General features: G+C 43.1%; 1 protein-coding gene and 1 long non-coding RNA gene across 5 annotated transcripts; one reads left to right on the top strand and one right to left on the bottom strand.

Moving 5' to 3' along the window:
- Positions 1-17,470: 17,470 nt before the first annotated feature.
- Positions 17,471-38,177, bottom strand: PLEKHF2 (pleckstrin homology and FYVE domain containing 2). Of its 4 annotated transcripts, none has more exons than XM_066565185.1 (3): positions 38,065-38,095; positions 37,205-37,256; positions 17,471-20,848 (listed from the first exon to the last, which is right to left on the bottom strand). In XM_066565185.1, exon 3 carries the CDS (start codon positions 20,832-20,834, stop codon positions 20,085-20,087), a length of 750 nt encoding a protein of 249 aa, XP_066421282.1. In that variant the 5' UTR covers positions 20,835-20,848; positions 37,205-37,256; positions 38,065-38,095; the 3' UTR covers positions 17,471-20,084. The 4 variants fall into 4 exon arrangements, with proteins under 4 accessions (XP_066421282.1, XP_066421257.1, XP_066421266.1 ...); XM_066565160.1 differs by lacking the exon at positions 38,065-38,095 and adding an exon at positions 37,653-37,785; XM_066565169.1 differs by lacking the exon at positions 37,205-37,256 and having other exon boundaries at positions 38,065-38,177.
- LOC136566168 (uncharacterized) lies at positions 38,022-44,899 on the top strand. The gene is made up of 3 exons (XR_010784996.1): positions 38,022-38,067; positions 42,546-42,634; positions 42,976-44,899. It is a non-coding gene; the product is annotated as an uncharacterized lncRNA (long non-coding RNA).
- Positions 44,900-53,278: the final 8,379 nt, after the last annotated feature.

Genomic DNA, 53,278 nt, shown 5'->3' on the forward strand with positions numbered 1-53,278 from the left:
CTCCTTGGCACTCCCTTTCCTCATTCCAGCAGGTGGAAACACACTGCAAGCAAAGAACATTACCACAGCATATGCAGGGTAATGCTGTACAAGAGCACAAGTCCAGAGGTGCCTTCCTTCCATATCCCAGACATCAAGAAGCTTCAGCTACCTCCATTTGCTTGTGGAGCTGCAGAAGGGCAAAGCACAAGCTCTGCCTGTCTCACCAAACAGGGTAAAAAAGATATTTTAAACACTGAAATTTTAAATTTGTGGAAGTTTCCTTTCCTTGTGAGGAAAGTAAGGAGGATGCATTTTTGCTGCCTATGATGAGTGCCAGCTAAGTGCCACCCTTGTTCTTTTCTCCCCTCTGTGACCCCAGAAGTGATGTTGTTGCCCTCAGCACCTGTATGTACCTCTCCTAGTCTTGGTCTTTGGCTCAAAGGCTCTTTCCAAGCAGTGAATCTTCCATGAACCCTGTAGCCACATGGCCTGCACAGAGGGGCCCTTACTAATTTTACAGTAAGCAAACAGGCACTCAAAGCTGAAAGCCTCTTTAGGGCAGAGCAGGTTGCCTGGCCCATGGAATGTTCTGTCCACCACTGCTTGCTTGGATGTGGACACTGCAGCAACTTTGGAAACAGCAACTTTATGCTAGATGAATTATGGACAGGTTTGAACTATTTCTGATTCCCACTAGGAATCTTCTCAGCTTGCAGAAGAAAAGCTCAGGTACTGCAGAAATGAGAAAAGCCAAAAACCCTGAGAAGCTATGGATCATAGACTCATAGAATCATAGAATATCCTGAGCTGGAAGGAACCCACAAGGATCACTGAGTCCAACTCCTGGCTGTGCACAGGACACCCCAAGAGTCACACCATGTGGCTGAGAGCATTGTCCAAACACTTCTTGAACTCTATCAGGCTGGTGCTGCGACCGCTTCTCTGGGGAGCCTATTCCAGTGACCAACCATTCTGTGGGTGAAAAACCTTTTTTTTGCCTTTTTTTTTTAATTTATTCAAAATTGAAGCTCTGTTCTGTGATATCAGCCTGCTGAAAAAACACCCTGAAGTCCCACAGAGTGCTCACAACCAGGCAGGTGGGTGTAAAGTGACACTGTGGGGCCTGAAGTGCCCTTCTCTGGTAGATGCTGCCTGCCTTGCCAGACCAAAATCCACCGTGGATGAGGTGTCATGGAACTGGGGAAAACCACCTGCTGGGCTGGATCAGACCCCCCTTGTGGCTGGGGCTGATCATCAATGCCTCTTTCAGAGTAGCGAGCTTAGCAGGAGACACCTGAGCAAACATCCCCACATTCCCAGCCTATTTTCATATCCCAGGGCTCCAGATGTCATTCCTGTGCCTCTGTGGATGCCTCCAGCTTGGCAGCTTCCCCCTGTGCAGCCCACAGAAGGAGGACCCACATCTGTAACCCAAATCTACATGCTTCAGAGTGGTTTTGAAGCAGGTTTAGCCCCCCAGGTACTGACTGTGCCAGTCCTTGACATTTTGGCTGCTCTGCTCAGAGACACAAGAACTGCTTTTATTCATCAGGGAAATGGCTGTAGAAAAAGAAAAAAATAGTATTTATTTGGCTTTCTTCTCTCAGGAAGACTTTCAAAAAGCACCATTTCTGTGGCTTCAGCCTCAAACCTGTCTGAGGCCCTCTCTTATGGCCTCAGCTTCTGCAGTGTTTTGCTTGAGCCACAGGCACGTGGCTGGGTGGAGCTGGGTACAAGAGGAATGCAAGCTACTGGATTTAGATTCCCATTTGCTGGGTAAGTAAAGACCTGGTGAACAAGGGACATTCCTCTGAGCTTGCAGGACCTGCCCTTCATCCCCACCAGTGGCCACTCACCACTGAGCCACTGCCCCAGCACTTTTATAAGGCTTGTGCCTTTGCTGGTGTAGGGCATTGTCAGTGTAAATATTAAAAGAGCCACTTTGGCATGCTCAGAAATTCTGCAAAGCATCTGTAGAGTGGTGCTGCCATGGGTGAGCTGCCCTCTGACAGATACAGAACTGATTTTTGTTGTGTTAATGTGACTTGGAGGGGCTAACACTCGGGAGGAAAGTCTGCATGGTTGGAAACGAAGATAAAATTAAAATTTGTCCAAAATTAATTCAGCCCAGAGAGGCCTGAGCATGCATACAGACCAAGATAGGGGACCTTATTTCCCTCATTTTAAAGGGGATCTCTCACCCCAAAGTGCTTAGAGAAGGGTGGTGTGAGCTGGCCCTCTGGCACCATGCAGCTGCCCAGGCAGCTCCAGCTCTCAGCCCCCGTGTCACACGTGCCTGGCCTGGTGGTTGTGATATTTAAAATTACCACTTCCTTCATGCTGAGAGTACAGGACATGCCCTGGCATCCAGGGGCACCCCCTGCATGAAGCCATGGAGCCTTGCCAATTAGAGCTAATCACTGTTTACTCCCTGCATTCCTTCCCACCTGCCCACTTTCGGCAAGTTAAAATAAATGAATAATATCTAAATGAAGAGTGTCTTTGTAATTCCTAGTAATTTCCCTTGAAGTAGTTATGATGAGCACATTAACTGGTACTAATTCATCATGTTGCTTGTAATCTGGCCAGGATTCAGATGGGAGAACCTGTTTTCACAGCAGCTAATAAAAGGTGGTTTATTGCTGCCATACCAGCTGTCCTGGAGCTCCAGTCACCTTCCCAGCACAGCAGCCATGAGCATCTGCTTCCCTTGGCACAGGCTTCTGGTTAGAGACATGACAATTTACAAATAGGCCAGGCTGGTTATGACTCAGCCCTAATCACCACAAACAGTCCTTTTGTTTCATCAAAGGAAAACCAGATGGAGCAAACATCTACTAAACACTGTGCAGCTCAGGTGCATTATACAGCACCTGAAGCCCAGGGATGTGTTCATAGGCCTTGCCCTTAAACACAGTGCAGGCTCAGGAAACCAGATTACACCATGACCTTGCTTATGCATCGTTCTTACAGCTGATCCAGCTCATTCTGGGGTTCCCATGAGGCCAGACCTGCAGCAGGGACTGGCACAGCAGCACCAAGGACTCTGACCCAGATCCAGGAGCTGATTTCAAAGTGGGAAGCTGAGGAAAAGTCCTGCAAGAGATTGGCAGGATCCCCAGGTAAGAGAACACTGTCAGTTGAGCTCTGTGCTTATTCCCCCTCAGCAAGGCAGGAATTAAGTTAAAACCTGGCTTATGAAGGCTGTGTGGGCTCTGCTGACTCACTCCAGGATGTCAGAGCAGGGGGCTTACCTTGTTAGCCAGAGAAATGGCAAGGCTGGGAGAGCAAGCTAGGGCTGAGATTTCCATCCCACTTTTACCAGCACACCCAAATGCTGTAAGGCAACCCACTAATCCAGTGACCACGTGGAAACTCCTGACAGGAACAGGGAGGGAATTTGTCAGAGTCCCTCTAATTTGAAATTGTTTATCCAGTGAGGTCGAGGACAGAGGGCACTTCCCCGTAGGGGATGCAAAAGAGCTCGCCAAGTACTTCCTTATGCTAAAGATGCTAAGCTTCTGCTAAACCCATCAGTTAATAATAGCTAATAGCTAAGAAGGAAAGAAAAAGATTTGGGTTTTGGGGTCCCAGTCAAGGCCATGTGAAGGCCTGACCCACGGTGGCCCCCAAGCCAGCAATATAGCGGAGTTGCTAGTAGCGTCACATGCCTGTGTCACTCAGGGCAGCACTGTCCCTACTCTGCTAGGTGCTGGAGCATCCCTGTCCCACCCCTCCTCTCTCAGCAGCCAACTGCACTTCATCCCTCAACATCGAGTCACCAGGCTGGGGACAAACGAGCTCAGCCAGGAGCAGGAGGCATTGCAGGGTCCTTGGGTTGGGTCTGGCTCTCCTTCCCCACTGGGACAGTCTCATCATGGTCAAGTGCTTCTGGCTGTCCTAAGAGAGAAGCAAGTTCTGCTCCATCTGCTTTTGCTCACTGCTGAGATGTATTTGTATAGCAATGGTACAACTTGGGGTCCAGCCACGGATGCAAAATTTAAAAAGCCTCACAGCTGCATGGCCACAGCAGAGACCCTGACCCTCCCCATGTCACCACTACTCAGAGGCAGCATGTGGGGACTGTCCCCAAGGAGCTGCTGTTTGCAGCAATCCTCTGCTTTCCAGCATTTTGGAAGATGTGCCATGAAAGATGACAATTTTTGGAGCCATTTCCCTGGGTTTACACACTCAATACTCCTTGTAACTTCAAGAAGATTGCAAACAGGTAGAGACTGCTAGGGCATGATAACACACATCTAGCTTTGCCTTGTTAAAGGTCAGTTGCTCCATGGCCTCAAGCAGTTATTTTGCTTCTTACCTCCCTACTCAACACTTTTTGCACAAGCTGTGCAAAACAGGCTGTAGACACTCAGGGGTGCTGAAAGGTTATTGGGTGTTTAGCCATGCACCAGCTTGCCCTTCATTAGTGATCAGACACCTAAGAATGAGGCTAAGTCAGGTAAAGATGTTAAAAATTACATTTTGGTTCCCTACACTCTGCCACACCACCAGCAACCATGTCTTCATGTTTAAAAAAAACCTCAAAAGCAAACTACAAACACAACTGGTAATGGGGAGGGGGATGGTCCATCACACACTAATGCAGACTCAGATTCTTTGTCCAAGATGCAGCTAATTTCACATTCATTATTCTTGGGCATCTCCCCCCTTTCCCAGGTGCAAATGTCATCTAAAGCCCAATTTTCTCTGCTGGCAGTGCAAGACTAGGGCTAGCCCTATGCTGAGGGGTGAAATAGATGATTTTGTAGTGTGAAAGACTACAAAACCCAAAACCTTTAAGTAATTTCTACTACATTATCCTGCTATTCTGTTGTAAACTCTGGAGACAGCTAACCCCTGCAACCTCTTCTGCGAGCCAAAGTTTTTGCAGCAGAGGTGGCAAAGGACTTGTTTGGCCAGAGGACTCATTGGCACTGTATCCCACATATGGTGGCATGAAGACAATCTTGGCCTCTCCAAGGGGTGGGCAGTGCTTTCTCCCCTCTCCTGCACCTTTCATCCCCAGGGACTCGGCTGTGCCCATCAGTAATTCCATGTCCATTCCAGACCCATCCCAAACTACCCCCCACTCTGTCATCACTTCATCAGCAAAGGGCTTGGTCTGAGCAGCAGCTCCTGGTCGAGGCAGGCCAGACACTGGCACGTACCCCATCAACAGAAATGTCCAGAAGGACTAGAATCGTCTTAGACCAGCCTTATCCCATATCAAATCCTGGTTCTTCTTTTTCTAATCCATTTTACTTGTTTTCTGATCTTTCTCTCTTCTATCTTATCTCACTTCCAGGCCTTTCTCTCCCTGCTTTTTCTTTGCAGCCCCTTCCCCAGCTGTCTTCCCCTCCCTTCTTGCAGTATTGCAGGGTAAACCATCACCCCTCGACGTGGCTGCCAGTAGTCAGCAGTGCAGATGACAGCCTTGTGAGCCCTCCTGTAACTCTTGTCTTGCAAGTTTACGTGCTGTATTGCAGGCTCCTGGCTCTTCCCTGTTTCCATCCAAGCAGACAGTAGTTGACACTTTTCTGGACCTTGGCAGGAGCCCAGGCAGTGCCTCCAGCAGCAATCACACCTGGAATGGAGAGGCTGGGTTTGCCCAGGCTAGCCCTAGGTCTTCACTGACAGAGCTTCGGCCAGGAAAGGTCTTCCTAAATTAGTAAGAAGAGGGGGCTACCTTGCTTGAAGGGTTTGTACTTTTAGACCATTGTACTATTTGCTGTAGGAGGCCAAGGGTGAGGAATTGATGCAGGGAGAACCAAGGGGTAGAGAGTGGAGCTGCACCCAAGGCAGCAGCATCAGGCTTTGGAAAGCACATCAAAGCCCCTAAGCCATTCAGCTACACCATGGCTTAACCAGGAAACACACCAAAGCTGCCAAACAATGATAAAAAGCAGGAGCAGCATACCACTTTGCACAGAGCTGCCAGCTCTCAAGAATGTAGAGGTCAGAATTCAATGCTTAAAAAGCAAGAATTTACATACAATGCACTTGGCTTCTCCTTCAGATTGGGAGCCTTTAGGGTTGTGTTTCAGTTTTCCTCCCAAACCACTAACTGCTTAATGAAACCTGACATTTTGATGTACTTCATATTACTCTGGGAAGGTAGAGCTTTAATAAAACACCAAGTACATCAAGAGCCAGCAGCACCTTTTTCATGGCACTCTGCAGCCAGCTGCCATTCTAATAGCCAGCAAAAGGGTTCCTCTTCTGTGGGTTCCTCTTCTGGTGGTTAATTTCCAGAGGAAATTAACCATTCTGACTTCTCTGCTGAAGAGGAATGCTGTGTAGTCTTACCAACCCCCCAAAAAATGACAGTAAAACATGAGAAGGGCAGAATCTAGTTGAGAAGAAAGTTATTAACCAACCATGTCATTCACTCCCCACTGCTTTTTGGGGGGCATTGCTGAAGCAGCACACTGCCCTCACCCTGGGTGAATACAGCATTTTCCTGCCCACCTGCAGACAGGCATCCAGCCTTGCTCTGTGTCAGGTAAGCAGCACTGTATTGTACCCAAAAATTAATTCACACTGCTGTTGGGGGTCTCCCCATGTATAGCTTCCAACCAAATTCTTGCCTTCTCCAAGAGCTCTGCTCATTCTTGGTTTCTTACCCAGTTTGTGCTGCAAGACTCAGAACTATGATTTTAGCCAGGTCATCTGAGGAAAGCAGTCTTTCCCTCCTGTTTAACATACTTAAACAGGTTTTGAATCTGCCCACCATATTTTAACATAATGAGGGGGGAAAAGGAAAATTAGAAGCCTTGAAGCCTGCAAAGTCTTGTGAAGATAGAAACAGTAAATAAAAATCTTGCCATCACCCCCATGGCAGAATAGGCTGAGAAAGGAAGCCAGCTTGCAGCAGGCATCAGGGGATCCCACAGCAGAACCCTATCTCTGCTGGCTCACACAGCTGCCCATCTACAGGGCTTCTGTAAAACTCCTGCTTTGGGCAGTTACAGCATTTCAGAAACACATGCAGCATTTCTCTTGTGGCAGCAGCTTCTCACAGCACACAGGGGCTCTGGCACCACAGGGCTGCTCTCGGTGCCCACAGGCTGGAGGGCTCCGTGCAGAAAGGGCCCAGGGCACACGGTGGCTCTGCACCATGAGCTGCCCTTTGCTCCACAGAAAGCCTGATGTAGGTGAGCTTATGGCAACCAGCAGGTTTCTCTGCTCGTTGTGTCGCACGGTCTCCTTGTGGCGCTCTCCATGTCTGGGTGCCTCCTGGGTTTCAGCCATGAGCCTCCTGTCTGATTTGCTTTCACGATAAGACTTTCAATAACTAACTGCATGTACAACAAAATAAATATTCAACCAACCCAGAGCTAGAGTGCAGATCAAATATCTTTAAATCTTTCTTCTCTCCCACACATGCAGCCTGCAGGGGAAAAGATTGCTCTCTTAGCACTTCCCTCAGCTCATGAGATAAATAAGCAGCTACCAGTTCTGTACTTTACAAAAAACAGGCGAGGCAGCTGCACCACTGCATACCATGGTAATGTGCTGGGAAAGAGCCAGATGCCTGCTGAGGTCTGGCTCCTCTTCTGCTCTTGCTCTTTAGTTCTGCCCTGCAACCCAGTTCAATGGCATGGCAGCATTAGCTGCCTGAGCTGTCTCTGGCCAGGAGAGGAGGCAGATGCCATCTCCTGTCCCTCCTCACCAAGTGGAAGGGCCACATTCATAAAGACTCAGACTAAAGAAAATCTCTAGAGAGACCATGGCTGAAAACCCCAGGCTTAAAACAGAGAGAGGAAAGAAGGAATATGGGATACATCCTCTTTCCTGGTTGGGGATCCTGCAAAGGTTGTGGATTCTGCAAAAGTGAGTGCCAGCCCCAGGGTAGGATGTCACCTGAGGACCAAGCAAAAGCCAATGTCCAATTGTTTCTGCATACCACCATGGGTTTGGGAGCCCCTTCTGCAGGGCAAGGCAGTGGCTCTTGGTAAGAGGAGGCAAACTCTTCTTCCCTCACTGCTGGCATCATTTCACTGAAGGAGGGACACAGTCCCTCATGTAAAACATTTGCATGCAAAACAGCAGAAAAGGTTTGTGTCCAGCCCTCAGTCTGACATTCAACAAGTCATAACTTCATTGATGTCCCCATCCCGAGGGAAACAATACCCAGCACACTCTGCAAAGTGCTTTGGGACTGCTGGAAAGTTACTTGACTTTTCTCCAGGTATGCAAACTTTTACTTATAAGAGTGAGAAACCCAGACCTGTGAATGGCACATGTTTGGGGCTGAGCAGTGCTGCTCTGTTTGGAGCAGTCCCTTGTTGCAAGCAGCAAACCCAAAACACTAATGACATCTTAAAGCTTCTTGTCTGTGAAGAGCTGAAACTTGAGACACAAAACCCAAAAAGTAACCACATGCTGCTTAAGCACAGGCCTGGCTCCCCACTGAGTATTAGTGACCACAGTGACTGGTGGAGAAACACAGCCCAGAGCCAGGTGTCACTGACAGCTTGGCATCCCCTGGTAACACCAGCTCACCAAACAGCTTCCCCATGGGACAGATAACAACTGACAGTCACTTACCCCAAGCATTTTATCAGGGGGGAGCTCATATTCCAGAGTTTCATAGAATTATTAAGGTTGTAAAAGACCTCTAAGATTCCCAGTGAATTGTGCATTCATATTCACATTAGTTTGCTGTTGGACCCACAAGGATAATGGTTCCTTAAAAGGGCCTTGATTGTTACTTGATCTAAGAATTTTGTTGCAAAAATAATTGGCAGCACCTAAAAACTGAGGTTTTCCTCTTTGTTTATAGGCAAACAGCAGAAACTGGCTGCCTTTCCTTTCCCCTCCATACCTTTCCTGGTTTCCACCACAGCATGCTAGGGAGAGAGAAAAGAGCAGCCAATTTTCTTTCACAGGTGCTCCACTGTGAACCCCTTGGGAAGAAGCGTCCATCTTTGTATCAGATTCAAGTGTTCCCTTATCTGTGGTTGTTCCCCAGGCTGGAAGAATTGCCCTCCGTCACAGTTACGAGAAGGTTCATACCTTCTCCTCAGTGGAGCGCATCGAAGCAGCTCTGCACAGCCCCCGCCTTGGCACAGGAAAGGACAGAAAGTGGCTGTGGTGCCATTGCCAGGGAGCTCCCCCCTTCACAGGGGCTGGCCAGAGCAGCTCCTGCAGCACCTGTTACCCCATCTTGCTCTTAAATCAAGCTGCACTGGAAATCGACCAAGCACAGCTCAAGTTATTGACAGTGCCGAGCAAAGGCACAGGGAACTGCAGCGAGGGGAAAGGGAGATCAATGGCGTCTTTGACAGAGGAATGAATCTGAGCAGAGCAGGGGACTCACATATTTGGGGAAGCTCTCTGAAGACCCTGCACATGTTCCTGGAAGGCTGCATCACATACTGCACTATGAACTAGGCTCCACTGAACGCCAGTGACATCCCTGGCAGTGGCCATGCCCGACCCGGTGACACGGCCACTGCCGCGCAGGCGGCGGAGCCGGGCAGATGCTGTCTGCAGCCAGGCAGGCTCTGACGCGGGAGGGATTTAGCCCAGTTAGAGCTTTGCAGAGCATAAGCTGCACCCTTACATCCACCTGCTACAACAGCCCTGGCAGCCACTAGCTGCAAGGCAGGCACAGCATGGGAAACTCTCTCCTTCCCACCACGGCCTTTGCAACTCCCAGCACAAGCAGTTACACAAACTGTAAAAGGAAAATCCAACCTGCAGCATTTCTTTATTATTTAACCTTGGTCCAGGTCCCCTCCTGTCCTTACATGAAAAATTTGCCTGTAGTTCTATTTTGACTTTCCCATGCATAAAGACACCCCTGGTTGCTTGGTCACTAGCAGGTACCCACTGCCTGCTCCCCACATCCCAATATCTACAAAATACAGCTCTTAACATCCAGATAGCACCATTGTATCGGTCATACACTATGTACAGTGAAGGACTGGGGCAAAGAGGAGACTGGTGCAACCTTCCTGGAGCCACATCAGTGTTGAGGGTGCTCCCAGTGCACAAGCATGCTATGGGTGAGATGGATTTCCACCAAGACCCCCAGCACTGTCCTCCCTCCCCTTGAGAGAGCTGAGAGTGCTGTTTCTGTGGGAAATGTGGGGTCAGGCTTGATTACCAAACCTCTGATCGAAGAGGAGAAAAAACTGCACACAGCAGAGAAAGTGAGTCAAGAGGAAAACAGCACAGCAGTCTCCAAACCCCGCCCTGAGCTTCTCTCAAATTGCCCTTAACCACTTGTTTCTCTGTGACTCATATTCCTCTTCTCCTTTATCTGCCCTTTTTTCTTCCAAACTTATTAGAGAGGCAGGTTTCGGCATTCTTATGAAGTGAAGCAACAAAGAAGCCCTTATCTCAGCAGGGATGCAGGGCTGTTTCTGTAATAGCCGGGGTGGGGTGCTGTCTCACGGAGGCGGAGAAGCACCACTCCCTACTCCTCGCCTCCCTGTCCCTGCTCCTCGCCTCCCTGTCCCTGCTCCTCACCTCCCTGTCCCTGCTCCTCACCTCCCTGTCCCTGCTCCTCCCCTCCCTGTTCCTGCTCCTCATCCCCCTGGCCCTGCTCCTCATCCCCCTGGCCCTGCTCCTCACCTCCCTGTTCCTGCTCCTCACCTCCCTGTTCCTGCTCCTCACCTCCCTGTTCCTGCTCCTCACCTCCCTGTTCCTGCTCCTCACCTCCCTGGCCCTGCTCCTCACCTCCCTGGCCCTGCTCCTCACCTCCCTGTTCCTGCTCCTCACCTCCCTGGCCCTGCTCCTCACCTCCCTGTTCCTGCTCCTCACCTCCCTGTTCCTGCTCCTCACCTCCCTGTTCCTGCTCCTCCCCTCCCTGGCCCTGCTCCTCACCTCCCTATCCCTGCTCCTCACCTCCCTGTTCCTGCTCCTCACCTCCCTGGCCCTGCTCCTCACCTCCCTGTTCCTGCTCCTCACCTCCCTGGCCCTGCTCCTCACCTCCCTGTTCCTGCTCCTCACCTCCCTGTTCCTGCTCCTCACCTCCCTGTTCCTGCTCCTCCCCTCCCTGGCCCTGCTCCTCACCTCCCTATCCCTGCTCCTCACCTCCCTGTTCCTGCTCCTCACCTCCCTGGCCCTGCTCCTCACCTCCCTGTTCCTGCTCCTCACCTCCCTGTCCCTGCTCCTCACCTCCCTGTTCCTGCTCCTCGCCTCCCTGGCCCTGCTCCTCACCTCCCTCTCCCTGCTCCTCATCCCCCTGGCCCTGCTCCTCACCTCCCTGTCCCTGCTCCTCACCTCCCTGTTCCTGCTCCTCACCTCCCTGGCCCTGCTCCTCATACCCCTGGCCCTGCTCCTCATCCCCCTGGCCCTGCTCCTCACCTCCCTGTCCCTGCTCCTCCCCTCCCTATCCCTGCTCCTCACCTCCCTGTTCCTGCTCCTCACCTCCCTGGCCCTGCTCCTCACCTCCCTATCCCTGCTCCTCACCTCCCTGTTCCTGCTCCTCCCCTCCCTGGCCCTGCTCCTCACCTCCCTATCCCTGCTCCTCACCTCCCTGTTCCTGCTCCTCATCCCCCTGGCCCTGCTCCTCCCCTCCCTGGCCCTGCTCCTCATCCCCCTATCCCTGCTCCTCACCTCCCTGGCCCTGCTCTTCGCCTCCCTGCTCCAAGCCGGGTGACGCCTGCACCAGCAGATGCTCTTTCCCCAGGGCACACGAGTGTTTAATGCCAAGGCCGGTGCCCGATGCCGGTGCCCATCCCACTTCTCTCAGTGCTTTCACGCTCTGAGCCACATCCTCTCCCCAGCCTCTGCATGGCTGGAAGTGCAGCAGCTACCACACCTCTGCCTGTACGAAGCTGCTTTGGGCATTGAGGACGAACACACTGAGGTGAGGGAAGTCCTGCCCTGCTGCCCCAGGCTGCCATGGAACCCACACCCACAGATGTGCTATTTTAGTCACAGGCAGGCCCACAGGTGCAGCAGCGGCCACGCGTCATCTGGGATGGAACCGTCCTAAACACAGCTAAGATTTTTGGCATGGGAATTCCCGGCTGGAGCAAACCAAATTCTCACACTATGTTGGGAAGGCCAAATCAAAGAAGTGTCAGCTCTTCTGCTAGAAAACAGAGAAATATTTAAGAGGTTGGGTAGACTTCTCCCACCTAGAAACATGGGTGAGAATGTATGGCAGAACAAAGAGGTGGCAACAGGGTAAACATCCTTGTGTGAAAAATCTGGGTACAAATAAAGAAAATACCAGCAACTCTTAAAACCTCCTCCTTCCTCTTTCAAAACACATAAAAATACAACTTGGTTGTTTGGGTTTTTTTGGCAGAGGGGGAAGAAGGAACACAACTACACAGGTGGGGACCAGCAAACCTGAAATAAAAAAATCAAGTTAGCAGAAGTTTATAGATGCGCCCAGCATTTCATGATCCAATTTATATGAGGTGAAATATGCCCTTGCAGCAAAGGCAGCAAACAGTATGCATGAGGAAAAAATGCCAGCAAACAGAGAGAGGTGATTCCTCCCCTCTACTTGGCACTAGTGAGGCCACACCTGAATCCACTCCAGCTGTGGTCTCTCTAGCAGAAAAGAGGTATGAACATGTCAGAATCCAGTAAAGGGCCACAAGGATCTTAAAGGGACTGGAGGATCTCTCCTATGAAGAAAGGCTGAGTGAGCTGGAAAAGTTCAGCCTGGAGAAGAGTAGGTTCAAGGAGAACCTTATCAATGTATATAAATACCTGAAGGGAGGGTACGATGAGGGAGCCAGGCTCTTTCCAGTGATGCCCAGTGACAGGATCAGAGGCAGTGGGCACACCCTGAAACACAGGAGGTTCTCTCTGAATGTCAGGAAACATTTTTTCACTGTGAGGGCAACTGAGCACTGGAATACATTGCCTAGAGAGATAGTGTAGTCTCCATCCTTGGGGATATTAAAAAGTCACCAGGATACATTCCTGGGCAACCAGCTCCAGGTGGCTCTGCTTGAGCAGGGGGTTAGTTTAGACAATCTCCAGAAGTTCTACCAGCCCCAGCTGTCCCATGACTTCCCACAGGAAGCAGCAGACAGACACCATTTTCCTTCTCCTCCCAGTTTACACAGGTACAACAAGACCAAGAGAATAGTTCACAGATTTTTCTTCAGCCAAGGAATTGGGTCAGTCCCAGCCTCACATCACTTGTCTGACAGCACACAGGACAGAGGAGCAGAAGGGACCTCGTGTGGCACCGCTGGTCACTTGCTCCTGCCAGCAGTTGTGTTGTATTTATTCTGTGGACCAACAAGCTTTAACCCCACTCAGGTTGCCACTGTGTGCTGTGGTGAACAGCAGCAGCCAGAAACACGGCAGGGCAGAAGCTGGCACCAAGCATTAGTCACCTGTACACCAGCACTGACGCTTGCACAAGCAGCACAACTGCCTGATGCTCTTCTGACAACCAAAGCAGCCTCTTAACATGGGTACCAACAAAGAACACCAGATCCAAGACAGAAACTGCAGATAAAGCTTCTCAGCCAGCAGCTTCAGTGCCAGGTATTCATTGCTGAGCCACACCTCCCCAGCAGAGCCAAGTGACAGGCACAAGACATGCTGACACTTGTGCTCTAAGCAGATTGTGCTCTCTGCACTTGCTGTATTACCAACTGCAAACTTCAAGCCCACCTGCATCCTGGGGTGATCCTCTCTGCACCCCCAACCAGCTCTGAGTTACCCAGCCCGCTCAGCTGAGGACTGCAGGGGCACAGCTGGGGAGCAAGGGTTCACTGCGTTTTTGCAGAGCTGCTGTAGAGCACCCAACAGTGCTGGGCACCCTCTTCCAGGGCAGGCAGGCACAGGGCACTTCAGATGAGGCACGTTCCTTCCCCATGTGTGGTTTTGGGACAGCATGGCAGGAAGGTACTTGTCTCCAAAACTACATCAAAGGATCCTCAGGCATTTGCAGCCACTAAGAATCACACACTGAACTTGCCAGCATTAATCTCTACATGTTGACCAGCACCAGCAATATAACTTTTTTCTTTCTAAATTGTTCCTCTCCCTTGGAAAAGGGTGTCAAGGAGGGTCCTTGTTAACACTGTATTCATGTGCTGCTCAATACCTGCTGTCAGCACCTGTTACCATGAAGCCCACCAGTATGCAGCACATCAAGACTTTGTTTTAGGAATGAGCAGAACTGCACTGTGTTCATTGATTTGCATTAAATATTCCCTGTAACAAGTCAGATAGGATTAGCTTATTCACAGAAAGATGAGATTTTCTTGGATTTACCACATTTAATTTCCATCGAGGGAAGTAACATGTGAACTAGGAAGTACCTCAACAGAAGGTAAATTTCCTCTGCTTCCAATTATCTCCTGTGAGACAAACTATATGCATCACTAAAAGCCAAAGAGAGCAATATTCAAACTAGACTTTTTCATGTGCTCCTCCTCTCATGCTCTTGTTTCAGCACTGTTATAACATTACACAACACTCTTATTTAAAAGCCAGGTTGATCTTTCGAAAGTTAAAGCCCATCTATTCATAAAGTCAAGTTATTATAAGTAACTTTCAAGTCAGAAGCACACAAGTAATACTTTCACAGACCTATTACAGGCTTTTTTTCTTTTAATAGTAACTTCAGCTTCCAGACTGCAGACCCTCCAATGCCCATTCCCACTGAAGCTGGTTGCCCTTCCTTCTGCATCTGGCACCAAGCACTACAGCGTTTTACATGCTGTCAGTAGACTGAGAGGCCAGGTCTTCCTTACAGACAGTGTTTGTTTTCTCAGTGAAGCACTCAGCTCTGTTGTCTTCCTCATTCCCTACACAGCCTACACATCCCACAACCTGCCATAACACCACAGGAGCACTCAGTTGTCCTGGTCCCACTGGAGAGGCAGACTCAGCCCTCAGTCATTTATCTTCGAGGGCAATACCCTGCTAAAGCAAGTATGCAGCAAGCCAGGTGGGGAAGGAAGGAAATTACCTATATATTTACACAGATGGAAGCAGATATCCCAACTAATTTTGGAGTTGTCATTCTGGAGAGAGCACAAGCCTGGAGTGGGGCAAACAGGTACCAGAAGGACTTGACTGCTATTTCCACCAGACAAAGCACATCCCCTTCCTTTGCTGCTGGACACATTTCTCAGAGACTGCTGATGTTATGCAAATCTGATACAAGCCCAGAGGTTAGAAGTGCTCAACAGCAGCACCAGGCTCTATAAATAAAATAGCCAGCAAGCCTTAACTCTTATTACAACACAGCCTATGATTAAATTTGCATAAAGGCAACAGCTTTTGGAGACAAAAATCTAAATAGTAAGTCTAGCAGCCAGATGCCAAAATGAATCAGCAGTAAGACACTCACACCTCTAATAGAGCGGACCACATGTACTTTTCATCAGCAAAAAAGACTACCTAAGAAAGGTCAACAAATGTTTTTGAAGATCTGACTGTTGAAAGATTTAAGCCCTTGAACTAATTAGCATTATGCCTCAGAATATCTGAATAAAATCATCTCTTGGTTTCTGTCTGAACAATTATCTAGACTGGGGGTATCATCTTGTCTAACAGGATTTGTAAAGGAGGCTCCTTTTAAAGAAGTTCTTACCATTTAATCCAGTTACCTTCTGTGTAACTGAGAATGACCCTGAACAGGGCAGGGGGGGAGGCTGTGAGTGCAATCAGACCTCTTGGCATCACCTTGGCCTTTGCTGCTGCTGCTGTTATGTGTTAGGTTAATTTCTGCAAGGTAGAAGGCTGAGATGGAGCTTTTAAAAATACTAGGTACAAGTAACTGTGAGTTTCATAAATGCAAAACTTCATCCCAAGGGACAGATTAATTTACCTAGATAGGACCTGTTAGATGCACTAAGTGACTAAGGAGCCTTCTGCTCCTTAGCATATTATTTCACTGTCAACTCAACGGATTCACTGTTAGTTTTTATCCTAAATGTGTCCAAGTACAGTTGAAACATTTTGGTTTTTAGTCTGGGCACATGTAGTATTTCACAGACAATGAAAAATTTACATAACAACTAGTCTCTATTCCAAAGACTGAGGTTCAAATTTCTTCCTGGTGAGTGAGTTTCAGAGAATGCTCAGGTCGGTGCAGTCCAGCAGACCCAGTGCTGCGCTCCTAAGCAGCTCCATCCCAACTCCATCCCGGCAAGGGAACAGAGCAGAGATTCTTCCCAGCGCCGGCAGAGACCCGATGAGTCACGGGAGCCAGCTCTGGCAAGAGACCGGCTGCAGGCACAAACAAGTAGCTCAGATTTCACCAAATGAAATGCAATAGAGAGCCAAAAGACTTTCCAATATTTACTACAATAATTTGCTGTTGGAGGGGAAAGGGGGGACATCAATACTATAACTCTTTCCTGTCTGTATCTGCTAACAGAACCAGGCATGTTTCTCTCAGTTCAGGGCTTACAGGAAAATACAAAAATCACAATACAATCCATAATCTGCTTCCACACAAACATTAACCAGCAACTACAACCACCGTTGCATTTGCATTAAGAGATTAGCTAAAGCGTGTCCCCTGGGGGGAAAGCCTCACATAAATACAAGGTTTCTGAATGTGATTTTCATAATCTGCCTGTTACAGACAGGACCTTAAAAGCCCCATTGCACACTCAGCACTCATTAATCCACTCCCCCATTTTGTTAAACTTTGTTTCAACTGAGTAGCAGTGCTTGACCCTCAGATTACAGCTACAGCAAATTCAGCTGCATCAAATCTGAAGGGAGAACAGCTGAATTTATCTTAATGGCAGTTTAGGTGCAAAAGCTAAAATTAGTAGTGTTCAATTAAAATCTTCAAAAGAAAGACTCTTCCCTTTCCTTTAATATTTCCAGCAAATTACCCATGAAGTACTGGTAAACAGTTCAAAATGTGAACTCAGCTAAAGCAAACACATACTTATTTTTCCAATACAGAATCTTCAACAAAGCAGAAACTGACTGCAGAGCCTTGCAGGAGACATGCACACTGTTGCTTTTATTTCATTGAATTTGGGGAAAAAAAAATGAGGTTAAATCTACCACAACCAAAAAGTGCCCAAAATACAACGACTGCCCGACATAATCCCTATTTTAAGATCTGGAGAGTGCAGCAGTTTTGGGAAAAGTACCAAGTTCCTCTCCTGTTCGATACCCCAAGAAGTCTTGTCCCCAGGGGTGGTCTGACAGGACCAAGAACAGAGACCTGTAACATTGGAGCTGTGCCACTCCAAATGCAGGGCCCCCAGCCTCTTCCAGTGACTGGAACTGTCAGTTCCAGCAACCAACACCAGTCCAACAAAGCCTAACCTTTGCAATGTGCTTGGTCATACTTCTTTTAAATCATTCCTTAAGTGCATAACTGGCATCTAAATCCAAAACCACACTTATTTCAAAATTAGTCCTAAAACTCCTGCAGGTTTATGCTCCCAGTGTATTAGTATCTCCTGACAGTGAAAACACCTGCTGCTAAACTACATGTCAATATAAATACCAGCTGCCCTATTTTCTCTCACCTTTGAAGGCCAACAGTTAAAGAAAATTAAACACAGACTTGAAGCTATACCATGTATTTGTAAATAAAATAATTTGACAGAACAAGATTACAAAGTATGAAATGAGCCCTTTCAGAATGTTTTAACTACAAGAGAAGTCAATGTTCAGTCCATTTTGTAAAGTTTTAAACAAATATCACTGAGGAATAGGAATATTTCCATAAAACACCTTTTTTAATGCTTTTTTAAAAAGCTTGGACCATATACAACAATTTCAGGTGAAAAATTCCACACGCACGCATTGGTTTGGTTACAGCTTCAGGGGTCAGTGCAGCACAGTGCAAATTTCATTCACAGATAAAAAGATATATGAAGTAGGTACAGGTACATTCTCAAAATACAGGATGTGATCTAACTGAGAAACCCTTTTCCCACCACCAAAGGGTGCTGAAAAGTAAAACATATGGAAACCAAGGGGAAAGTACACAAGGAGATGGGACTCCTTAATAAGACAAGTTAATATTTGACAGTTTAAGAAAGAGGAAACAATTGGATAGGGAAGAAAACAATTGTTAGTCATTGGAAGGTATGTACGAGGGATGTTTGGACTTTGATTCCATAGAAAAACTGAAGCTAGCAAGTCTCCACTCCTAAAATAGAAATACCAAAAGATACAAAACGTAAGCACTATTAACACAAAGTGCCTTCTCAGAACAGCCCATTTTCCCTGCTGCAGGGTCCCCACTCTCTCATCTTTCAAGGAAAAAGTATATGCAACTCTTTATTTCCACCAGCCTTTCAATATATACAACCTGGCAATTTTACAGAATCTTCCTGGTCCCAAGTCTGTATCAAAGTGTATTTCCCTTTGTGTATTTATTTCCAAGTAGAACAAATACTCCTCAGTGCTTCTAAAGAAAGCCTTATTTTGAGAAATTTTCTAAGCTAAAAATACTGATGCAATTTTCACCTGAAGCAATGTCTTGCAAAGTATGAGTGTAGAGTGCCTCTCTATAGATGCTAAGTGCACCTTTAGCTAACAGAAATCTCATGGAGGGATATGGCTCTGAAGTACTCTGCTAAGTTTTATAAAAAAAATATGACTGACACTTTCAGCATACAGAATGGGAGACTAGTGCAACATGCAGCATTGACTGTTTATTCAATAAATACTTAACCCAATTATTGCCAACCAAGGCAAACAGTGCAGAAATTGTCATGTACAGATACAAAGCTTTAACATTTTTTTGTATAAAGTCAGCCACTACTATATCCATACAACTATTTCAAAGAGGTTTTTCTGCTTCAAAATTGAGGTTATCATTATAAAAATACAGAAACATATATTTGGGGGTTTAACATGTCTTTGCAAGTGTAAATTCTGCATTTATATGGGAACACGACACTTCTGTATTCAAGAAATTAAAGTGAACACTATGATAGAGACATTTTCTGCACTGACAATTTCATGATAGTCCTTAAATACATCTCTCTTGGTCCTGGGTATACATTTAAAATGAACTTGCATCTCACATTTATCCTGAGGTCAGCTGTGTAAAAAGGAAAGCCAGTTTTACAAGGATACTTGCAGGCTTCTTGTTCAAAATATGAGGTTATTTTTAAACAAGCCAATAAAACTCCTGGGGGAAAGAAAAAACCCAGTACTCTCACCAGTGTTTTAAGAAAAAAACTTGTGACATCTTTGGGAATTACTTCCAAAAATATGTAGGCTAGCACACCCAAATGCTGTATCACCCAACTAAAATTTCAGTATGCATTTGCCAAATTTGAAACTTAGAAACTGTTCTGAAACCAAGTATATAAATCCCCATGAAGAATCTCCCTAAGTTTCTCATCTCAAGATCCCAACCTACAAAAGAACTTCTGCAAGGAGAAAGCTGCTGAGTCCTGTGGGAATCTGCAGAGTCTTCAGGCCTGCCTGCACAGGTGAGGACATAACATTTGGGTGTCCATCATCCAACATGGGGTACAGTTATGACCTTGTCAAAGCTCCACTTTGAACACAGCAGTTATTTTCAATAGCACCAACAATCTCTCAGATACCAGCATTTAGGCAAATACAGACATAAAATAGGTTTGTTTCTTCCTAGATCAGTACAATTGGTACAAGGCACTGCTTGGCATAGGAAGTCATAAGTAACAGCAAAAAAAGAGTTCCCAAGTTTTGTGACATTTAGGTTTGTGCACTGGATGACTTTGTAATTAATTATATACCATGGCTAGAAAAATAAGACAGTCTACAGGATTAACAAAAACATCACCATCCCGTGCATGCTTAGTTTTCCTCCCTAGTTCTGAAAAAAAATCCCACATAACATATCAATGTGAAACATTAGAAAGTATGGGTTGTTAAATTAAGAAAGCACATTTCATTCTCCAATCTTCCACAAAAGTCTAACCCAGACACAACTCAAGTAAACGAAGTTGGGAAATATTCTAATAACATTTGCATCAGTCTATCCCTGCAGAGGAGAAAAAAAACAACTTTTGTCTAGAGAATTCATAGATTGAGGCACATTGCAGTTGAAGATATTCAGGCATATTTCATGGCTAGAACAGGATTTCTCTGAGGAACCTCACTACAGACTTCCCCAAAAGCAGCTCCGTATGGTTTGAAACACAACTTGCAACACATGGAAAAACATTTGGTCCTTAATCGCTACTGTCTTCATCATCATCATCATCAGATACATCATTTAAAGATGACTTAGGTGACTGGCTGTAGGAGTCTGACCTAGTGGACTGACAAGCAGTCATCTCCCCTGTAGACAGAAGATCGTAGCAGAAGTCGCAGATTCTCACTGGCTTGGAAGACTGGCTGGGGAGCAGGAACCTCTTTTCCGAGCAGGGCCCGCACACGACGAAGCCGCACTTGCGGCAGTGGTGCCGGCGGTTGACAGGCGTGAACTTGGCTTTCTGGCAGCGCATGCACACCGTGGCTTCCGAGTCCGGCACCCACACGGCCGCGTGTTCATTGCTGGGGGTCTTCCCGCTTTTGGAAAGCAAATCGGAAACACATTTATTTATGTGGTTCATCCACTCCGACTTCTCTGTAGCAGTGGCTGCATAAACCGCAAAAGACTTGGTTGGTGTCTTGATAAGCCACCCATTCCGTAAGTCTCCCTCATCCTGGATGGAATCAATAGTGACGTTCTCCAGTGGAATTATGTGCTGTTTGTTGTATTTCTTCTTCTGGATGACAATGTTACCATAAACAAGAATGTCGTTGAACAGGAAAAACTGCCTTGCTTTGGGCTTCTTCCTACAGAGTTTTGTTAGGACTCCCTCTCCAATCAGAACACGGCCAGGAATAGTCAGGGGTTGACCAGCTGCTCCAAAGCAGTTTTCCACGATACTTATTCTTCTAGTATTTGCCTCGCTGTTTGCCAAACGATCCACCATCTTTCACAAGTATCCTAAAATCAGAAAAAAAAGTTTGTTATTACAAGAGGACCGAATTCAACAGCAAGCAGCCTTCCCCAAGGAAGGTACCAACCCCGCATTTCTTAAAATATCTAACAGGACCTGCTGGCTGAGAAGCATTGACTTGGGTTAGATTTAAATAAGTATTAACACCTAAGAATTTTTAGCAACCGATTAGTCTTTTTTCCAAAAGCAAAAATGTTCTATGCAGATGACAGCTATCTTTATCACACAGACAGCACCTACAGCACTGCATTTGGAAGCCTCCAGCAACAAACCAGTTCCTCTTTAGTAAGGCTACTGCACCCTGGTTTAATGCTCATATTTCTCTTTATATCCTCCTGCACCTTCTCCAGATGGCAACAGGAAGTATCATCCATCATTTCAAATTCTAATGCTACAAAAACATCAAGTTAACTGAGCAGCCTGGAGACCCACATTAGTTTTAACACAACAAACAAATTATATAATTGCTGTTCACAGAGGAAACCACACTCCCCAAACTAGCTCACTACTGCTAATTTTTTCCAGTATGCAAACCTTAAATCATGAGCCAAAACCATGAATCTACCTGCTGGAAACATTTTGTACAGGCCATAGCTTGCACCCCCCACTACCTCTGCTTTCATGGCAAACTCTTGAGCCAGGAACAGGGTGTGAGTCACGGCTGGTGGCTCATCACCTGCTTTCTGCTGCCTTCATTTTGCAGGAGTCCCACAGTCTCCTCACCTACATGAGCCACATCTGCATCCATCACATTCAGGCAACCCAGAGGATAAACCACACAGCTCACAATTGCTCCTGAGAAAGACTAAGTGACCTGCACCAGCTCAAAGTTTAAAAAAGATTACTTATAATTTTAGGAAGTGCTAATGAATTGTATGGTCCCATTACAGATTAAAGCCCCACCTTGTTGTTCCCCAAGTAGCAAGTAAGATTTTTTTTCTTGTGTGAGATAGCTAAGGCATCCAACAGGGAACTAAAATTAAGAAGTCACTACAGTGATTCATACCTTGGCAAACCACTCTTTAGCCTCTTTTGCTCTAGAATTTCCCAGGCAGAAGTCCGGCAAAGGCAAATCCTGCCAACCTGATCCAGATCTGCTCCCTTCAAACCCCTTGTGAGCACAGCCATGAACCTGAACTGTTGTGCTTGATGGAGCAGTGAGACATCTGGCAGAGGCAAGTGCTATGGACAGACTTTCTCAGCACACAGAAGATGCTACCCCATGCCTTGCACAGGGCTGATGCTCACAACACCCCTTACTACAGCCACAGCTTTGGACGGTGAAAAGAGCAGAGCAGCAAACACTCCAGTGCCTTCTACCTGTGCTTCACAACATGATCCCAGGTTGGGAAGTGCTCTACATCACCTACTTTTTCGTTAATCTGCACTGCCTGCCATCAATACAGCATCAGCCTACAACTGAGAGGAAACTGCGCTGAGACACAGCTCAGCTCAGACTCCATCGCTCTGCTACAACCTGATGCTGGCAATCTTCCTCCTATGAATCAAAGCACAGATACTTCCTTACAAAATAGGGATGAAACATCTCACCAGGCCTCATCTAAATAAATATGTTACCTGTGATCACACACATTTTAAGTTACTGCTCTGAAAGTGTAATTAGTTTCACACTGAAGTAGTTTGACAAGTGAGCTTGCACAGATATAACTACCTTTTTTAAGCTCTGCACACATTATCTTGTATCGAAGTCTGACATTCAAGACAGAAGAACCTCTAAAAGTTATTTCTCAGCACTGTTTTTGAATTTTCTTTACATGCCTCATAGCATTAGCACAATACATGAGTATTGTGTTAACTGGTTTTATGGTTAGGATAAAGCCACCAAATACAAAACGATTTTAAACTGCAGAAGGTGAAGACAAAATACAAACTGCCAAGTAAAAAGTAGTAAGAAGGGAATGGAAAAGAAACTAGGAGCTTTTTTATGTGTACTTGCTGCTGTCCTAAGTTCCAAAAATCAAATTCAGGTGCCTGAATGCTGAAGTCCAGAATCTGGAACAACAGTTAATTTCCATTAACTGCCAAACAACCATTCCCATTTAACAATGTAAGAGAAATCAACAGCCTTTGCAAACACCAAAACTGAACCAACAGCCCTTCAAACTTAAAAAGCATGGCCTCAGTCACAGGGTCAGTCTAAGGTTATTTAGTAATCCCATGCTCTCCATGAAGTGGAAAAGGATATCAGTCATCAGAATGCAAAGCAGACAGCCCAGAAAATACATTTTTCTGCAGGTACAAATCAACATGCATCACTTATGAACTTACACTTTTATACAAATTATCTGCAAGTTACATGCTTTTGGTAGTCTGCAGGGGGGAACACTACTGCCAGCCCACCCCCACAAACACAACCATATTGAAGGGTTTCAGTGAAGCAAGCTCTCGGTGTGAAGTCACAGCCACCTGTAGGAAGCAGTTGCTGCTCCACAGCTCCAACTCAGCCACTGCACTCCCCGCCAATAAACTGCAAACTCAGTTCAAGGCCACTGCAAATCTTTCAAAATACAAGTCACTGGGAGAAGAAAACAAGGAAGAAAAAACTAAAGGTTTTAATTAACTGTTCCCTAGGACAATTTAAGAGAAAACAACTCCAACTAGGAACGTCTAATAATCATCATGGCTTGAAATCAAGAGACACGACTCCAGAACGTCTGCCTAAGACTATTCTGAGCTTGTTGTGAAAATAATCACTAACTGGACCTTAAACAACAATCCTGGAAAAGTTAAAGACTATTATGAAAGACAAGATAAATTGCATCTCTTCTAGATTGAAACTTTTTTCTGTGATGGATAAACTATTCCCACCTGCCAGCCTCAAGCCTGTAAATGCCAGAGACTGCTACTGCCAATTCCACCTTTCCAAGGCAATAATTGTATTTTCCCACACTAACAGATTGGACCTTTTAGAATAAGCATTCAGATATTTTTCTCTTGAGTTTTTTAAAGAACTAAAAATTAAAAAAAACATCTGAAATCCTATGCACACTAATGCTCATACTCCTTCACTAGCCTTTTGTAAGAAAGGAAGTAAGTTCAGAAATGGAGGGGAAACTATCCAAAATACATCCTGATTACAAATAATCATGAAATGTGACAAAAATAGAAATACAAGAGAAGATATCCCTAACTAACAAGAGCTAAAGTTACAAGAAGTGCACCTCTTGCTCTCATGAGCACACTGACCAAGAGATTTAAATTAAATACTGTTTGGACACACAAAGGAAGTTTTAACCCCAAGATGTCACAGTCCAAAAACAAAGTTATCAATTACCAGTCTTTAAAAATTTCAATCTTATCCTAAAGAATATTCAGATCTATTGTAAGAGATAGCAGATCATCATGCCCTGGAACTGGGTGGCAATATCCTTCTCTCTTCCAGTTAAACTTTATTCTGAAGTTTCTACTGTTGGCCACCATGAGAAACAGATACTGCATTACTACCCTGAAGATGCAGGATGTCAAGACCTGATCAAACAAAGCGATTCCTGATTAATGGCAAATTGCTGAAAACGTACCCAAATCCTTCCTCAAGCAAATGAGGAATAAACCAGAACTACAGGCTTTGAAATAAAAGGTCAGACAGCTCCACTTAAGGGGAGAGTGTCTTACAGTTTAGTAAGACACTTATATAGTCTCAGTTTATGGATGCTGTGAAATTCATTCACACTTCTATCATATGTGACTGATTTCACACTTCTGGCACACAAACTCCTAAAAGTCCTGAGGCCCTCATGCAAGGTGGACTCCATTTGTGACGGACTGCTGGTCCTCACAGCCATCAGATTCATGTGCTGTGTTCAGATGGCAGCACAATACTAGCTGCTAGTCAAAACATTTAAAAACCTGCCCCCAAACAAACCAAAAGAACACAAACAGATCACTTTGTAAGAAAACTAGCTACGAAGAGCTACTTCCTAAGCAGGGTTTAGCAGCCATTTCAAATAAAAAAATCTTAACTCACAAAATGCTGCGATACCTTCAGTTTGTCCCTCTCACACACACACTCTTAGTACCCTTCATGATGAAAATGCTGGGCAAAGGCTTTCATTTCCATGGCATAATATGCTATATAAAGGTGACAAAATACTCATGACACAGAAAGCCCCAACTCTTCTACAACATAAAGAATTGGTTTTGACATTTAAATTATATCCACTTTATTTAAAAGAAGCTTCTAGAGAAAGAACAATTCTGATATCAAGCTCTTGCTCCTCCATTTCAGTCTAATTTTACACTTGTATCCTGTTGGTGATAACAACCACCTTCAATGTGATCAAACAACAGACATCACTGAAATTTTTGAAGAACTAACAAGTTATCCCCTTACCTAAAACACAATCCATGCTGAGGAAGTCACACACTTACTACAGTTATTAACACTCCAAACTACTGCATCAGGAAAATAATTCTATTAGGGCTGCTGTGCACTGACAAGTCACTTTCTACATAATTTTTTCTTTCTGCCACTGTATCCTGGAGACCAAACCAATGCTCTCCCAGGACTCAATGCTTCTACAGGTCTTATTTAAAATAGAATGTTTATTTCATATGCTAGCTCTGCTTGTGGCAGTGACCGGGCTAAACTGCACAGAATTGCTGCAGCTGAGGACAGACATAAGGAGTCAACCAAAAAGAATGCGATCCTGGCTGACATAGTTACACCCAATTCACTACCAGTACATTAGCACTGTAGCAGTTAGCATTAGCACCATAAGCAGAACCACAAGTAACAAAGGTGCTGGAGGGGAGAAATGAGATGAAAAAGCTGTTATGGCACAGTGAGGCAGGCTGCATGCAGCTCAGCACAAAACATTTCCTCATCCCAGCTCAGTGCATACTACCATCAGCAGCACTCCCTTCAGGCTGTAGGACAGGCACAGAGGGTGCACAGGAGAGAGACACAACCCAAATCCCAAGTTTCTTCAGCAAGACAGCAGAACTGGCAGTGTTCCATTACTTCTGGCTTGAGCAAGAACAAATCAAGTCCAGTGTACAGTCCCTGCTAACAATTGTTAATTAATAAGCATCTAATTTTTAGTATTATTTTTCTTCAACACTCCTTCAAGGGAGAAAAATATTACTGACCTTGTCATAATTGTCAGTTAATCTATCATCATCTTTGCAATTAGCTATTAGGCTGCTAACAACTACATTTATCACATTGCATTAATACAAACCAGGCAGTCTGTATTTCTCAGAGTATGGTATCAGGACACAGGCAGTTTATCCATTCCTATGAATACTCATAGTTAAGGTGACAGCTTTAAAGAAAAACAGCTTATTTAAGCTGCTGCAAAAAGCACAAGAGTTCAGAACTGATCACAAAGTGGTCCATCCAGTCCTAAAGCTGCAGCAGGATCCTGGATGGTTCAAAGCCAGATTCAGTAACACAAGTCCAATAAAAAAGTGTCACTAACCACACCATCAGAATGGCCAAGTGAGATCTAGATATGGGTGCACTGAAGCAAATCTAGGGAATAGAAAAGAGTCAGAAATGGAGGAGAACAAAAAAAAAAAAAGGCAGAAACAGCAGATCTAAATCAAAGCACGTCATACCTTGCCACGCAATAACATGTAAATAATTATCCAGTTGTCATAGAGAGCCCTCTTCCCACACCTGCACAAACAACACCAGGAACTCTGCTACACCACATACATTCAAATTAACCATCCTTCTTACCTAAAGGTAACATACATGCTTCATTAAAGTTTCTAAGTCTTTTAATAGCAGGCAAAAGTTACAGGTTTTATCATGCTTGACTCCACAACTTGAAGGTTCTGAATAAAACAAATTTCAAACAGAAATTCATTGTACTTCATTATACTTAAATCACACAAATGAAATATATATGAAAGGTACAGAAGAGGGTAATTTTTTTTGCAAGACAGAAACAAGTAAATTGTATACCAAAGACAGACAAGAACTATCTGCAGACCAGGTATCTAATGTGCATTAAATGACTGGTTTGTAAGAGGACTCATTATTTGGAAAATATATTCACAGAGGAAAACATCACTCTTCCTAAAAAGAGTTCATCAGGCAGAATCGCTCATTTAGTTATATGGAAGTATTTTAGTAACAAGTTTAAAGTAATTATTATATATTAAAACATCAAACTCCTACAATTTTCCTCTTGCACTTTACCTATGCAAGGAAGACAGGCTAATTTGAGTTACAGCTGCATAAACACCAAAAATTAAGTTACCCAGAACCCTCATACATCCCTCACTTAAAGCTCTGTCTGACACAGTAGTATCACTAGATTTTGTGGACAAACTTCCAACTATACAGGCATCTCAGTACTGTTATACAGTATGGTGACCTCCATCAATATTATATATATTGCTCTTAAGAGCAACATTTGACATTTTGCACTACTGCCAAGCAAAACACAAGTGTAAATTTCTGAAGTACAACCTGTTTAAGGAAACTTGTCCATGTTTAACATGCTGAAAATAGCTTTAGTGTGGAAAATCGCTGAACTAGAAACACATACAGCAGATCTGATACAAGTAAGAAGACAAATCAACATGTTTGAAATCTTACTTCAGCCTCACTAGTTACACCTCCTACCCTGCATCCTTCAGTACTTCCAGAGAAGGCTGATATTGATCTTGTCCTGGCTGGCAAAATTACATTTTCTATGGACTTAGATCTCATCAGCTGTAATCAGAATCCAAGCATTCAAAGGTGGCACAAGCCACCTTTACAGTCCTTGACAGGTAGGGCCAATAACAACAGCTGGATTAAACATAATATAGAAAAAGACATTTAATTAAACTTTATTTCTATAATTTAGCATGTAAAATAAAATACTGAGGAAAATTAAGTGTTAAGTATCCATCAACCCATTTTTTAATTTCTTAGTATTTCATTCAATTATCTACAGTTATTTAAATACATTTGTAACAATTAACTGATGGCTTTTTTAGTGTTAATTATATATTTGCATTATTCACCACTTGCTTTTTATTAAATAGTAAAAAGACCAATTTGAGCATAAAGTTAAGTGAAATTAAAAAAATTCACCCACAAAAATATTATGTTGATAGGAGATATGGGTATGACAAATGTTTTCTAAAGGTCTTATCACTGCTAAACACTGACACGACAGCAACAACTAAATGCCTGTCCTGTGCTGGAGCTAGGTGGATGTTATTTAAAACATAAGACAACAACTCTCACTTCAAGAGAAATACAGCCTTGTAACAAGCAGTTCTCTTAATGATTCTCTTCAAAAAAGTGTTCCCCAAACTGCTGTATTTAACAAACAGTCTTGCTATCATTACCATGACCAGCTGGTAAGGATATAGAGGATAGCCCCAATAATATATCAAAGATGTATCAAGTGCAACAAAAAGCTTCATCCCAATACTGAAAAGAAAGAAAACCAGAGATATTAAAGAGACTTTATCAAGGTGCAGATGATAGCAGGAAATGAGGCAATAAGATCCCTCTGAACTTCAGCATAGTCTTTATCCAGATAATCACTTTTGACTGACCTGGTTAATAACTGCAGTGTTCAGAAAGCTACTGATAGTGGGACAGAAACTTTGACTTGATTTACAGACCAAAAAAACCCTTTTCCTTACAGCAATGTAAGCATTGAATCTTCAAACCATTTCCCACACCCTTAGTAAATAATGGTATTTAATAAAGGCAAAAAAGCTGCAAGATAAAACACTAGAAAAGATGATGGCAACACCAAGGCTGCTTCAGATTCCAGATGCAGAGATGCTTGCAACATTTTATTCTGAACACTATAAAGAAAGTGTAAGCAGCAATCAGTAGCACACTGGCAGGAAAGAGGGTGTTACTGTGGATCTCTCCCAAGTCCCATTTTATGATTCTCATGATTTTTAGGATTTTCTATATGAATGCATTTTTTCTTCCCCCCATGAAGACACATCTTCCTGCATTGTGCAAGCCTGTGGAGCAATGGCTGCAGTGTGGGGAAACACAGATTAGCTAACTCACCCCCTTACTGGTATATCCAGTATGACCCAGCAATCTTAACCCTTCATTTGTCTCAACCTGCTGGCCAGTGCTGTGGCATCAACCACAGAAACCAGGCCGGAAATATGTTAACAGCAACCACATCACTTCATACTGTAATGTGCAGCCTGCGAACGCTCTGCCTTGACAAAACTTTAAAAACCTTCAGATTATTTCTGAGTCCAGCATATAGTCATGTCCAACTACATCATGGAAGTCATAAAAGCAAATCCATGCATTTGTCTGGTTAGATGTCATTATAAACCTATAATTACTATAATGAACCATATGACAGTTCATACAAACTATAATTAACTGTTTTGTTTTTAACTTCTGCACGTGACTGTCACAAACCAAATCCTTCTAAAATTCTTCTTGAAAGCACAGTGTAGATATTCTTGTTTTAACTGGCTGACATCTTATAGTTTAGTAATTCTTTCTACAAATTACAGTTAATTTTTGTATATTCTAATTTCCATCTTACAAGCAAGGACTGTTCTTTCCCTTTAATTCAGCAGTTGTGTAATAATTGCTCATATAATGTAAATAATTCTAAATGTATAACAACAACCAAAACCTCACTTTATTATCAAACCTGCACAGCAGGTGCATTGCTTTTCAAGTTTGCATTATCCAAAGGAGTTAGGAAGTCCTGAGTTAAGATTGCCTAGAAAGGCCAATTCTATCTTCAGGACAGAGATCATTTCTAGGGAGATCTTTCAAGATGTATGACCTTATATCCCCTAACCCACTCAGAAGCTCATTTGGGTACAGAAAGCTATCCTTAGCAGAAGACTATTTATTTTGCCAAGCAGCATATGTATTAGCACAGTAAGAGCAGAGCTGTTTTACTATGCAGGCTACTGTGCTGAACAATCACCACACTCCTTGAGCTGCTGTATACAGGCAAAACCATCCAAGTTCTGCACCTCAGCTCCTCACAAGGTTTGGTATTTAACACCATAAACCTCAGCTGGAAATAGAACACCGACTTAACCTGCTTGTAAACAGAAAGTCCAACTCCCACATCCAGAAGGGTTATAATTCTAAGTAATCATAGAGGAGACACAAAGAAAAGAAAGGCATGCGGAAGAGGGCTGTCCCACCAGACACGTCTGGCCTGTTTTAAACCTGCCCTGCATGAAGGATCAGAGGAACCACCTTGGCCATAAGGCCACGTGCAGGAATAGCAGCACCCCTGCTCCAAGCAAGAAACATGTGGCACCCATGAAAGAAACAGAGAAATCCAGAATTAGCAAGTTCAAAGCTGCTCCCACTATCTTCTGCTCGGGGAAAACATGAAAGATGGAAATGCAAGCAGTACTAAAGGGTTTGTGCCACAGGGAAGTACATGATCAGGAGGCCTCAGTGCACTCCTAGACCAATTGGAAGGGGTTGTATTTCCCTCCTGTCCCCCTGCAGCACCAGAAGTCATCCCTGAATGCCTCTTAGGAGAGAAGATACCTCATTGCAGAAGTCCAGGAGGAAAATTCTTGTAAGTGGCCCAACTTTTTAATGAAGTCAGCTGCTTATTACCACTGTCAGGCTTCTATTTACAATAAACCATGGTAGCTGGTACTGTTTTTGTCTTCTGGTGTGATAGAGACAGAGCTGCTGCTGGGAAGAAACATTTAATTCTTCATCCCCCACCTGGCAGTCAGGGGTTGGAGCAAACAGAGCAGCTATCTAAACTAACTTCTGTGTCCTTACCCATCTCTTGATAAGCTGAGCATTTCCCAAGCACCTACACAGGCTTGTATGGCTTTGAGCAGCACTTTGGGAGCTGAGGTGCTGCCACATTTAGATGAGAAAATTCTTAACACTGTTCAAGATGTGAAAGAGAAGGTTGCCAGCATGAGCATGTGAAATAGCTGGAATTAAAGGAATTATTTAAAAAGCAACCAACCAAAAATATACACAAAAAAACCCACAAACAACACAAACAAACAAAAACAACAACAAAAAAAACACAGCACACAGCCAAAAACCCTGAAAGCTTGAATTCTGCAGAGATGAACAGGCAGGCCTGATCCACCATGAACAGTGCTCAACTTTGACAAACTTGTCTCTCAAAGCACAAAAAGCTAGATCTAGGCAACTACAGGCACAGGCAAATACTTGCAGCTGTCAGCATACTAAAACAGGGATAAGTAAAAAGGTTGATATTTTGTATATCTAAAAATTATGTATTAATAAACTACATAACACAAGCATGCCCTTTAAAACTAATTTACAAACAACTGACTAAAAACGTCCAGTATTCAGATAAAGTTTTTGTTGTCATAGGAAAACCCCTCAGTATTTTGACTTGCCATCTGCAGGTATTTAAGAGCACTATCAGTGGTTTAGTTTAACTTCTGGTGCTAGCAAACTGCATCTTTCATTTTAACCAAAGCACTGGGGACATACACCAGAGTACAGTTTCAAAACCAATTTCCACAGACCTGAAGTTTAAAAAAGCTGAAGTTTTCCACAGTTCTAAGTAGATAAAAGACATCAGAGGAAACATAGCCAACAGATCAACACTTTAAATGTGCCTGTGCAGAGGACAGCAGCCTGGGATCCTGCTCCACCTCAAGAAGCTCCAGGAGACACAAACCCCATCTGCTGAGTCGGTGCCTAAGAGATCACTTGACCAGGCAGCGATACCAAACACTGGGATGTATTTTTCTGTTTACAATTAAACGTTTCCCTACTCCAACTGTTTAGCTGTTTGGAGAGCCTCTCCCACAAAATGTTACTCTCCAGTTTGGCAGCAGGGACAGGGACTCGCCCCTCCCTTGCAGGCTGCCTGGACAGGCGCCGGGTGTGCCCCTCCCATCCGATACACGGCTTTGCAAGGAACAGCTTAACTGCGAGAGCCCCCTTCGACAGCACCGGGCCACACTCCTGGACGAGCAAATGACTTGACAGACATACACACTTAACATTAAATGGACATTGGGTGAGAGGCATTAAAAAAAAAACCCCAGCCAAAAGGACCTGACCAATTTCTGAGCAAGCTAGAGCCTGCTTCAGCTTTGTCAACCCAGCGTAACAAAGAGAACCCACTGCATCAACATTTTAAGTTTTAGAAAAGACCTATTTAAATGCTTTTGAGGAGGGGACACAGCATCATTAGTATAGAAAAACACAGATGCAGCTGTTCTACAAGAACTACTGCTAAATCCATCTTGCAAGCAATTTTGCAAAACCAGATTGGCTGTGTGGTTTGTTGTTGTTGTTGTGGATTATTACAGCACACACGGAGATAACTTGTTAATGGCTACCCAGACCTCTCAGTCAATGTGAAAAAGAGGATTTGGTTTCCAGTGACTGAAATAAATTGCATTTTTCAGCATGCTTCTTGCAGCAACTTTAACTGACAAGTGTAGAACATTCACAGAAAGATCTCTATACATCTGTAAGACACAAGTATACATTAAAAATAGCACCTCCTGGATCTCAGGGCACCTGCTTGTTTCAGCACCTGAGAGCTACCAGACCAGCTACATGTTCCAAAGACCTTCATCAAGTACACAGAATTTACTTTTCCTTTTTTTTTTTTCCCCACAAACGCAAACCTGCATTTTCCCACAAATGCAGCCTGTTCAGTGGCTCATGTATTTTTATTATGCACAGGTACTTAAGACAGTGCTAAAAAAAAAAGCGTTCTGTTTTAAGTTTTCTTCAGTTCATTTTTATTACCATTATGAGAGAAGTTACTGACTTCACTAACAGTAACTAACTTCACTAACAAGGACTAGAGGACAGGTAATAATTCACAGCATGACCAAACTAGAGAGAACTACCAAGCAGTCAGAGCCTGATGAGAGCCATTAATTTTCTACAAAGTACTACAACACAAAAGGACTTTCACTTTTAGCAAGCCATGTTTTAAAAGAGAGCAAAGTTTTCCCATGGAGGGTCACAATTTACAAGCACAGCAGCATAACATAATTGCTATTTCATTTTTATTATATCAGTTTTTTTCACCTGCATGTGTTCTTTGAATCCTGTTATAGGAAAAGAAGCTACGCAACAAAGAGGTTTCTTTTATCAGCTCAGTAATTTTAAGCATTTCCACAAAACTAAACAAGACAAGCCAAGTAACAAAACTCAACCTTCTCCTCTCTAAGCAGATGCAACCACCTCAAATTTCTCCTGCTCCTGACCCACCTAAGCTAAGAAATTTCTACTTTGAGGGGTAACCCTAATAATATATCATATTGCAGAAATACTTTCAGGAGGCCAGGCAGCTGATTGCTGACCTAACAGGATCAGACATAACACTGCTGGAGCACATTTTCAATATTATAGTAAGAAAAACAGAATATATAGACATACTGAACTCTTTCAAATTCTTCACTCCTTAATTAAAAAAAGATCCAAGCAACTTCTACCACTAGTTCATCAGCAAGAATGGACTAAGGACAAGTATGACTGGTTGCAGGGAATCCTTTCCCTACTATTTAAAACCACTGAAACAAGTTGCCCAAATTTGTACCAAAAATGGCTCATACCCCAGTAACCATGTGCAGGGCTGGCATCAGGAGATCCCAGAGATGCAGGCAGCCAAAACACAGCTTAGGGCTTGGAATCAAACTACATGCGATTTTCAGAAAGCTTGACAACACTGAAGTGCTGCAATCACAGACCTGTCACTGCTGATCCCTAGCAGTATTTAAAATATCTTTATCCAGCATTATTTAAAAACACATAAGCCAATATGGCAAGGGTTGAATTCTCTTTCTGAGCAAGGGACATAAGACCTTTCTTACATCAAATCCTGCTACCTGGTGACACATGGATGAGTGATTAAGGTCTAGAAAACTGACATCTGACAGCTATTAATAAAAGCCAAAAGGAAAGCTATAGCAATGATACCATAAATAAAATTTGTCACTCTTCAATGCAACTAGCTTTTCAAACATAACCTGTGTGTTAAAAGGGCAGTTCACTTGCCTCGATGCTGTTAACCTAGATCAGAGAGAGGGGTGGAAGGGGAACTAATCACTGTCACATACAGCTTTCAGCACAGAAGTACACTGAAAATCACTCTCAGAAGTTTTACATTACCAAGTATTGACAGCTAAGGCAGGAGAAATTTAAAGCAGAAGGAGAAGAGTAAAAACAAGGAGTTATTTCCTGAAAGAACCGTTTAATCACAGCAGCTTACTGTAGGTGATGGACTTCCTGGGAAATGCACTCACTGGCCCTTTTCCCTTTCACTGCTTGGCAGATGTGTTTGATTTATTAGTTATATGGAAAGCAACTGGAGTACAGACTATACAGAGGACAATTGGAAAACTGCACAGAAGTTTGCACTGAAGTTAACCCACACAAGGAAGATGCTGGCAACCTGAACAGCTGTGTGTATGGTACACTGTTAATTTGGTTAGCAAATTATGTGTACACTTTAGAAATGCAGATGTTAAAGAACATGCTGTAACTTTTCCTTTTTCAGAAGGCATATTAAGCACTTAAAAGCAAAACAGTTACCTCTAGATTATATGCTGGAGGCACAAGAAGCACTTAAAAAAAGCTAAAGCTGCTGATACAAAGATCCTATTTATCACTACTTAGCAGCCCCTGCGTCTGCTTGAATCAGTAAAATTTCTCAAGAGACTGCCTCTCAACACAGTAAATAACTGCTTGCACGTCATTACATTCATCCACATTCTTACAACCTCCATTACATTGGGGATTGGAGGGCAGGCTGATGCAGCAACAACATTCCTGTATTGAAAATCCTTAACTTTCAACTGTTTTTTTTTTCTTCTTTTGGCATGTGCAGCAGGATTTTGGCACAGAATGACAAATGCCAAAATCCTGCCACATTACATACACAATACACTTAACACTGTTTTTTACTGTAGAAAAAATGATGCAAAGAGGAAAAAATAGAAAGTCACTCCCTTCCATTACATTTTTAACATCCTTAAATTATTTATGGTCACTAATAAGCTAAAAAAATCCCAACCAAATGAACAAAAAAAAAATCAAAATATGTTTTTGTCCAAAGAAGCAGTACTCTTACCAATGTATGCAACTGAAGTCAAAATGTGTGCATTTTTGACTGTGTAGCATTGAAGTGACAGGCTGAAAAACAGGCAGTACATTCCTCTTCTAACACTTCTGCACAATAGTATTTATTTTCATAAAAGGAGAATCTTTGTCCTACAAGTCTCAATCAAGCCACTTCTCATGTGTACAGACTCATTTATTTCAACTGGACTACTCCTGCAGCCCTGAATTTGCAGGACTCTACTTGCTGACATAATCCTATCCTACAGTTCACGACAACAATAAAATAATCTTTAGTAAACATATTCTACCATAGAGTAGTATTTCACCCCTCTCAACTATAAAAACAAGTCCTCCAATGAATCATGAAGACAAAAGTTATCCTACAATAGCAAACTTGGCACTTGCAGCATTAGGGAGAAAGTTTTAAATAAGTGTTTCTATTTCAGAAATCCATATTTGCCTGTATGTATTCTCTTTTGGAATATCATACTTTCATCCAAATACTGAATTAATTCATAAAAGTACTAAAATATACATATATAAGCACGATCTATAACTTTAAAAAAATCCAAAAATTAAATGGAAAAAGTAAGCTTGAATATTAACACAGCTTGAAATAAGTCACAAACGTACCTTTACAATTTGAAGCTGTACAGAATAAAGCTTCATCTCCTAGTACAAAATCAAGACTTCGTACTTCTTACCTATCATGATCTAAGAATTGTATTAGTTTTTAATACTGGGATTCCCTTACTTGACATCACCCATTAATAGGTGCACTTTAGGAACAAAAACTGGCATGCCATTTTGTTTGCTAGGACACCACTTCCAACATTTTATCTAACATACATTTTCAGAAAATCAGGTCTGCAAATACTAAAAAATTCAACTGCACCTTATCTATGGGCCATGCCTTGATGCAAAGCTTTCACTTAAACATCTCTAGCCCTCTTTGGTGAAGACAAGCCACTAAAAATGCTGTAAGTGTATGAAACCAGTGTTTGTACTCTGCCATAATTGCTCTCATGGGGCTTTTGGCAATGCTCTGTCATATCGTGCCTCACCTGAAATTGCAGTTCCACCTTTTTACTGCTCTGAAACTACCCTGCATCCACTAACCACAACAGCAAAACTTAGAACCTACCGTACCTTTTGAATATAGCAAACAGTTTGCCAATGGTAATTCTTGTAAACTAAAGGGCTTTAGGGCACTATGGATAGATCCTTCTGTCACTCTGGGGACATGTCTAATTACTACAGTTAAAGCCCAGCCCTTGATTTAAGTGAGACAGGACAAAACTCTAGCTGAAAAATTGTTTCATCACTGCATCTAATGAAAACTTGCTTTTCAGGTAAAAAGATGCTACTCTCTTTCTACAGAATACAACAAGAAAACTGAACCAGCTTCTCCAGCTAAAAATTTCTACACACCAGCTCTCATTTAGCATTTAAGGGACTTCCTCTATGTGGGCTTCTATGCAGAGCAAAACTCTGACATACCAAACGGCACACAGCTGATTTGCATTCAGAAGGAAGAATTTGGGACTCAGGCACACAACACTTCACTTTCACTGTTGTTTTCAACAAAATTGGTGGCACTAAAACTCTTGGGAAAGTATTATTTAAGAAAGTGAGCTGATATAAAAGACATTTAACAACACTGGGCTTCCTATTACCCACTGGAATTAGTCAACAGTATTTAGATTAGAGGCTAAAAGCAAGAGCACTGCCTTCCGAGCTAAAGAACCGATTCCATTCTGCATGCTGATGACTGCACACAAAGCAATTAATCTGCAGGATCTCAGTGCTGATTATACTGCTGTCTTTAAATACTTCCTTCAGACAGGCATCCCTAAAATAATTCAATATACAAGTATCAGAATTTAAGATCTGAATATTTAAGTTCTCCTTATTTCAGGAGAGAAAGAGGAATTTGCAGTCTCAGTTCTGAAACAGATTCCTGTGTTGTGGGTCAGGTTTTAGAGTCACTTTGCCTACTGTATTAACCTCATCTGACCTTAAGCTGTTAGACACATTGAAGCTTCAGCTATAGTGTTTCTCAAATAAGCATCAACCCTTTCAGTAACTCTTAGCACAGCCTGAGGACAGCTTGAATTAGAACTTAATGATGCTTCTGGAAGCATTTGCATCAATTGAGCCAAAAGACAATCCTTGATCTCTGGTTAAGGATATAAAATGTCCTTTTGGTTATCAAAAGCCATTGTACTGATGCTTCACGTCAAAACTCGAGTTACAGCTATTTCCCTTAGTAAGGACAAAGCCGATGCCAGGACGTGCTGCTCAGCAGACTCACCCATCGCTTTCTTGCCGTGATGAGCAGTTTTGCCATTTATAAACATCGGTGCCTACGAACATAAGTATTTCAAATGAGGCGAGAGGAAAAACATGCAGCTGTCTTTTCTCGAGCTACTTTCAGAAAACAGCCTATGAGCCATACGTATCTCTGGCAGACTAGTTACAGTCCCCTCAAAACAGGCGAATTTCATAGAGAAAAAAAAAAAGCACCTTATGCTCGCAGCCGCACGACTCGCGGTTCCGCTGTTTTTTTTCACAACAGTACCAACACTTTTCGGGCGACTCGCTCCGAGAGCGACACGGAGTTTCACCGGGCAAGCGAAGGGTCGGGGGCAGCGCGGCCCCGCCAGCCCGCCGGGGCAGGAAGCGCCCTCTGCCCGCCCGCCTGTCCCGCCGCCTCAAGGCGTCTCGGCGGAGTCACGAGTCGAGGAGTTTCGGGCACTTACGTAACGCCGCGGGGCCGCCGCCGTTGTTGTTGTTTCTCCCCTTTCCCGAAGACGAAGTCGTTTCCGAGACCCTCGACTCCCTCAGTGCCCTGGGACAAGCCAGCGCCCGCCGCCGTCGCTTCCTTCCCCAGGTCCTGCCCTCCCCGCCGCCTCCCTCCCTCCCTCCCTCCCTGCCGGCGGGACGCGGCACTGCCCCAGCCCCGCGGCAGGACAGCGGAGCCCAGCGCCGCCTCCCACCGGGAGCTCCTTCCCCCCCCCGGGCAGCCCCCGGTTCCCAACATGGCCGCGGGAGAGCGGCCGGAGTCCCGGCGGAGCAGGGCTCCACAAGGAAAGTTTCTCTCTCGCTCTCCAGCCGGCCCCGACCCAAGCCCATCCCCAGCCGCCCGGAACACGGCCGGACAGCACTACTCACCCGGTACAGCCCGCTCCGGCCACCGCCTGCCCTATTCGCCGCACGGCCGCGGTCATACACCCCGCGCCGGGGGACGGGCTCCGGGACACCGCCCGGCGGGGCGGGGCCGCCGCCATCTTGGGCGGGAAGGAGTAGCGCCTCAGCCGCGAGCCGCCTGCCCTCAGAGCCGCCCTGAGCGGGGAGGGCGGGCCGGGGGCGGCTCGGCCGATCACGACCCATGAGTGGCACCTCGTGGAAGAGGGATGCTCCAGGCAGGATAGCTGCCTCGTGAGGTTTTTTTAAAGAGATGTTCCTTGTGGACGATCGCGGGTTTGTGTTTGTGCCTGTGGCTCTAAGTGTACTCGCCCAGAGGTAATTTAGGATGGGCACGTTTTTGACCACCTCTCTCTACGCAGCAGATGGAAGGGAATTAGTAACGTGTCTCAGTCTGAAGAGTTGCTGGTCAGCCTGGAGAAACTATGGCAGAAGGGCTCCCACCAGAAACACTGTAAGCACAAGGAGCCCCTTCCATCTTCTGTGTCAGAATTTTTTGTGTGTACACATCGAGTCACCCAGAGCAGTATTTACCAAATCTAGCCGGCTGCTCGGCAGCTCAGCTGATCCTCCAGGGTTTCCAGCCATTGATGGATGCATTCAGGGGGGAAGGGGGAGGGGGGAAGGTTCTGAAGAGTTTTGGAGCAAAGAGAGGTAAGAGGGTACAGCACCATTCACTTCGATGATGTTGCTCTAATCCCAAAGTCTGCTCTGGAAAATGGCCCAATGGGCTTTTTTTTTTTTTCCCCTCAAAATTTCACTTATATGTAATATGGCAGTTTCATTTTTCAAATTTCACATTATTGAGCAATAATGTGGTTGGCTTTTCTGGGGATTAAAAATAGGTAGTGGGGCTTTCCAGTAGTAATCATGAAACTGCTGAACTTTCTGTGACTTCCAGCTGACTTTTCTATCCCAGCTCAAACAGGGACACAGATAGGCAAGACCCACATCACTGAGCTGTTTCTCCTCCTGTGGCAGAGGCACACAGGAAAGGGAGCAAGACATGGAGGTCTGAGCACCCTCCAGTATGACAATCTGGTCTTCCACTTCCCTCTCAAATCCATCCAGTGTGTCAGCCTGAGCTGTCATGTAATTACTCTTAATGCACTGATTTATATAAGGCGTGGGCCAAGCTGTTTAACATGAGTTTTTTGGAAACGGGTGCTTGTGGCTTAAGCCACAAATCTCAGATTGTGTGCAGCAGGGTATATTTGGCAGGTGCTCCATGTGTAAAGAATTCAGGCACAGCCAATATTTAAATTGGCCACAAGTGTCTTCATTTTGCAACTTCCAGTTGCAGAGAGATCTTCACACCAGAGGATCTTTTATGTATGGGCTGGGATGGTTCTTGTGAACCAAAAAGATCTCTTTGTGTTGTAAATTTCTGTAGATTTAACTTGTCCTCTAAATCAATTTTCTTGGCCTCAGAAGCAGCTTCATGGTTAATTAAATTTTCTTTCATGCTTACAAATAATTTTGTAACACCCAGCCGAGTTAAGATGCAGGAGAAAGCTGGATACAGGCAAAGTGAAGCAGTCCTAGTGTTTTCGCCTGCATGTCTGTGTTTTAAGTCTCACCATGAAGTGCAAACTGACATTGTTTTCTGAAAGGCTTGCAAAGTGTAACTAACAGCAGTGAGATGCTTTTTCTACCATATGTAGTCATGGAAAATCAGCACAAGACCTTAACTCGGGTTAAGAGAAGAATAAGTAACCTAAGTAATAAGTAACATAAGTAACAGGTTGTCTGAGGAAGGCTAGGAACTAAAAGTGACTTAATGTTATCATGCAAAGCAACTTCAGTGCTGTGAAAGCCTGCCATAATTTTTTCTGTTATCTTCCTATATCTTCAGAATTCTTTTTTTCCTACTGAATGGGATTTTTTTTACTCTATTTAGCAAAAGGGGAAAATAAATCTGAAAATGGTCTGTTTGCAAATCCTCAAACACTTCTTCCTAAGTATCTATAAAAAAGTAAACATTTGACCTAATTTTTAAATAGTTTTCAAAAACTTGGCTAAATGCCAGTAATTCTTGCTTTGTATTCACTATATGGAAATGTCATACAGATCATGCATGTTGGTTTCAATGGTGTTTTTGTATTTATCTATCTTTGCTCTTATATGTCAGCTTTGTTAGTACTGCAGAAGCACTCTTGCAAAAAACTGGCTGTACAGAGAAGATGCATAGAAGGCAAAGGATGGGAGGTCATGGGGTGTTCTACTGGAAGAAGTAGACACTAATTTACTTTACTATTTCACATAGAGCGATTATTTATTTGTAATTTTAATTTAGCTGAAAAAAACTTCTTCCAAAACATAGTGTAATCTAAAGTGACATTTATTTTTGCTCTCTATTTATAATCTTACTGTCAGTTTGCCAGAGCTGTGCTTTAAGGGCGGAGGAAATATCTTCTTCAGAAAATATGAAATAGCAGTGATATGCTGCAGTACATGTCTTACACTGTGCTGCCTTATGATTTTTGAATGGACACTGTTTGCACACAGCTGTATCAGGGCTTGTGTTTTCACTTCAAATCTTCACAGGGATCACATGAAAATTGAAGCAAATCTGTCTGGGCTTGAGCCAATGCAAATAGTTTTTTCAGTAAGGATTTTTACTTCATCATGTCAGTGAGACATTTACACTATTAATGAAAGCCTCCAGTAATGGGCTGTCTACAACTCCCTTGGCTTACAGGTTTCTCTCCAGCAATTTGAAAATTGCTGTGAACATTTCCTTTGTGTTGACATCAAAGTTCTGATGGAACCTCTTTGAGGTCGCAGCTTTCTTTAACATATAAAAATGCTCCAAAATTTTCAGCACTGTTGAATGAGGTTTTTTTTAAAAAAAAAAAAAAAGTAGTTTTAAGGAAGTGAAAAAGTAATATTTAAAAAATTTATAGAAACCAACATATATGTAGGTTCAGAGATTTACTGTGTAAATCCTTTAAAGGTGTCTTGCCTTTAAAAGCTGGAGTTGGAGATTTTTTTCCCTTAGAGTTTCATGTACAATGAATTACCTACTGGTAGTCAACTGCAGTTTGCTTCATGGAAGTCCATTTGTCTCTCCCACAAGCTCTGGGTTTTTTTTCAAACGCTCAAGCATCAGTTTTGCAGATAGAACTTGCAACTAGAACCTTGCAGTGTTTGTTGTGCTTGGGCTAGAATAAGAATCCATCCTTCTTACAGGTGAGTAGCACCTGAGTTGTGTTACAAAATGAAATCATTAGAGATTTAATTATTAACATGATATATTCTTGGTCAGCAAAATTCAGTCATGGTATATTGAAATGGGATTTTAAATGCTAATTAAAAAGTATTACAAACAATGAAAAGAAGATCTTTGTCTTTTGCTTCTTTATTAAATGAAATTCATTTTGAAGCAGCAGCATCTTGGCTTTTCTAGCTGATGGAAATGCAGAAATGCAGAATACCTTCCCAGCTTTAGATTACTTCTTCTTTATCACCTGCAAAGGGAGACCAAACCCAGAAATTTAATGCTATTTAAGGGGCAATTAAATGCTTTACTCTCAAATCTTGCCATTTGTGAAAATGAGAATGAATATGCAGAACTGGTGATTTCTAAGTTATCCTGGTCTCAGCTTCTGCACTGGAAGTTTGTTTGGCTCCACTGTGTTGTGTGTGACATACCCCTGCTGGTATGTCAGAGCTTTTGGATGTGTCCTTCTGGAATGTTACTATCTTTTCTCAGTGTTTTGTACATATACATTTACATATACATCTTTAGGAATTTCATTTGCTGCCTTGCTGAATTGTGTAGGAACCCTTTCTGATGTTTCTCACACTTTTACTGCTGTGTTATCCATGAAGTATTTTGCTGAGGAGAGCTGAACTGTGTGTTTTAGGGATGGGGGTTATAATAGACACTTTTCCATTATGATTTTTTCTTATGTGATTTTTTTTTTTTTTAATTGCAGAGATTTCCTATTCTATGGTACACCAGGGACTGGAAAGACACTGGCACCAGACAGTTGCTAATGAATGTAGCCAGGGTGAAGGGGGAGTAGTCTTTTTTTATGAGAAATGTGTCAACTGCCTGAGTGAATGGGTAGGAGAATATAAATGACACTTTTGTTTATTATTTGAGCAGGTAGGATTGAAATGTGTCACATGTTCTGTCTGAGTTGTAACTAATTTTCTGTGCTCAAGAAGAAGTTTTTTCATGTTTTGTCAGGTCCTTCCACAGAAATGGGACTGTCAGTGTTTCCTTTTCCAGTGGAGTTTTGTGGGGCTGGAAATCTTGGGATGTATTGGGAAATATTAATAACGCAAACAAGAAAATTTTGCAAAGCACCACCATACCCCTCAAAAAAACCCCAAACTAACCAGTTCTAGTGCTGTTGTAACCATAATGTTTTTCATGTATTTTCCCTTTCATACAGTGCTGTTTTCCTGATGTCAGTGTTCCTGTGTTTGCCTTGTAGGCCTGCCAGATGTGACCTTCAATTGTTTTCCTGGATGAGATCGATGCTCTTGCTCCTGTATGGTCCAGCAAACAAGACCACGTTCGTAGGTGGGACATGTCTTGTATCTGTATAGAAGGTGCTTGATCTTTGTGAAAAGAAGACCACAACCTATTTAACTTGATGTGACATCTTCATTGAACCTGAAAAATAGTAATTCAGTGCTAGTGAATTTCAGATGATTTTTAAATGAGAATTGAAAACAATTCACTAAGCTTGAAATCAGCTCAAGGTCTGTGTTATCTGTATTTAGTGTCTTAAAATGACTCTTTTGCAAATCAGCATCTCATCATTGAATCGTTGTCCTTTTTGAGGGATCAGTGGAAATAGTTATGTGGAACTGAAGAAAATTTATGAAACCAGTGAATGAAAATCATATTTTTTCTGTTAGGTCAGTTGTTGGAACACTTCTGGCACTAATGGGTGGCTTTGACAGTGGAAAGGTTCTGGCAATCAGAGCCATCAGCAGACTGGAATCTGTAGATCCTGCTTTACGAAGACCTGGACACTTTGTGTGAGAATTCCACTTCAACTTGCCAAACAAAGAGGTCAGAACTTCAACTCAGCCTTAGTGCTTATGAGGCAAAATCCATCTTTCTAACAAACCCCTGTAACAAAGGTAACATCACAGGGCAGTGTAAGTCTCCATCAGCAGTGTCCAGTTGAACACCAAAGAGCTGTCTGGAGACTGCATTTGCTGTGGAGGCCAAACCTGGTACTGGATATGTGTGAGTAAGATGATTCCAACAGGTAGTTATTGCTCGGATAATTTTTGGTTTCACTTTGACCTGTGATATAGGAAATAGGATGCTGCCAGACACCAAAATGTTTAAAAAAGAATGAGTTCATGAATTCATTATAAAGTATGGCTGTAGCATCTTGAAGGCAAAATAAATGGGGTGCACACAAGAATTTCTTTTTGGGAACAAAAGCTTTGATCAAGGCTGGTGCTGGAGCAAATTAAATGTGTTGGGATCTGATGTTCTTGTACTTATTAACAGAGACTTGGACTAAGATGTAAAGCACACTGCAAGGCTTGGGAACCTTCTAGCTCATTAGCAACAGCTAAGCAAGAAAATGGGTATGTAGCAACCAAAAAGTTTTGAGATGGGGGTGGTGTGTGGGGGACAGTGTGTAAAATTGGAGCCCTGGTTTTGTGGTTTTTCTCTGGCTATCACTCATACTTTTTAGCACTTTTTGGAAAAAAAAAGATACAAGGCTTCTTGGATCGAAGGCCAGTAAAAGTGCACTTCCATAAAGATCTGCCCTCAACCCAGCTTTCCCACACCAGCACTCCGTGTCTCTTGGGACTCAGCGCCTGCTCCAGGGGGCAAGCCTGGAGTAGCAAGGGTGGTCTGAATCAGGGGGTGTCCCTGCAGCCTCCTCGTGGTTCCAGTCACATCCTGTCATGTTCAGGCAGCACATGAGAGGACACTAGACTGAAACTAGCACTAGAAGCTGGAAATTAGATCAAGGTGCTCCAGTCCCAGCTGTCCCTGGACAGGGGCAATTCCTGTTCTCCCTGTCCACAAAGAGAGACAGTGTTAAAAAGCCACTATGGAATGGTCCTAGAGTGACTGGGAGAGACTGAAGGCAACCAGGGAGACAAGGTGACATAAGAGCTTCTCCAAGGATGTTGATTCCAACCTAGGGACCCTGTAATCCCATGCTACATCCCAACCTCCTGCCATCCCCCCCACATACACACCCCTTTGGGGACCATACCCTGGCAAGCTCATCCCAGCACCCTGTGCCTGCTGAGCCAGCATTCCCGAGACCCCCCCACTCAACCAGCACTGTTCCACCACTGTGTCCCTGCCTTAATCACTAAATGCTGGACTGATGCCAGAGGGGTGTGTGGTTCCTGGGTGTCCCCATGCACTGGCTATGTGTCCCAATGGTGTCAAGTCCAGTTGGAACATACCCATGCCTTGATGGGTTTGTGTGTCCTATGGATCTGCATGTCTAAAAGTAGCACGCCTCTCCAGGGATGGAAGAACTGATGAATGAGAAATTAAGTAATTCTTTTATCCTCTGTCATTCTATAAAGTGATGAGATTTCACCTGTTGATCATCTTTTTCTTTGCTCTTCTTTTGTTTTTCTCCCATGTTTGTGGTTTTGGCTCTTTTCCAGTTCTCTCCCATTTCCAATGTGTTGCTTCCTGTGCTGCTGCTGCTCTTTTTTCTTTCTCTTTTTCTTGCTGCCTTGACTCTCCAGAGCTGACACTGCTACTCTGCTTTCCAGCTCAACTCTCCAAAGGCTGAGGCTACATTTATCTGCTCACACAAAATAAATTACATTAATTTCAAACAGTCACCATTTCCCTGGGTTTTTTCCTCCCCAGTTTGGTCTGGGTTCTTTTTTTTGCTTCTGCATATGCTTACACCAAATTCCTTTCAGCTGCTGACATAACACCTGACAACACGTGAAAGGTTCTGCTTGAAGGCAGGACAGCTGCTGCTTTGTGAGTGTAGAACACACCAGAAGGGTTAGTCTGCTTCCACGCCTTCTAGCCTATGGTCTACCAGACCTACTGATGGATTTCAACTGGTGTATACTGGCCTCTACTGGTACCTGACACCCATTTTTAATGTTTATTGTCCAAATCTGTGTGCTCGCTGACTACTGCACTGTGTGTTACTGAGGAGGACTCTGACTGATCAGAATTATGACAATAGAAATGTTATAGAAGCTCAAGAGGAAGACTTCAGCATTTGTGTCTCTTTTATATCCCCAATATTTCTCACTGAAAAGGTCCCTTTGTCTTTTCAGCAGAGAAAGATGTTCCTCAGCTTGGAGGAAACACTGTTCCAATACCTGTCAATAATTAGAATCATTGTTGATGAATTAGTGTTTATCCAAACTAAGGAGGTTTTGGGGGTTACAATCCACTATAAATGCCCATCTATAATTAATGGGTGAATATGATCTGGAATTGAGAGCATGAAGTTCAATAGTACCAGAAGTTTCTGCTACACAGCAATACTGTCTGGTTTGGGGATTTCACTGGTGTAATCTTTGAATTTTGGCTGGATTTAATGTTTCAACCAGTCTCTTTTCCACTTTCTAGAACAGTGAAGAGTCACCAATCTCTAGGTGACTAGAGACTGGTGATTAATGAATAAACCACATTTCAAAGCACTCCAAATTAAACTAAACACTGATATTTTTGAAGGCCAAATCTCTCTCTGTAGCCACACCACCAGAAGAAGGAAGAGGCAACAATTTTCCTTCTGCAGATGGTCACTAGATGAACTAACAAAGTAGGTCAGACTAGAAAAAATAATTTTTTGACAGCTAGAAAATAATTTTCCTTGCTGTTACTGTTGTTGGCCTGAACCTGCAGGTGCAATTGCAGGACAATATTGTGTGCTCACAACACCTCACCAGGTTGTTTGGGGATCCTTGGAAAATCATACAGAGACAACTGACAGTGGCATCTCTGCCTCACCTCTGCAGCTCAAACACCTTCTCATCTACTGCCACTTAAATGGAGGCTTTTTGGATTTCTAACCCTTCCCTGCCTGTCTTCAGAACACCTTTGCTTAAAGAAATGGTGCAAGTCCAATGAGTAAATATTTTCTATCACATTACCTCTGCCACTAACTTCTCTCTGGGTGAAATTAGTGGCTAGGAGAGAAGTCAGGAATTCAGGCCAGAAAATGGTATATAATGGTTCATCAAGAGGAGACTACTGTGAGAAGATGGAAGATGGGATGTATTTATTACTTGCTAAAACTGCAGGGATTTAAAAATTAATTTATCATTCATTTTACTTGCATTAAGTTTACAGTCCTGGAAAAGTGTCATTGTCATAGAGGTCACAGGTAGGGCTGGCTCCTATGCCTCAAAGGCTCTAGGAATTCACCATCTCTCTCAATGATGTTAGGACCATTTATTCAGCCATTGACATATTTTGGGGGGAAAAAACCCATCAGAACCCAGAACCATGAAAATAAAAAGTCCTTTTTCTGTGTTGGTAACTGCAAGTCCGACTCAGTAGGCTCAGCACAGACCAGCAACTGAAGGGGCCTGGATCTGACCTAAGCAGAAAATGTAAAGCAACTTCTCAGCTAATGTATTTGATACAGCTAAAGACTGAGAATAAAGACCATCACTCCAAGCAGAAAGCACATGGTAGAACTCTAATAACATTATTATTTCAGCCAACAGAAACATTCAGTCTTCTTTTCTCAGTTAATCAGTTACCAGACAATGAAACTGAGTACACAAATAAGTCCTATCCTTATATGAAATAAATTAATAATGTTTAAATGATCATATATCCAATCTGTAAGTAACTTCTAAGTAAATACTGCTAAATTCCTTTTCCCTGATTTAGGAGAAAGTGAGAAAAATATGTATTTTTGAGAGGAAATCTCTTCAATTGGTGTTTAATGCTTCATGCAGCTCAATGGACACGGGATGTGTCCATTCCTCCAGACAACTGCAGTCATATAAAGGTGTCCCAGAGGCAAGCACTGACCCATTTTTCTGGCTGTATGTGTGCACTGTCACAAACACATTGAACACCACAATTCTTGAAGCATGCAAGGTTCTCAAGACATCACAGCACATGCATTATTCTCTAATTCTCACCATTTATACAGTCTAGTTTCACGTAAGGGCACCAGCTCTAGTCATTAAACAACTAGCTTTTAGTAAAAAATAATAATAATTAAAAAGCAAAGAGCATCTAAAAGAATATTTCCATGAAGGAAATAATGTGAAACAAACATGGGACTTCTGCTACTCTCGTGATTTTTGCCTAGTAGGTAGACCCTACAAGGTAAAACAAAGCATACAGAATGAGCTAAAACTAAACACAAAAACCAAACAGAGAGGCTTCTGTGTTTCTAAGTAATCAAAAAGCAGCTATTTGAGCTTGTGAAAGAAAGGACAAAGTTAGCAGTTCAGGTGAGGAAAGAAAGCATAAATAACTCAAACCTTTCTTTGGATGCAGCTATTTGAAAACTTTGAAAAGACCACAGCACACAGCATGCCAAGAGCAAGGGCTTGTGACTTGAAGGTGCACTTGTTTTGGTTTTTCGTTTTATTTTTCTGATGTTTTGTTTTCCCTTGAATTGCATTGGCTTTCTAATATAAGGGTTTGATTTGTTTGCTATTAATGCAAGAAATTATATCAATTCAGTTTATGATCAGAGGCCAAAATTGCTTTCAGGAACAAGTCGATGTAGTCTGTTTGCAAAGGCAAACCACCAAAAAACCCTAAAATTCCTGTTTAACAAGTCCAAAAAGATACACTGTTCTGCATGTCTGAGGCCAATTGTTTCCAATTACTTTATTTCTAGGATGTATGTCTAAAGGGGAGATTCTGAACTTCAATTGAACAGAACTGTCACTGTGTTTCCATTATGCCACAGCCAAGTGCAGAAAAATAATCCATCAAAGCATTATGTGTAATCAAACAATGTGGATTTTATCATTATTACTTTGTCCCATCCTTCACCATGATTTTACATAGTCTGCTGATAGCAGAGAGCCAGACGTGTGCCAAGACCCTGACTCAGCTGTCAGATCTTGTCAGACATCAACACCATTTTTGTTGGGGTGCCAAATTTCCTGAAAGGCATTTAGGACTTAGTAAGAAGATCATTATGGTATAGTAGGAGATGAGTGTCTGACATGGGGCAGTTGGTGAATTCGTTGAAAAGAAGCACCTGGAAAACATGAGCAAAATCACCATGGGGCAAAAAGGAAGGTAGAGGATCGACGTGCTTTACTCTAGAGTGAACCAGTACAAATATTTTATGTTACTGTTTCTGCTAGAAATGCAGATTTAAACTGAAAGACTGCAGGTTAACACTGGCCCTGGATGAGTCTTCACAGGACAAAGGCAAGATGCCAGTCAGAGGCTGAGGAAAAGAAAGTAAATAAACGAAGGAGGAAAAAAGGCAGAAGATATATCTGTGCTTTGATGTGGGTGGCATGAGAAAGAACAGAAGAATTGCTTTCAAAGATTTTCCTATTATTTCATACAGTTTAATGAGGTTTCTATCCCAGGAAAATCAGAAGGGCATAACTCCAGCAAATTCTTGTGTAAGTATGACCAAGTTTAGTTCTCATCTGAAAGCCCAGATAACAGTCACATTCACAACTTAATGGTATTATTACATTTTTTCCCCTTAGATATACCTTACCTTGCCTATACCCACGTTAGGTACACACTCCCATGATGGAATCATCCATGAAGAAATTCTAGAAGACTATTTTCTGCAGCAACAGGCAGTACTGCAGCATATTATAAACGCAAATGGATGGCAACTGCCTGTGAGAAAAAGAAGCTGACTGCAGTGCATGCTCAAATGCATGTACATAGAATTTAGTCACCAACCCCTCCATTTCCTGCATACACATTTCCTGCAAGTTTCTCTGCACCTCAGGTGTCAAATCCAACCTGGGGCCCTCAGGCATGAAAGGAAGTGACAGGGTGATGGTGCTCGACAGATTCCTAAAACGCCTGTGTGAGGTATCACCACTATCAGGATAAATTAAACTATCTTATAGTACCTGTAATAAACACTCAATCTTTTTTTCTCATCAATCTTAGACAGCATCCAGTGAAACACTGTATGTTGCCAGGGGGAAAATTCCTTGGAAAAGAAGGAAGAACATAGTTCCCTTCTCCCAGCTCAGTAGGCTGGGTACCCTGAGGGCTACTGGTCTTACTGTTAAAGACTGTGGCATTAAGTACCTCTGCTTTTTCCTCATCACGTGCTATAGATGGGCTTTTGGAGGCTGGTCACTGAACTAGTTTTGAAATTAATTCAATTTTTTTGGTTTTTTTCATGAAACACTAAGTCTTTATGATTTGCCACAATAATTTTCAATGGCTATTGAGCCCAAACTGTTCACAAGAAAAGAGTTTGGGAAGGGAGCTTTAGCTGTGAAAGCTGGTTTGTTGTGGTTTTGGGTTTTTTTTCCTGAGAGCTACTTCTTGGTGTAGAAATGGTTCATTACCTGCTGTTAGCTGAGTCAGGAGAATTACAGAGTAAACTTGCCTCAATGAGTCAGAATTTCCTTCTTAGCTTAATTTCAGTGGCTTAGATAACTGTGTTCTTCCTTCTTTTCCCAGGAAAGTTCAGTTTGCATCCCCCCAGAATATTCATGTGAAAGAATATTAAAATGTCAAAGACAACTGAAAAATGGGTCAAAATGGAAAGAAAATGATCTTTGTGGTTAAGTCTCCTTCCAGAAACAAGAGTATCACATCTCCTAAACAGTCACACCTAAGCAAGGAGAGGGAAATGTCAGATTGTCAAAGACCTCAAACTTCTGAAGATGCAGGTTCAAATAGCAAGTGAAAGTCAAATTGGATCTTTACCTCCTTTTTTCTTCCCAAGGGCAGTTACAGTATTTATTAGGTTTTGGCTTTCTTTAATCCATTGTTACTCTCCCAAATCAGCAGTTTCTTGCATAATCCTGCTGCCCCTCTAGTTATACTGGCCAAACTAATGTTTTTCAGCAGCTGCTGCTTTTTTGATTCTGCAGTTTGGTTTTCAAACAGTACCTAATTGAAAAATAATCTCTTGGCTTTCATTTCTATGAATAACTTCCCAGTAATGAACAATGTAAGGTAAAAAAGCTGTACTTCAAGCAGTGTGGACCCAGAGTCACATGTGAAATAGAACAATTATGTCCTAAAGTTTGCAATTGAAGATTTTTTTCCTAACCTAAATTACTTGGAGTTCTACTGTACAGTGCTGTAATGGCAACATAGCATTTTTCCTTAGTGCATTTTTTTTTGTATCCAAGTTTCTCATTTTTATGGAGCTATGACTTTTGCCAGAAAGTAAAAGTCAAGTATTTCCTAGTGAAAATATGGTGACAGTTCTCTCTGTTTTTGTAGAGACATACCTATTCCAGGTATGGGATACTTCACTGATACTGTATTCCAAACAAAGAGAAATCCTGACTTAAGACATTTGTATGACTGCAGATTTGCAGGTACACCCTATGGCTCATGCAAAATATTCTCAGGTGGAAGGAGAATCACAAGTATGTGATGGGAAAACAAAATTTACACAGGGGGAGCATTTATGGATTACCCTGAGCTCAGAGTAAGTCTGATTTCAATTTTGTTAATAATAAAGTGGGACATTTTTTGATACTTGTACAGTTGCAAATTCAGTTGGTTGTTAACTGATGCCAATTCAAACAATTATGAGAGGGATATTTAGCTTGTGAAATAATTCAGCCTGTAATGGACTGACTTGTTTCCACAGTTGGTGTGGACTGTTCCTCTTGCTTTTAGTGATCTACATTTTAGGAGACTGCTTTCTCTTCCTAATTTTTAATGTAAAAGGGCTTTTTACATTTTAAAATAGCCTCCTAGTAACGTTGGCTATTAATGTCTTAGCAGTTTTTTTGATGGACTGGGGTGGGGCTGTTTTGGTTTGCTGTTTGCATGTTTTTATGTATAGGAACCAGAAAAGGACTGATTTCAGCAGTGATGACTTCAAACCCGAAGTTTAGTGACCAGAATTTCATCCTGGACAAAATACTAATACTTACTTTTCTCAATTTCTTTGAAAATCCAGTTAGAATTGTGCATACATAGAGTTGCAGTGTTACAAGGTTACCCCAGTCCCCTGTAGGAAAGAAGCTGCCACCCTAGGCTACAGCTGGGGAAAGGGTCAAGAACAGGCCTAGCTACAGCTTTGGATATATTGGGGAAGGTTGGAGAAGACCTGCCTTCAGAGGATATTGCTATGAGGAAAAATATTGGGAAATTGCTACGTTGAAGAGCTGGAAGATGGTCAAGGCAGAGGAGGCTGCTGTTTACCTGCCATGATGAGAAAGGAAATATTACAGAATCACAGAACCATTTAGGTTGGAAAAGACCTCTGAGATTGAGCCAAACCTTTGACTGATCTCCACCTTGTAAACTAAACCACAGCACTAAGTACCACATCCAGTCATTTCTTGAACGCTTCCAGGGATGGTGACACCTCCACTTCCCTGGGCAGCCTGTTCCAATGTTCAACAACCCTTTCCACAAAGAAATTCCTCCTGATGTCCAGCCTAAACCTGCCCTGGCACAGCTTGAGGCTGTGCCCTCTTATCTTGTCAATAGTTGCCTGGGAGAAGACTTTACAGGAGAGTGATTCCTTTTGAGAGGACAGACAGGTCTGCCTCAACTGGCCTGACTCAGCACATTTGGAACAAAACATGACCAAGTGCAGAAAGAGGCATTTGTAATGCTTGCTCCAGATCACAGAATAAACAGAGGGAATGTGCAGCTGGCCTGGTAGCAGCAACAGAGCCTAAGCCTTTGCTCTTCATTTGGCACAAAGAGTCACAGTGCCTGCATAGGAATTAAACATTTTCTTTTCACCAGACCTCTTTGCCACATTCAGAAACACCAGTGATATACTGCAGCTGATCTGAAAAGTGGACAGAACCTGTAAAGATTTTGCATTAAGAAAACAGCCAGTATGCTCCCAATCCATTACATACTGATTCTTTTTGCTTTATATCACCTTGATTATTCCACCTCTAGTAATACAGAAAGCAGGATCCTGAGCTGAACAAATTCAAAGAGAAATGTCTTACTCAGGAATAAAAAACTGCAGATTAACCAAGATTGTATCACAAGCCAACTTAAAACATGTAGCAAAATCACCAAATGAAGAACTTAATGTCAGGTTCCTAAGATTTCTACCATGCTGACAGTTTGTGATAGAAAAAGCCACAAATCTTGTTCTCAGAAATTCATTATGTAACATTTTACACAAAAATACAGGATGTTGTTACACAGCCAAGCATCTGGGGTGATTTGCCCTGATTTAAGAAATAAAATCTCTAGGAAAAGCAGCTATTTACTAGAACTAGGATGAAGGCAGAACAAATGACCGGATTTGTGCAATTCGATCAATCTGAATGTTAGGAAGCATTATTTTACCATAAAACAAATCAAACAGAAGTACTTACTTACCTTGATCCTAAGAGATGCTGAGTACAAAGCTACTAGTAATTTCCCACAAAAAAGCTCAGACCAGTATCTTGAGAGAGAGAGAGAGAGAGAGGACGAAAATTACCTGAAACATTCAGGAATGTTTCCACAATACCAAAGAAAAGGAATTCAGGGAAGCCACACAGGAGTATGTCCTGAGAGATGTGCTGAATCCTGAACAAAGGGGAAGTCAAACCCACATTGCAATGACAGCTGTGGGCAACAACAGACACGAGGCCAGGAGGAAGATACAGCCAAACCAAGAGCAGATTGAAAACACCAGAGATAAAAGATGTATTTTGTTTTATCCATGCTGATCCATACATATTAATGTATGGGCTCTCTTCCTTGGATGCAAAGCTATCCTCCCACTACCTACAGTCACTTCAATGCTCCATCTCAACACACAGTTAAATAATTTCTGCTAAAGCTTTTCCTGACAGTTTTCTTGCATTCAAATATACATGCTCATTCTTCCAACTTTGAAGCATCACCACTGCTTGCAGGAAGCCTGCTCCTTGCACTAAATAGAACTACTTAGCTGATTTATAGGGCATTTACTGTAACTGCTTTTGGGAACAAACACAGCAGTCTTTTTTTCTATTTCCTTTCCTCAGCAAAGAATCAGAACTGTCAGAAGTATCCATTAGCACAGTATTTCTCCAAGAATTCTGTCATACTGCTGTTATTACAGGAAAGACAAGAAAGCAATCTCAG

The sequence above is a fragment of the Molothrus aeneus genome, chromosome 1, assembly GCF_037042795.1.
Source record: "Molothrus aeneus isolate 106 chromosome 1, BPBGC_Maene_1.0, whole genome shotgun sequence".
In the NCBI taxonomy this organism is placed as follows: Eukaryota; Metazoa; Chordata; class Aves; order Passeriformes; family Icteridae; genus Molothrus; species Molothrus aeneus.

Excerpts from the sequence above, each read along its gene's own strand:
- PLEKHF2 (XM_066565169.1), bottom strand. The coding sequence starts at position 20,834 with ATGGTGGATCGTTTGGCAAACAGCGAGGCAAATACTAGAAGAATAAGT.